This window comes from Motacilla alba, chromosome 2 (genome assembly GCF_015832195.1).
Source record: "Motacilla alba alba isolate MOTALB_02 chromosome 2, Motacilla_alba_V1.0_pri, whole genome shotgun sequence".
In the NCBI taxonomy this organism is placed as follows: Eukaryota; Metazoa; Chordata; class Aves; order Passeriformes; family Motacillidae; genus Motacilla; species Motacilla alba.
Window position 1 is genome coordinate 104,027,212 of NC_052017.1, and position 72,089 is coordinate 104,099,300.

At 38.8% G+C, this 72,089-nt stretch overlaps 1 protein-coding gene across 1 annotated transcript; it reads left to right on the forward strand.

Annotated features, from left to right (window-relative positions):
* Positions 1 to 8,432: 8,432 nt before the first annotated feature.
* On the forward strand, positions 8,433 to 60,314 carry YES1 (YES proto-oncogene 1, Src family tyrosine kinase). The gene is made up of 12 exons (XM_038127457.1): positions 8,433 to 11,203; positions 44,439 to 44,711; positions 48,835 to 48,934; positions 49,582 to 49,680; positions 52,671 to 52,774; positions 52,966 to 53,115; positions 53,340 to 53,495; positions 53,770 to 53,949; positions 56,222 to 56,298; positions 56,628 to 56,781; positions 57,311 to 57,442; positions 58,207 to 60,314. The coding sequence occupies exons 2-12, from the start codon at positions 44,447 to 44,449 to the stop codon at positions 58,413 to 58,415; spliced, it is 1,626 nt and encodes a 541-aa protein (XP_037983385.1). The 5' UTR covers positions 8,433 to 11,203; positions 44,439 to 44,446; the 3' UTR covers positions 58,416 to 60,314.
* The last annotated feature ends 11,775 nt before the right edge of the window (positions 60,315 to 72,089 follow it).

Sequence of the window (72,089 nt, forward strand, 5' to 3'; positions counted from 1 at the left end):
TGGTTAAATTCCTTGTTCTGAGAAAGAGTAGCTGTGCTGTGGCCCCTAAAAACCAGTGCTGCTTACATCAGACTTTAATGCATTTGAATACCTTGTGTATTAGAAACGATATAAAAAATGTTCAGAGTAATTTCTTTAAAAGTTACTTGTGGAAAGTGATAATTTCACAAATACCTCGTTACTTTTGGGGCATTTTTACTCTCTTGTCAGTGAGGTCTCTGCTTACGAGGGATATTTTTTAAACCCTTTTTCCTTCATTTTATTTTAGTCAGAAAGTCCTTGTGTCCACACTAACAGTGAAAAATATAAAAAAAAGTTTGAGGCTTTGAGGCTTTTTGTTCAGGAAAACTTATTTCCCGTAAACATTTTTTCTTTTTTTTAACTAAGGTAAATATTGTACGATACTCTGTGCAAGCCTATATAATGCAGAGTAGGAGGTGGATATGCCAATATATTTGCTTCAGCAGTTAAAGGAGTTCTGGCTTTCCCTCTCCCTGTTCCTCACAGAGCAGAGTACAAATGCATTCATGAGTTTAAAGGCACTCCTTTTATCCAAAGTGTCTGCAGCTGTTGCACGAAAAAAATGACCTGTTGAGCTTTACAAGAGTTCAAACTTAAACCTTCTTTGTGCAACCTAACCTACTCCCTTCACAAGTGCATTTGTCTTCAAAACCAGGCATTATTTCCATTAGCACATACAGACAGATTGACATCTGTATTCATGGATTTGTACAAACAGAGAAAGAATATAAACTGTTTTTCAGGTCCATGCTGGATACTTATATTTAATTATTGTCCTTCGACTTATTTGTACAATTTCTATGCACATAGACATACCAACTGTTTCTCTTGAAAAATATATTATGACAGAGATTCCCACAAAAGCCACGGGCAGGAAGGTCTCCCAGGGTGCCTTTGAAGGTCTTCCCCACAGAAGTTTGTCTTCAAAGGTTTTCTGAGTTCAGGCATTCCAAAGTTGCAGCTTATTCTTTTGAAGTTCTCCAGGAAGTTTTGTTGCTGTGTGGCCTTAGGACACTTCTGCTATTTGTTTTCTTTTGACTGGTTCAGAAAAAAAAAAAAAATTAACCAGGTGGTACCAGGACACCAAAATAATCTACTCAGCAGCTTCCACAAGAGGGTGCAGTTGCATTTTGTTAAATCCAGAGCCAACCACAGTTAATAAACGGATTGCAGCAACAGCTGCCAGGCTGCCTACAGAAATGACTAATTGAACAATTATAGAAAAAAACCCATCAAATGTGGTGAAAGATGAGAAAAATTATATAGAAACACACTGAATGTATTAATAAACAGCACTGTCAGGTGATGTTGAATAAAAAACGAGCTTTCAAACCTCTGTGGGATCCATTTATAATTTGTTTTCTTTGAGCTAGTGCCACAAGCATTCCAAGGGGAAGCCCCCAGCTATAAAATCCACTCTACCATTTTAATTTGACTTCCCAGAGACATCATGAAGCAAAGAGCATTTACTGATTTTACCAGGATCCTGGACCCTTCAATAGCTCACCCTGAATTCCACACCACTGTGCTGTGGTGAAGCTCAGTGTTGTCAGTGGCCATTTTGCATATTGGACTAGCAAAGGTTGTTTATTTTTCTATATCTTTTGTTATGAAAGCCCCTAACAGACCTCCTGTAAGGACCAGGGTCTGACTGTGAAAACTGCACACACAAAGAACATTTAAAAAGTACACACTCCTGCAAGAACCAGGTGAAAGTTCACATAACTTCACTGACCAAATGATCCATGTGCCAACAAGCATGATGCCAACAATCATTTTCAATGCCCATCAGACCTTGTTGCTCTGCTCTCCTTGCTTGTTGGTCCCTCAAGCCTGTTCTACCCAAAACTCTGCAATCTCCAGCTCTAGAAGTCTCCTATCCTTATGGGACACTTTAGCCTGGCACAAGAAATAGGATCCAAGTGTGGGTGAAATTTGAGAAGTGGTGATAGATATTCAGAGTTCTGAATTCTGTGAATTCTGTGAATAGATATTCAGAGTGCTTGACACTGCCTGGTCTGTTGGTCATTTCTGTTCTTAGACTTGGTGAATCACCTGTTTATACTCAGAAAAGCATGTGATTAACTTGGGTAATAGGGAATAACAGGCTCTGTCTCCTACCCACTCTTGACAAGATGAAGCTTGCCCTGACATAGAAGCCAGCACACAGTTTGTCACATTTAAAGCACAGGTTCCTTTGACAAACAAGCATTGAGATAGCCATCAGTCCTAACAAGTCAGCAATGCATGGTCACTTTTACAAGGATATAAAATGTCCTGGCAGGTTATCCTAACTACCTGTATCCTAAAAATTCAGTAAGAGCATGGCAACCCTTATATTTCCTGAAAATACTTTGCTGTCATTAAAAAGAGGTTTGTGCCCATTTTTTAAAGACAAACTTAAGAGTATGCCTCTGAACATTAAAAAAATGATGAATTTAGCTACGTTTTTAAAGCTAAAAGTATGTTTTTAAACATACAAATTTTTGCTTGGTGGACTGAGACATTTTTTTTTTAAAAGCAGTATTCAGTTTTTAAAAAATTCCCAGTCCTAGGAAAACAGTTGTGAAATCTCAGATGTGATTTTTCATGTCAAAGGCCCAAGCCTTCCAGCAGAGCTCTTTCACATTTTTACATTTCTCAAGCAACTCTGTGAAACATCATATTTCAAATGTGTTGAACACACCGAGTTATGCTTCATGGATTTCATGAGGTTATGTTTGTTGTCTAGGAAATAAACTTACCTTCAAATAAAATTCTTATTGCTAGGTTGGAGCAGTCATAAGATTCTCCTGAGAGGACATTTTCAAACGTACTTGGTTTTGGCTTGACTGTTTCCCTCTATTGCTGCTCCAGAATTTTCTGTTCATGGTTTTTAATAGAAAAGTGTTTTCTGTAATATTTTTTTCCACAGGAAAAAGTTGGTTGTGTCAAAACAATATCATGTCCCTTTGGGAAAATAAAATTAAAAAAAAAAAAAAGAATTCAAAATGTTTTGAACTGTCTAAGCAAATCTAAATGTTTGGCTTCAGGTTGGTTTGTCATTACTCATCATGAGTTTGTCATGGTTTAGGTCCCTCACTTCCCCCCATCATCTGGGGTTCCTGAATGGATTGCATTTTCCATCAAGAACAATAATGTCCCTTCTAGCCGTTATGATGATGCATCAAAGATGTCCAAGCCCACATTTTGAAACCAAAATACTTTGGAATGCTCTGTGTTTTGTTCTTCTTCCCAATTAGAAGACAAAAGCAAAAATATGGGACAATTTTGAACACACAGTGTGATTTTCAATAGGCTTCATTTTGAAGGAAAAAGGAGTAGGAAATTCTGGTGCTTTGGAAAATCCCACTTTAAACAAAAGTGAAAGGAAAAATAGGCAGAAGGAAGCAGCATGTGACCCATAATAATGTAATCCTAATGTCATATATCTTTGTTTAGCTGGTATTTTTTCTTCTTTCATTTAGCTATATTTTTCTGCATACTATTAACTAGCATTGTCCATTATAAGAATTATAAATGTATCATTTTATCCCATCATTTACAACTTATTCCATGAGAAATTAAATACTACCACACAATGGTATCTGGCTTCAACAAACTGTTTAATGAAATTTATGAAGCAAAACAAAATAGTCAAATATGACATTACTTTGAAAAAAGAAACCCAAATATTTTTACATTCCCTCCAAAGTTTTACAGCTATCTCAAACAACAGGATCAATTACTTGCATATTTAAAGAAGCAGAGGGAGGAAAGGACTATTTGTCAACTGCCTTTCTTAAAATATCTCAAAATTTGTATAAACATACGTTGGTAAAACCTCTCCTTTCTAAACAAATTTGTCATTTTTGTAGCTTACAGTTCCAAATTCATGGCATATACTTAGTTCTTCTGAACCTTTATAGCAGTCTTTTCTTTTTTTCTTTTGAAGAACATGAACAAAAAGGTGGCTGTGACATACCATCACCAGCTTCAGCACTCATGAAGGTAGGCTCAGGTTTGGTTGTGTTCTGCTCCTTTTTTTCTCCTAAAAGCCAGATGCCCAAAAAGCACAGTGATAAAACATCAGGACAAATCAGGAACCTGCAGAACAAAGAGTAACTCAAAAGTAGTTTTTCTTCTTTATTAATTCCTGTATCTTTTTTTCTTTTTGAGGCAGGGGTGGAGAAGGTTAGAGCTGCTAACGTTTTCCCACAATAGTTGTTGCACGGTGGGAGGTCTGTTCCAGCTCTGTGTTCCTACCTAATTGTAAAGAAATGCTGGCTTAGCCCTGGAAGCCTTTGAACAGAGCATCTTCAACCTCCTTGGCTTGTGAGAGGAAATGCAGATAGAGTTTTTGGAGAACTCACCTTTTATCTACCAAGCCTCTACATGAGAAGTGAGACTGTGCAGAGGCTTACTTGCCTTTGGGTCAGGTATGGATATACTATTAACACCTACTGCAAAATACATATCCCTGCCATCTGCGTGGGGGACTCAAAACATTTCAAAGGGCTGTGTCCAGTTTGGAAGCAGAGGTGCTGCTCTGCAACTTAGCTGGCAAAGTTGCTTCCTTCTTGAAAGGACGAAAGCAGCAGAGTTTCACTTTGCAAGTGCCAGAGCAGTGAGGCAGGCAATTGCCAAGAACAATCTTTGCCGAGAAAAAGTGGAAGCTGGGTGGTTATAGGCAACTGAAAACTCTCATGCTCAATAATAACAATTAAAAACAAGGAAACTACACAAGCTCTGCTTTTAATAAACCCAGTCTTCTTCCATCTCTTCATGTCTTCTTCAGATGTTAAGAATCAAGCTTTCTACAAGTGCAGCCTCTTGAGTAGCTGTTATCTCGGCTGGCTCCATGACTCCCTCATTCAGCCCCGACAGAGATTATCAGGGAAGAATGGAAGAGACTGCAGCTGCTTCAGGGGAACACAGCAGATAGTGATAAACAAACCAAAGGACATTTACCTGAAGTGAGGCAGGAACTGAAAAACATCCATGCAGAACCATGGAACAGTTAAATATCACGAAAACAGAACCCTCTTATCTTCCCTATTCCCCACAATCACTGCTCTCTCTTCAGTTATTAATGCAATCACATTGGATTTTCCTAAATTCTGGAATTTCAGAAAATTCAGACTGTTCTGGTTGTAGGTGGGATAACAAGTCACTGGTGTCCCTATGTTATTACCTCTTTCTTCATGCCAGTGATCACAACAATGTATATATATATATATATATATATATATATATATAATTCCCCAGCAAAATTGCCTCAACGTGTTCTTGGTTTGTAGAAAACTATTAGGAGATGTAAACCAAGATCATGTTGGCAGAGCTGAAAAACTATAAAACTATAGGAAAACCTATACACCAGCAGACCTGAGGGGACTGTAACCTCCACCTGAAGGAATGATGATGAGAAAATTAAAGTCACGAGGAAAACAATAGAAATAGAGGGCATGCTGAGAAAACAAGCCCACATATCTGACAGATGTCCAGTTTTCTCAGATCTCTAAATGGTGCACAGCAGTTATGTCCATCTCTAATGGTGAAACAGCTCCATCCTGATCCAAGATCCATTCTAAGGATTTGTTTGACATCACAGATTGAGGGGATGATTTTGCTCCTGGAACTATTCCCAAAGTAATACACTTCATCACAATCAACTCTAAATTAAGGAGGAAGGCTTTCTCATCCTCAAGGTTGTAACCAACAATTATCTTCAAAACAATAGGGCAGGAAAAACAATCTGTCACAAAAAATTCAAAAGATCTGTTAAGCATCAAAGTATAATAAGGGGCACTCACACAGCCTCAGGAATTTGTTCATCTTTAAGCAAGGTGATGGCTGAGATGAAAACACCATACAGAGGTCTGAGTAAGGTTTAACTACTGATGACAGGAGAGTAACATTTCTTTTTTTTTTTTTCATTCTATTTCACTTGGCTTTGTTGTATGAAGTCATATATAAAAGCAACACAACAGCATGTATGCTCAACAGTAAAAATTCAGGATGCCCTAGAAAAGAGGAAACTTTGATGAAGAATCCTCTTCCAGTGCTCCCTGAATGCCATTTTAACTTGGATTCTGCAGCTACTAACATTATTAAACATTACTCCCACAATAATGTCTTAGGTAGTCACTTCAAGAAAAACAAAATACATATAATCAGTATGTACATATGCAAGTCTCCCAAAGTCAGCAGAAATTGCTTCTTTATACTGGCTATCAAATGAGGTCAGAAGTCTCTTACAGGCTGTGAATGACTCTGGCAGTGATGTCAAAACCAACCCCACTTCAGGTCAGCGTTACTGCACAAACTTCTTTTCCTCCTACTCTTTGTCCTTTTCCACTCTCCCTGAGAGTACATGACCTGCTTAGTGAAGAGGAAGGCATACATTCCAAATCTCTCAGAAGAGCACAGTGACACAGGTAAATATATAATTTTTTTTTTCTGAACGTGTATGATTTCACAGGTTTCAGATTTTTCAACTATGAAATTTAAATGAAAAATAAAAAAAGAATGTGTGCAAGCTTCCTAATTAAATCATGCAAGAGCCAAAGACACAGGATGTGAAGTCGCTGCCAAAGCAGGGTTGAGTGTTAGGTGTTCATCATATATAGCACTGTCCTTGAAACAAAAGCAGTAGTTATTTAAAGTAACCATAAGCAATACTCATGTGCAATTCAAAGGAGATCGGATATAAAGAGATAAAGATTAGAGTACAGCAATACGGCTTTCATTATACAATGTAATCCAGCGTGTCTGATGTAACTGGATGTGACACAAATGTAAATAGCAACAGGTTTGGGAATACACGGTTTTCAAAGTCTAACATGCTTTTAAGCATAACTTTTAGTAAGTTCAAAAATTATCTTTGAAACAATGCTTTTCAAAAAGAACCCTCCACATACTTGCTAGAAGTATAATATGCATAAATAATTAGACATGTTATGCAAGATCAAACAGAAGTGCTATTTGAGAAAGAACGGAATATTTAAACTCACAAATAGATGAGGGCACCAAACACAAAGATCCTGGCCACTTGGAGATTCAGATGCATTTTAAGGCAAAATGGGACAAGTTTAACAGGAGGCTTAAATAGGATACTTGCTTCAGAATAGGAAATAATTACAGATCAACCACACAGTGACTTAGCACTCCATTTCCTTACTGAACTACTATACTGGTATGTAATTTGCATTATATCCAAGGAAGATGTTTCACTTTTAAACATCAATGATTTTATTAATAGCTTCTGGAATATTAAATAGAAATTAACATGACAAAAACTACCCACTAATTTAACTAATGCTTAGAATATTCAGATTTAAAAGAAAGGTATTTGGATTAAAAAGAAAAACCTATGTTTTGCTAAACACCATGTTCTTAAAATAGTGATCCAAGAGCTTCAAAGTAAGCAAGTGACTAATACTGTTTCAAGATGAACTGCTTTTTTGTAATATGATCACACAGTACAACGAGCAATGGGAAATTTGCCCATGAATTTTAGGAGGTGCTGCTTTAAAATACCATTGTTTTCCACAGATTCAAAGAGCAATAGCTAGGATGAGGCCTTGACTACCTCAGTTATTTCTCAAAAAGGGGAATTACTTTAAGTCCAGATTTTTTTTTTTCCTTTTGAAAGAAAAAAACTGTTTGTCCATGAACCACCGTAATGCTTTTTTATTTATTCTGAATTCTTAGAAAGCAATCCTACCAAGTGTTTTCAAGAATGTGTTGATGTTTTCAGGTTACTACCATGTGTACCATAGATTAACTTTTGGCATGTACTGTTAAAGCTCTTCAGAGAATCAACCTCTCCATCTCCTTCAATATCTCAGGACGCAAATCCTGTATGCCCCAATAACAAACCACTGAACCCACATCAGTGTTTGAAATATTTTAGTCTGCCTGTCTTCATCTCTGTTCTTCTGTTCCTTCTTCTTCCTGCTCTTACACCTGTATTCCCCCATATCACCCAAAAAATACTTTATTTGGCATAAAATGTACTTGATTCTATCATACATTTTTGGGTTTTTTCAAATTACTCAAACACACTAAGGATTGTGTAAGTATAAATGATCACTTTAGAAAGTAATTCAAATATATGAGAATTTTCAAAGATAGTACATGGAGAATGCCTTCCTAAACATAGGCTATTTGCATAAACCTACAAGATTAAATTAATGCCAACCAACCATGTAACACAGATGATGAGTTAGTGAATGCTGAGCCGGTCTGAAGGACTATTTGGGAAACTGTGTTCAGCAAATGGCAGCAATGAACCCCTGCATCAGTAGCTTCTTACACTATATTCCAGTCATACGAAAGCATTCAAGGGCAGCTCCTCCCTCCTCCTTCACTCACAAGGTCAAAAATACTAATTTAAAACAAAAGAATGGAAGAGAGGGGAAACTCCTAGAAGCTGGCACTGGCCTTGCCTGACTAGTAGCTGAGACTTGTGGTAGTTTTGGCTGATCCACTCAGTCTCCTGAGTGAATACCAAGCAGTGTCAGTCCACCTGCACTGCAACACTATTAGAGAGCCCACTCAGGAACGGCCCTGGTGAGGGAGCTTTACCCAGGTACCATGTGGCAGACATCAGGCTGCCTGACTGGCAGGCAAAAGGCGGCAATGACACTCTGAGTCCCATCCTGTGCAGGATTAATCAGGCTGAACTACCAACAGGTTGATCATTTTAAAGCACCTCTTCAACATTTCCTTATAAAAGGAACGCTCTGAGGAACACAGACTATCAGTGACAAGTGCATGACAATTTAAGAAGCAGCCAATTTTTCCACTGCAATGAAAGCATGTCTAGCCTCCAAGACTCCCAACTCAAACCCCCATCTATTCTTTCACACCCATATGGTGTGAGTCTGAGCCTGCTCTCAGCTATGGGACTGGTCAGCTCATCTTCTCCCCAACTGCTCTGCTATTTTAATCACACTGTGCTTGAAATTAGGCGTGACAGTCTCTCCACCACCGACCAAGTCAATCACTGGTGCAGCCCTAGCACTGTCTGTGGCAGCCAATAGCACACATACACGTAAGACAGAAAGCAGAGGACACAGTTAATAGCCCAGTCTTTCAGAAGCTCACCAAATCATTCCTTACATTGGTCTTTAGGAGAGAAAGCAACAGGAGAGGTGTGATGAACTGAGAATCCCAACAAACCTTTTGGTACCACACAGGCATCGTCAGGTGCCATGAGAAAGGACTACTATATAATCCCATCCATCAACACTGAACCTGAAACCCAGACATCAAATTACAGTGACAGCTGGCAAGAGCCAGTATGTCTCTAACTATGAATCTTTAGCCCAATGCCACAAAATGTCTTATGTGAGTCATTTTGAAACGTCATGAAGATGGTAACACAACTAGGTCTCGTGTTTTTCAAATATGCAAGTTTTACCATTGTGCTGTAAAACTATCCAATCAGCAACACTTGCCTGTGTATACAAAACACCACAAATGATACTGGAGCTCAAACTTTGCTCTCACCCAAGACTACCATAAGCGCAGTTGGAGTTGTGAATCCATGGCTGACCTAGAGCTTCAACCAGTCTGCAAACTGTTAAGTATTTCATTGCCAGGGTTAATTTGTAAAACTTACAATTGCTGTTTAAATTAAAAATCAATTCTGTATAATGAGAGTTAGATTTCTGACTGAACAGGATATGATGAATTCCACCACTCTAAGAAGGTTACACGAAAACAATTTTATGGTATTGAATCTCCAAATCTAGAATCTTTTGGTTTTTCTGTATTTTGTTAACTGTTTAAGTGTATCTATGGTCCTCTAAAAGCAAATACATGTATTTGCTTTATCTGAAATTAAAAAACACAATTGGCTTTACTCTGCAGCATTGCCTGCCAAATAAACTGGACATCCTGGCTCAATTATTTTTCTTAAGAACCAACTATATTAGGTTATCATTAGTGATCAACACAACTACTGCTTTCTGATCAGCCTTTAAAGAAAATAAAGCGGGGAGAGATATAAATTTGATTACTAGAGAGCTGAGAACAATAAAAGACAACGCTGAATGAGAACTGCCGATTTGCCCATACAAACTTCGGCTTTTTAGGTTCATTTTTTAAATGTTCTTTCACTCCTTCCTGCAGTCTGCAATTCTGAAGGCTAGATGCATTTGAACCACGTTTTTCCACGAAGCCCACCTTGACACAAATCCAATTATTTATTGCTTAAAATACGAAACACTGACTTATAGAACGGCGACGAGTGGGAAACCCGTAACGTAGAATTCCCCGGAGTTACTGACGCGTAATTTACAGGCTCGTTCTTTGCTCGGCGTTCGGCGACAGGTCTGTTCCGCGGTGCCGCCCGGGGCATTCCCGAGCTGCCGGCGCTGCTCCCCGCCGGCCGCCGCAGCACCCGCACTGCCGGAGGGCCATCTTGCTTCTGTCTGACCCACAGGAAATTAAATGTACCGAGCCTAAGCCGTGGCCCACCTGAAGACGCCTAGGCGAGGAGTTTTAAAAGTTATTTTTGTTCGCTTTTCACGCACAACGCCGAAGGGCTCCGCTGCCGCAATCTTTCACGTTCAGCTTCTCTAGCAAGAGAGCCTCACCGAGCTCACCAGCCCGGCACGGCACGGCACGGCACGGCGGGAGGATCTACCCCGACCGGGGTCCCCGCGACCCAAGGCCGGGAGTAGGCGGCCGCCCTCGGGCGAGCCGCGGGGCAGGGCGAGCCCCGGCTCCCTCCCCGCCGCCCCCGCGCCGCCCCGCACGCCTCCACCATGTTGTCTCGGTGCGCAGCGGCGCGGGGGAGGGACCGCCGCCGCCAGCCCGGCTCCGCGGGGGCCGCCCGGCTCCTCCCCGCGGCCTCCGCTTCGGGCGCGGAGGCGCTGCCCCGGCCGGGAGGCGCGGCGATCCCGACCCGGAGCGCATGGAGGGAAACGCGGTGTGGAGGAGGGGCCCCGGTGCCCGCCGGAGATCCCGGCCATAGGGGCGGGGAGTCTCCTCCTTCTCCTCCTCCTCCCGCAGCGAGGCTCCAGCTCCCCGCACGCACCGGAGCGCTCGGCTCCCTCCTCCTCGTCCCTCCTCCCTTCCCCTCCTCCCCGCTTCCCTCCCCGGGTCGCCGCGGCTCCGGGAGGAGCGGGGGGGGCCCCGCTTCCTTCCCTCCCCCCCTCCTTCTCCCACCCGCCACGCCGAGGAGAGGCAGGTGAGGCCCCGGCCGCGTCCCCGCTCCGCCGCCCCACGGGAGGGCGGCCGCGATGGCGGCGGCGATGGAGGCGCTAGGCCCTGGCCGCCCGCCCCCGGCCTCGCCCCGCCGCCGCGCCCCGGGGGCGGGGGGCGTCCCGCACCCCCGGCCCCTTCTCCTCTGCAGAAACTTTCTCGGCAACTTTCTCCCGGGCCCGAGCTCCTGCCCGCGGGGCCCAGGGGTCGGGCGGGCGGGAGCCCGGCTGGGCTGGGCTGGGCGGGCTGCGTGGGGCGGGCTGCGGGGAGTAAGTTTGTGGGGGAGGGCCCCGTGACCCCTGCTTGGCCCGGGGCCCCTCCCGGCCCCTGCCCGCCCGGCTGCCGCGGGCGCTGCGGGCCGGCTGCTCGTCCCCCGGCGGAGGCGGCGTTCACCGCCCGGGCGTGAGCCGCTCCCGGCTCCGCTCCCGGCGCGGGGACGGGGGATGTAAAAGGGCGAAATTCAGGAGTCGCCTGTAGCTTGGCCTGCGTGGTTTTATATTCTATTAATTTTTCTTCCCCCCGCCCCATTGTTCTGGTTTATATCCCATTATCGAGCCTGGAACATGACCGCTGTACGTTTCTGAGTCATTAATTTAAGTGTTCAATCATCACACTTCATCAAGGCTCCTTGTCTTCCTTAGAGTTTGAAAAAAAAAAATGTGTTGGACACACACAGGCCGCTTTTCCTGCAGAGTCTGCACATAACTTTGTACTCTCTGTGGACCTGCAGGTTTGATGTGCTTAAAGTTGTGTGCTCAGACCAAGGGCTAGCGTGACTTCTCCAATATTCAGTATTACAAATATGTGAAGTTTATGATATGGTTATTTATTATATTAATATATGGGCTTCTATGTGTCTTGAATGCATGTGGGTATGATCCTCTTGGCACTGGGAAAACTAGGACAGAAATATTTCTGAAGCTCATGTTGTAAAGGTATGTTCAGATGTACCTGCTGGATTTAACCGTAGGCAGAGGCCAGTCATTAATTAAAAATTAGGTATTTGGATTTGCTTAAAGTGGCAGAATGTTCCAAAACTAGTTTTGACGCTTGGAGTGTGTTGACAAGGAAAGTGTATTGGTCTTCATTTAATATAATTCATAGATAGCTGAATGATATTTCAATCAAATTTTGCAAATGAAATTGATCTTAGGTTGGCAGTCAGATATGAAAGTTTACTTTAGAGTCTTTTTCGTTCCTTTTTTGAAAGTAAGCATTGGAGAGGGATAGAATTGCCTTGTCAGTTACCTTTGCAGTACCTCTGTTTGTAGGTATAGTTCAGCCATAATCATGGTTTTGTTGGCTTCACAGAAGTAAGAATATTTCCTTTCCAAACAACAAAACCTCACACTTCCACTCTTACTTCTGATGTGTATCTGTAAATTTACTTATGCTCAGTAGGAACCTCCTATAACTATAGAGTGGAAACTGTGTGTGTTCTGCCCAGCCAGGGTGTTGTGGTTAATTTTGGGACAAGGTAGCATCTGTGATGGCAACAGGCACAGCAGCATGGGCACTGTGCTTCTGCTGAATTTCGAAGAAAAAGATCCTGTGGTACCAGGTGTGACAGTTGTTAGTAGCAGCAATTGCCAGTAATTAATTATTCCGTGTGTTTTGTTAGCTTTATTTCTTTAACAGGTGCAAACCAAATAGAACTATAATCTTTGTGTGACTTCAGTCCTTCTAATAACTCTTTTGGCTGTTAGAAGATTTCAAATAAATTTGGCAGCAGAGGTCTCCCAGATGAGCAATTTCTACAAAATTTCTGGCAGCAAGGAAGCCAGGTAGAGTGGCTCTTTTAACCTGCACACCAGAGAGTTCAAGGCAACGCTTACCTCAAGCTGGAAATTGCTGCAGGAAATGGGGCCTTCCTGGTTTTGCTCCTTGCGGAGCTACTGGTCCAGTTTTCAATAGTTATTTAATAACTGAACCCCCACACCATTCTATCTAGAATGAGATTGGTGAGCCCAAGGTAGTTTTAGTCTGTATTTCGTATTACAGTGAGAGATTTTCAAGGAAATACTTGTTGCTCAACAACAGTTCTTTGGGTACAAAACAAATGGGTGGAACTGAAGGTATACTTAAATTGCTGCATTATTTTGAAATAGCTAGAAAAATAATACATTTTTGGTGTGCTGCATACTGTGCAACAGAGTTACTGAAAAAATTCGCATTATAGGGGTTTTAATCAATATTCATGCAACAAAGCAGAGAGCTATTCTTCGGCATCAAAGAAATGCTCTTTATTTTGAGCTTTGTGCACTTCTGCAGCTCCTGAAGAAGGAAATCGTCACTCTGTTCAGTCTGATAAATCATGGCTGTCATGTGACAGCGATGCAAAAGTCTGCAGTGTGGCACATGTCAGATTATGTGGTCAAAGTTTACTTTATGAACAAGCTGGCTGCATGGTTTTACTTTTCCATATGTGCTACCTGTGGACAAAAGCAGTACATTTTCAATAGATAATTCCTTGTGTTCAAAACATTAGTTAAAAGAAATAAGTTCTTTCATTCATATTCCCTGCTTGCATCCAACTGCTTTGCCACATAGTTTGATCACAGTTTGAGTGAGGTACCTTGATGTTAATTTAAAAATTGGTGTCAGTACTAACACAAAAATGACTTTAGGAACATGTCCTTATTCTGCTGTGTCGCATCAAGCAGCCTTTTTCAGATGGGACATGTTCTGTGCATACATACACAGCCTGTGGTTTCTGTGAAGTCCTCCTGAAAGGTTTCAGGCTTCTGGTGCTGAAAGTCCTGTGCCTGTTGGTGGAACAGATTGATCCATGAGGGAGAACTGCAGCTTCTCGCACTACTATAACAGAATGGGTTAGTTTTTGTCTTGGAGGAACCACCTCCAAATACAAGTAGGTAACTCAGTCTCAGGATTTATTTCATTTCTGTTCTCCTTGAGAGTGCCAGTAGGAGGCTGTTTCATAGGGATGGATTTTATGATGTGATAATCACTATTTTTTATATTTTTTTAAATACTAGCTACTTTACAATTGCCATATAGGAACTTCTTTCAATCACTACAGTCCCTGGCTTCATTCACACCGATAATTAGAGCTGTAGGGTTTCAGATTGTATCACCAATTGCCAGGTTTTGAAGGTAAACCTGGACAACTTCCCATGTGTATGCTTAGTTTAGTAGAGAAAAAGTAATACTGAAAAGATGCTGTCAACTAACTATAGGACAAGTTTAATTTTAGCTTGTAAGAGGTCGTTCTTACTGCCATTTGCATTTATGGGGGTTTATCCTTGATGGTGCCAGTGCATCAAAACAGAAGCTGGCACCAAAGTTATTGAAATGAGTGGGACTGCACCCTTAGGTAAAGTTGACATGCATGGCTGATAGCAGGATCAGAGATCAAGATGATAGTAATTTTAATGCTAGAAATTGAGTAAGTAAACACTATTACTTATGCATGAGTTTTTTTCCTTTTAAACACATATTCTTTGAAAATGTAAAGGGTAGCTGGAAAAAGGATAGGAAACACTCTCTGTCATTTTGAATATGCACCACATAGAGCACTGGGTTTCACGCTGTCCCGTAAGTCAATGGACCAAAGCCATGCACAGCTGAAATCCAGCCCTCAAGCTGGACTTCCAGCTAGCCCTGGCTTGTATCCGAGCCCCAGAGCTCAGTGGGCTACTGCTGTAGAGATCATCACTAACTGCATTTAAGGCTGTGTTGACTGTTGTGGCCAAGATTGGGGTTTTGTTTCAATTTTTTTTGATTGTAGTATTAGGTAATGTTATAGAGCATGGTTGGAGAATGCTGAGGAAGTAAAACCTCAGACTGGAATAGTTTGTATTTTAGCTTCTTGAACACTGTTAGTTGTTGAGTAGGGAATTGGATAACTTTTTTTGTTAACCTGGCTGTATTTTATCTTTGTATTTTTTGAAGGCAGATGCTTTTACAGTAGTGTTACATGAGATTTTAATAAGTAACAATATTGACTGCACCTATGTCTTAAATGTTTATGTAAATTCTGAATTCTGATGGTGATACTGAACATCAAATAATTTGTCTTTCGGCTTGTCACTTCAGGGAAATTAAAAACTTCTACAGCTTAAGATGTTTCTGTGGTTTTCTTCACACCAGAGGTCTAGAGAAGTCTGGGAAAAATAAGTGATTCTTCAGAAGTGATGAACCCTTTTAATTGAAATTTTAGGGTTATCTAGACCAAGCTTACAAGAATGAATACCTTTGTTTAATTCTATTGACACTGAAGTTGAGTAAACACACCCCCGTAAGTAAATCTTTGTAGATCAGGGCCTTTAACTTTGTTTTAGAGAAACTTTCAGGAGAATTTTGTGGCATTAATCACACATTTAAACTCAGCCTTAGTATTGGAGGAGTTTGATTTAGTAGGGTTAAGTTCCTTTGCATATGCCCAAAGCACTCTGTAGTGTTGCAAAACTGAGACAGTAGTAGTGTTTTATTCATGATGTGAATTATGGAGTATAAATGCAGTCAGGCCTCAGGTATGTTTCCCAGGACTGACAGCCCCTGTAGAAAAGAAGGGTCAGAGTGGAGGAAGGCATTCATGTTCCAAATGTTTTCCCATAGTTCAGACAAACATTTTGATAGTGCATGCAAACTTCAGAAATAAAATAATGTATCTGGGCTAAAGGTTTTGAGATTTTCAACCCTACCTAATGGCCTCACAATTGTAAGAAAAGGCAGTGCTTGTGCAATGTATTTAAAGAGTAATTAGAGGGTGCTATGGATCTCTTGTGTATTGCAATTGTATAGCATTATAACTGTTTTGGCAGTCAGCCAGGAAAGGGAGACTTAAAACAAATTAATAGTGAACAATCCAGTTTTAATAAGTTATTTTAAGTATGGTTAGATAACAACATTAATATTTATGCTTGAAGTGTGACAAAGAAAAAACAGGTCTCAGTTGTTATGTGTATCTTCTTGCTTTTCAAGAACATTTTATTGGAAACTGATATCATGACTGGCGCTTGTAACCGCAGAAGAGTAGAGGAAAAACCCTCCAAAATCCTTCTCTTTCTTTACATACTCTTCCTGTTTCTGGTTGATTTTTACCAGCTTGGCCTGTTAAACATAAATACTTTATTTTGCCAGTAGTAGGCAATAGTAAGTCAATCGTACCCCAACGTCCAGAAGCTAAAAGAATGCCCCAAGGATGGCATGGCTACAGGCTTTCCTAATTCTTAGGCTGCCTTCCTGAGCATCCAGTATTGCCCAGCATTTCAGATGGTGGGGCCCCGTGGTGAACCTCTGGTCTGATTCAGAGGTGCTTGGGCTTGATGGGCTTCTGGTCTAATTCACAAAAACTGGCCTTTCAATAGGCTTAACTTAACGTGTGCCTCACAGATGAACAATGCTTTTAAGGTTTTTAAAGTATGCTTCACTGAAAAATGAATATAGAATTAACGTCTAGAAAATATTCTTGTTTTCAAAGTGCACGTTTATCTGAAACTAGCATTTGTTTGCCAAACTTAGGAAAGAAAACATTATCAAAGCTAAGGTTGAGGGAGGAAATTTAAAAATAAATACAAAAGTTCTGTATTTCATTGTAAAGTGTTAAAAAACAAATCACCACGATTAGTCATACATCTTTTATGTCCTTTCTTTGCCTTGATTTTGATCTGTTTTTCTGGAGATCTGCAGTTTGAGATGAAAACCTTACATTACTGATTCTTAAACTGAGGTCTTCAGAAAAATATTAACAGAAGAATTATGTAGTGCTTCAGTTAGAAGTTGATCAGATTTAGTCTGTGAGAAACACAGAGTTAAATGTGACATTTATGTCTGAAATTTGTATAAAACTGGGGTCTCCAAACATCTTAAAAAATTACAGATCTGCACGATACCTAGTAGCAAATTCACATCTGTAGAGACACGGCATTTATATTCATGTGAAGACTAAGCAAGGGTGAGATGAAATGGGAGGAAAGCTTATGGTGATAAAAGCAAGTGGTTTGTGTCCTTCCTGTACCTTGAGCTGAAAACAGAACATGCCAACGGAACATTTTGCGACTTCTGGTGTTTTGTTGATACCTGGTATTTAATGTTTGTGACCAGCTCCGATTGCGGTAGTTCAGTTGAAACACTCCATCCATATTTCCTTAGAGATGTGAACTTGTAGCAATGCTCTGATGAGGCTGGGAACATACTTAGTGATGCATCTTATGGGCTCATAGGTAGTCTCTCCTAATAGAAAATCCTGCAATACTTCAGTGACAGGTGAATGTGAAAATACTTATTTTTGTCTTCTTTTTTCCTAATGCAAATTTATGCAAGGCTTAAATAAGTTTTGCAAGGCAAAGGCCATTCTTTGCTCTGTGTGAAGACTAGCCCAGGTGAGTTGTGTATCACTCTTAAAAGAAGCCTGTCTCTTACTGAATGCAGATGGAAGACTTGAAGTTTTCTTTTGTTTGGGGTTTTTTATCCTAAATCTGAACAAAGCTTCTTTTTGATGCACACGTTCTTTAGCTGAAGCTTACTGAAAGAGCAGTTGTTATAAATCAGACCGGAAGTCTATCTAGGCAAATATCAGGATAAATTCTTAATGTCTCAAGTAAAAGTTGTTGGAAGTTTAGTTAGAGGCTAATTTTCAGAATGGGTTCTTTGAGCAACAGATGCTACCTCTCATTCTGCCTGTTCTAAATAAAAAGTATTCAGGTTTTTTTCCAGCAACAATGTCTCAAAATGTAAGTATGCTCTCTGGCTTCTGAGACATGTGAAATATGGGATTTTTGCCAAAATATGTAAATACGTTCTTTGGTTTTGTTTTTTTGGGATTCCCCCACCATATATTTTAGAATATAAGTGTCATTATAAAATGACAAAGCCCTTAAAGCAAAGAGAGGATGGGTTTGTTTAGCTGATACTGGTGTTCAATATTTGTTTAATGGATGATTAAAGGTTATAGTAGCATTGGCCTCGTCCATACCTAAATGAAAAACATTCACTGGGGAGAGAAAAAGGGAAAAGGGTATATTAGTCTCACTGTAGACAGCCATGTGGAATTCTATTTTCATAGTAAAGTTAAATATTCTATTCTAAGGAATACTTTGAGTATAGAGCAAAATACTATTCCTTTTGAAAACATTACCCATGAAGAAAAGAGAAGGGAAAACAAGGATAATTCCTGAGATGTTACTACTAGTCAGTTGGGGAAATTTTCTTGAGTAATATTTGAGTATATCAGAAATTAAATTCTTCTTGTATATGGCTAGGAAGCAATAGTAAAATTGGTATGTGTTTTTTTTTTTCTACTTTCAAGTACAATTCTGTACTGTATTTTAAGCACAGCTACACACTTAAAACACAATTCATAAATCATAGTGATTGAGGCTATTTAAAGTGATAAGCTTTCAAAATATCTTGCTGAATAATTGCACATTATGTAATTTGCTAAAGATATCAATCTTTTTCGTTTTAGGAATTATTTCTTATCTTGTACATTGTAGAAATTGTAGAACTGATTGATTCAGGCTATCATGATGTACGTAAAATGAGACAAGTGTTAGTTTATAGATGAAAAATTATTTCCCTGGAAACGTTTGACTTGTTCATGCATAGTAGGTGTATTTAAATATTCTGGAATTCATTTGCATTGGTTATGAAATCTAGGGCTCTTTGATTACCTCCCCTTCCCTTTTTCTTAGGTCTGACATATCATCAGAATACTATTTAAATCTGGTGCATACATGGTGAAGTCATAGCCAAGTTAATATGTGACTTACATTAACAAGCATGATACCTTTATTTTATATGGTTATTTTAAATTACTATTTTACCTCAGATTTACACTTGGGCTTCTTCGTTCTTTTCCCAAAGAAAGAGGTTGAGCCTTACTAGTTGGTAAAATATATTGACTCTACATATTAGGTTTACACTAATCCTGTTAGCTTTTTGCCAGGGGCATGGATTTTCTGTGTGTATATTTAATGTAATAGTAAAGTGTCTTAATAATTCTCTTAAGCTATATGCATAATTATTTAAGCAATGACAGTGCAATTTCTATGCAAGACATTTTTATTTCTACCTAATGTGTGTTCAGTGGCATTTGAATGGAAATTCTGATTGAAATTCATATAAATAACCAGTGTTACAAGTTAAAGTACTGGTTAATGTGTTGCTTCCTAGACAAGGATATAGAGGGCAATAATTCTTGTGCGAACCACATTTTGCTTTAAATCTGCTAGATTCATTTACAAAAGAGAATATTAGCTTCAGTTTGTGAATAGTTTTTGCTCACTGCAACCTCTAAGGCATTAGAATGGATAGATCCCATAGTTCCAAGTTTTTGTTTTCTTTGAAAATAGAAACAAATCTCTCCTCTGTTATTTAAACTTGTCTTCCCTAAATGTGTCTAAGATTGTAGTGAACTGGTATCTAGATAACATTGAGGGGTGGAATATTCTTTACACTTGCAACAGCTTGTGTTACTTTATATATTTGGGTGTTCAAATTCTGATTTCAGGTGGTTATGAATTAGCTCTGCCAGTTTGATGTTTTAAATTTGTTTAAAGGTTTGGTGGCTAGCAACATCGTTTGAGTATATTTTAAAACTCAGTATTGGTTATCCTAAATGTAAACCTGTGTCTTTCTAGAAATTTCAGTTAAAAAATAATTTCTTTTTCCACTTTAAATATTAAAAAAAATGCCATCAGAAGGGTAACTTACTATTATAACTATATATGGCATGTGGTCAGTCTGTGTATGACCGAATTTGGCTTCATATGTCTGTTGTAGCCTAGTTTTGCTGTTATACAAATAGTTAGAAGTAAACATTGTTTGCTGCATTACGTGCAGTACAGTGTAGCCAGGTAACCAAGTAATTTATGTGATGGAATCAAATCATATTTAGGCCAACAGAGTAACCTGCAAAAACTTCTGAGCCTGTCAGTTTATCACAGCGTAAGAAATTCTTGAGGAAACCTTGATTGCTCTGATGAAAAATTGAAAAGTTTGCTAGTGTTACTGCTGCAGGATTTCTGCAGCTTGGAAACCAGGCCATTAAACTGTTGCTTCTCTTAAAATATTTCCTAGATTTGATGGATTTTTACTTTTTCCTCAAGTTCCCCTGAAACTGAAAGCCAAAGCAGATGCTGACAGTACACTTTTACAGTCAGAATATCTGAATGGGATCATTCCCTTTTAAAACATTGCCATGTAAAATTACTTCTCACATGCTTTAAACTGAAATGGAAATGTGATTTTTTCTTATTTTTAAAAGGTTTGTTTTAGGATAGTTTGTTTGTTTGTCTGGGGCATTTTTTGGCTAATTAGGAACTAGAAAATCTGAACCTGTTTTTTATTCACAGATATTTTAGCGTTGCTATTCTAGGATATGATCCTTTTTCACACTGAAGTCAAGTGCAAAATTCCCCTTGACTTCAGGGAGAGCTGGATTAGCTGTACACAAAAGGACTAAATCGTCCTCTGGGATAAGTGGAGGCAACTCTATTGAAGTAGACTTCATTAGAGTATAAAATGAAGACAAAAAAATTGTTGCCTGCCTTAACAGGCAGTGAAATTGGATCTGTTAGCTCAAACAGCTAGGTTAATTTAGCAGTTGAATCAAAGATTTTAGCCCTTTTTCAATTAGATTGTAGTTATATTAGTTCACTGCATTGAGCAGTGAATAACATATGTCACTTAACCTTGACTACAAATATTTTACAGAAACTAGAATCTCTTTATGAACCTTTTTTTGTGCCATAAGAATTATCATTTGGTAAATGTTAAGCAAACTTTTGAGGAGTTTATCCTTAAGTAGATGAAAGGAATCTGTTTAAATTGCTGTTTAAATCTAGGCTTTATATGGCAACTTGTGTGAGGTTTGGGGAGCCTTGTTTGTATTTTCAGCCTCAGGCTGGCATCTTGAGTGTCTTTTTGTAGTCTTGCTGAGGTGAGAAGCAGGTAATTCATTTACACTGAAAATTGAACTGGATGTTATCTCATGTGTTTGCTGGTGGTTTCTGGAGTAATCCCATTGAGTTCCACAGTAGACAGTAGTGCCTTTGGCATCTTCCACTAATGCTTTACACAGCGGTATCTGTTTTGTGTACACAAATGGTGAAGAAATAATATTTGACAAATGAACTCAAATGTAGTGATTACTTATTTAATACTCTTCTATACTTCTCATAAAATGTATCATTTCCACTCTTGCATATCAAGTTTTTCTTCTGGTGCTTCTGGTATCTGTTGGAATCAGGAATTAATTCGACTGTCTGTGATTATTTTGACCTGAGCAATTTTTGTATGGGTTTTTTGTACTCCTCTTTGAAATTTCACAAGGGGAAGGGGGATGGGAGTGTTGTAATCTCCTTAGAATAGTTTGAGAATGAGCTCTTAAATGCTGCCTCGAATTTCTTTATTAACATTTCAGAGGTTAATAAAATCCGCTCCCTAGGAAGCTTCACAAAGCTCTTAGCTGTTTAGCATACATTGCTCCGGAAAAAAAATCCTCCTCAAATAACTGTTGCTGCAATATTTAGCTGGTGTTGAGGGGTTAAGTTGTAAACTTAAATTCTCTGAAACACTTGAAATGCTAAATTTACAAAACAAGACATAAGAACTGTTTTAAGATTAGTCATATTTAGGAAGCTTATTGAAGCACCGGCATCTTCCTGGATACATCCTGTACTTTTGTGTCTTCAGCATGCTTCATCTATTCATGGTCCTGACTGCTTTTTGGTTTTTAGAAACTCTTGCTGCAACTTCTTTGTGACTAAGACGCATTGTCAATCAGTCCAGTCCTCCCCATGCCAGCCAACTGCCCCCTTAATGCAGCAATTCACTTGGATGAATAGTGCTCACACTTTAAGGAGACAATTGTCTACCAGAGAGAGTGCCAAGTTGATTTAACTTGGTATGGGTGTGAAAGAGTTTTTAAATGGTTGCTGTCAACTAGCATTGGTCCAGAGCATCAACTGCTTGAAAATTGTGATAATTGTTATAATCTGATTTTACATCAAAATTTGTTCAAAATATTTTAGTCAATCACTGGCTGCAGAGAGCATTAGTACCCCAGAAGTGGTTGTCAAACAGTCGTCCATGGTATGTCAGAACTGCAGTGGATGTGTCCTGGCTGAATGTACAACGCTGCTTTTAAAATGGACTCCTTTTTGGCAGTACATTGCTAAATTGGTGAAAGAATACAGAATTTGTGTTGTAATCTGCTCTTCAATTCCATTTAATGCCACAGCATGTGTTTGAAACACTTAGTTGGGTGTATAATACAGTGTAAACCACAACTGTAGCCTGTCATTACTGTAGTGCCTACAGAGCTGAGCTACCATTTAGCCAAGCCAGCTACTTGGATTATCCATTACCTGGAATTCTGTAAAAGTGGACAGAATTTATGAAAATTGCATTGCTTCTTTGCTGACTAAAATTTTTGATGCATTTTTAGTTTTAGTGCAGGTTGAAAGGATGCATACCTTCTAGGTACACCATCACTTGAGTGCAGACTGTTTAGTGCTGTGTTTGCTTTCATTCTTGATAGTGTAAGGATGGACCTTTCCTAAGCATAATTTGGGCCCTGATATATTTCTTCACTGCACTTCTGAAGGGAAGAGAGAGGGTGAAAAAATTAAGAAAAAAACATGTGAAGAAGATGCTTCCTGACATTCCTCATGTTTCTTTTTCAGGGAGGCCAGGAAATCTGAGAAAATAAGTTATTTCTGTCAAGAGCCTGACAAAATATGGTTATTATTCTAAATGTGTAGAAAGGATGCTGTTAACAAAATACTCAGTTAAAAGGAGAGAAAATTTCTTACGGGCATGGCAGTAAGTAGTGCGTATATTTGGGGGCAGGGAGGAGGGTGTTTTCCTCCCCTCTCTGAGGTCATTAGGCCATTACAGCTGCAACAACATTGCTACTAGCTTACATACATTTGTGGAGAAAAAAAGAAGCATTGTTGTTTCAGTGCCTGGCTGGAATAATAGTTTGTTAAGCAGTGCTGTGAGATTGTTAGTTGTTTTAGGGACATCTCCATTAGTAGATGCGCAGCTATTAGTAAGCATATTGTAGACATCAAAAGAAAAAAACCTAAACAAAAGCTTAGATTGGAGAAGATGAAGAACAGGACCTAGAATAATTTTTAAATATGAAAGACAAGATGTTGATTTGGATCTGTTAGCATAGCCTGGAGAAGAAATCATGTTTAACCACCTTGTGTGATGAGATTGGCTGGGTAGATGAGAGAAGAGCAGTGAACATTGTTTATCTTGTCTTCAGTGAGACTTTCGGTGTGGTCTCCCATAGCATCCTTATAAACAAATCGATAAAGTGCATGCCAGGTGGGTGAACAGTGAAAGCAGCTGGAAACTGTCTGACCTGGTGGGCTCAAAGGGTTGGCATTAGTGGCGCAACATCACAAGTGGCTCAAAAGCTGCTGGCCAGTCACTAGCCATGTACCCTGGGGCTCAGTACCAGAGACAATCCTGTATAACACCTTTGCTACTGAGCTGGGGGGTCCAACAGAGGTGCACCCTCAGCAAGCTTGCAGGAGGAACTGAAGGACCAAAGAGGGTTGTGCTGATATCCAGATGGACATTGAAAGAGAAATTGTCTGATGGGAACCTCCAGAAGTTAGTAAAGGGAAATTCAGTGATCGTGGGGAGGAACAACTCCAGGGTCCAGTATGGGGTAGGGTCGTCCAATCAGCTGAAAAGAAAGTGCAGAAAAGGACCCAGGGGTCTTGGTGGGAAAGATATGTGTGAGCCATCAGTGTGCATTTGCAACAAAGAAACCCAGAAATGTTCTGGATACATTAGGAAAAGTTACCAGCAGGTCAAGGTGGTGATCCTTTCCCCCTACTCACCCCTGGTAAGGCCACGCTTCAAGTGCTGTGTGCTTCTGCGCTCCCCTGTATGAGAGAGAAGTGGACATACTGGAGAGAGTCCAACAAAGGACCACTAAGATGACTAAGGGTCTGGAGAATTTCTCTTGTGAGAAGCTGAGAAAGCTAGGATTACTCAGCCTGGAGAAAAGAATGCTCAGGGGCACGCTATGTGTGTAAATAACCTAATGGGGTGGAGTAAAGAGGATGGAGTCAGGCTGCTCTCCGTAGTTTCCACTGATAGTGGGTGAAGTAATGGGCACAAATTGTAATACAGGAAATTCCATTTAAACATCATAAAAAAGAGAGGGTTTTTATGTTAAGGGTGATAGATTGCTGGAACAGGTGGTCCAAAAAATGTTTTGGATTCTCCATCCTTGGCAATAACTCAAAACCCAGCTGGACACAGCCCTGAGCAACTTGCTGTCATTGACATGCTTTGAGCAGGGGGGTTGGGGTAGGCATCCTCCAGATGTCCCTTCCAGTTTCAGCTGTTCTGTGATTTTCATTAAATGATTTAAGAGGGCCAAACTAATAAGTGTGGCGGTTGAAATGAAACTAAATACAGGTGTTGAAAGGCAGAATATTTTTGTTTGTATTCACAGACAAGTTTGTTTGTTTGTTTGTTTGTTCCTCCCAGCTTTTTTAGGACAGTTTGGGAAGAGGGGAGAAAACTCTTTGCAACTGCGTTGTTCTCTTGGGTGTCTTAGCTTTTTGCTATTAATATCAAGGCTGTGTATGGCTTTATTGTCAGCTGTGTCCTCTCACTCCTGCAGCAGCAGCAGTGAGGCTACTGTTAGCTTTCCTGCTGCCCAGAAGACTGAGCACCACCAGAGAGTCTTTAAGACAAGAAAAAGTTTTCATCTTATATCTGGAAAGGTGTTTTCTCACAATCTGTAATTAGGGTAATTTTTTTTCTTCTTCATGATATAAAAACATAGGATATGAACACTATGCATGCTCCAATAGTCTTATTAGCAATCTTGATGGTGTTTTTTAAATTTTATTTTCTCCTTACATTTGATTTAAACATACTGAATTGCTTCATCCATGCTGCTCTTCTGTTGGTATTAGAACTGCAAGCTTCTCTTAGACTGATGCAAAATATGGAGGTGAAGAAGGAGATGAAACAGTTGCATATTGCAATATACTGATTAAACACTCTGTTATGTGTAACTGTAACGTCCTACCAGTAGAAAAACCATCACAATGAACGTAGCATTTGAGCTTGCACCACAGAAAAGCACTTGATCCGTTTTTAAGACTACTTTTCAACTCTTTGTCTTTGGATATGTGAGTTAAAAGAGATGAAAGTTGGCCCTATGTTGAAGAAAATTTGTGTGAATTTAAACCTGAAACTTAAATGGTGCTTAAAAACTTTGTGTTATAAAACTTCAACTTCACACAAATTTGGCGAGCCTAAAATTACTCGTGTATGTTGTTTTAGTCCTTATCTCAAGTTGCCTGCTTGTTGGTTGTAATTTCTACAGAAGTTCTCAGATCTAGAAAGATGTTAGAAGTTTTACTTCTCTTTTAATGCCGTCTTATTTGCAAATGAATAAGTGTGTCTTCACAAGCTCATTTGTGTTTTCTGGTAATTAGGACAGCTATTACATAGTTGAATGGCCACTGCTGCACAGTAGCCTATATTTACAGAACTATTGTTTACAGACTGGAAAGATGAGAGTGACTTTTTGATGCACTTAAATGTTTGTGGTATCACTGTTACAGTTAATTTTTTATCATGTACTGATCTTCCTAAAGATAATGCTTAAACCTTCTGTTGAAAAAATGAAAACCACTTTCGTGTAGTTAGAGAGGCCTGCTTTGCACTTTAGAAGTACAGCTTTCCTAACAGCAAGCAAGCAAGGATCATTGTACTGTAGACAGTAAGCAAAAAATACAACACCTAGCTGAGATATAAATTCATGTGTCTGTGATCTATAGTGTCCCAATCTGTATGTGACACTATTTTTAAAAAAGGCTTCAAGACAGATCTGGGCATCTAAAGATTACTAAGCCTGACATCTGTTCCAAGTATATCAGTGAAAATAATTATAATGAAAATAACATGCATAAACATGATGTATTGAGGAAGAGTTAGAAGCCTGCTGTGAAGGGAAGTCATGTTTTGCAAACTCACTGGAGGTTTTTCGAAGGCAAGTACATGAATAAGCAAGATCTGACAGAAGCAGTTTCCTTGGATGTCCAACAAGCATTTGACAAGGACCACAACCAAAGAATTTTGAAGAAACCAAGCAGTCGCAGGATGGGGGGAAAGGATTTTATGCGGTCAAATTAATGACTAAAATATAAGAGAAGGGTTGGAGTAAATAGAGAGGGGCTCCAGGTAGTAATTCTTCAGGGTTATGTTAATGGAGCATGTTGAAATTAATAAGGCGTATAGAAGAAAAGTGAGCTCACAAACTTCACTGATGGGTAGCAGATGCAAAGGCAGACCCTAGCGTTACACAGGAACCTGACATTGCTCAGCAACCAGACATTAAAATGGGAGATAAAATTTCCCATGAATTGCTTCATGTGTTCTATTTGGAGCTGGGGAAGAACAAGCTTGCCTTCTCATCGAAAAAGATGACTTCAAAGCTGACTATTGCCACTAGAAATGGTTAGGAAAGAAAGGGAGAATAATGATTATAACTTCTAAGAAATTTAATCATCTTACGCAGTTTTGCCCTGCTTACACCTATCCCTGTCATTGCTGTAAAAAGAACATAGTTGAAGTTTCAAGGAAGAGAAAATCCAAAATATGGGACAGTTTCTGTAAGAGGAGCAGCATGAATTTGTTGAGGTAGAAAAGGTGACCAAAACTGGTGTGACAGCATCTTGTTAAGTGTTCAGCAACTAATGGGACAAAAATAGGGGGTGTTTATTCACTGTCTTTTTTTAGTGCATGCACGCTAAGAGGTGTCTAATGAAAATAGCAGCTATGAATTGAAAACAGACAAAAGGAGGTGGTTCCCAACAGAACGTGTAATTAAGCTATAGAATTTCTTGCCTCAGGAATTTAAGGAGTCTAAACATTACATCAGTGTAGAGGGAAACTGCTGTTTCGTGGAAGAATCATCAAATACCTACCTATTCTTGTTCAGGAAATCCTGCTTCTGCAGACCATTGCGGGATCAAAGAATATTCTTGGGAAACATTGCTGTGTATTTATTGTATCTTGCATGCTCCACTCTTGGCTGCTGTTAGTGAGAGGCTATTTCAATGGACATGGACCTCTGGATCTTGCTTAGTACATCCATCACTTTGTTTCAAAGCCTACTCCTTTTCTGTTTTTATTTCTGTTACTAGTTTTCCAGAATCCTTTCTAGCAGTAGTACTCAAACTTTGGCCCATAGTGGGGTGCTGAGATATTTAAGAAGGGTTTTAAGGCTACTGGTTACATATTCTTTTCTTTGTGAGACCTTGTGCGTGCCACCAAAATATAAAATCTCCAAAATATAAAATCTGATCATGTTCAGACCAGGGATAGGACTGCAGGTATGTGTCAGTCAATGGCTTAATTTCATAAGACTTTATCCTCTTACTGGTGCATAGAACATTTTGGTCATGTAATGGATGTTCTAAGGAAGAGGTGGTTTTGAGTGTGTTTAGGTCGAACAAATGCATGGCCTGGGCTGACTGTAGGCAGATTATTTCTGCTCTCCCTTCTGACTCTGTTGTGGTGATTTTGTATTGCACTTCCTCCTCCAGACATGCTTATTGGTAAAAATACACTTCTCTGTGTCTCTAATGACTATTGACATAATCAAGAGATCTTGCTACTTGTAAATTAAGAAGTAATACTGTGTTGGACAGCAATATTCCATTTGAGAATCTTTAGACTATTTGAAACAAGAGAGTGCTATTTAGTATAGCTGCCCTGTTCCTTTTGTGAAGGTGGCAGCTCTGCAAATAACTGGTTTTAACTGTTTGGTTCAACCAAAATGGATTATTTTGATTTAGTAGTATACTTTACTATGTAGCTGATTATTAAATCTTTAGTTCCTGCTTTATGTAGAAACATTTTGGAAGTTTAGGCTGAGGTTAAGGAGTTAGTGGACTTCATAAAATATTTTCATCCAGTTACATATCATTATCTGAAGATACGGATTTCCTGATAGCTTTCCTTATATAGTTACGTTATTTTAAAATAATTATTTCATATTCAACAGATATCAAGATTTGTACAAAGATGTCAGAAGCATGTGGAATTTTATTTGAAAGGTGCACTTATTTTTCCATGAACAAACACCTGTCTGTTGTGCAAGGGGAAAATAATGGGTGCTAATATTTATATACGACTTAAGCTAATTCCAGTTGCTAATTTGTGCCAGTGCTGCTTCTCACCCTCTCCCTGAAGGACAACTTTTCTAGCCTGATTTTTTGAGACTGTGGATGGAGATGACCATGAGGCATGCCATGCTACTTAAACTTGTGCATTAGCTGTCAGGAGACAGGTTGGTTAATGCCAGCTTTGGCTGCCTATACATGAGCTGGTTCTGTAGGCTCCCGTTATAGTCAGTGGAGAGAAATAAGCACTTTCACTGCATGATTCATCTCACCCCCAGATGGATGTCTAAATTTGGAAGATGAATTCCACCTGAAGTCCATTACCAAATATAAATGTCATTAGTTTAAACTAGGGAATTATTTTTAAAGGACACAAGCTTGACTGGCACAACAATTGAGTAGAAGTCTTTTTTTTTTCTTGCATGAATTGTGTTTCAGAGGTTTAAAATCAGCACTCTGAAGCCTGTTTCATATTTTGTGTTGTTTGGAGCTGCTCTGCCTTTACAGCAGGTTTGAAAGCTACAAGTCAGGTATATTCACATTGCTTAATTTCTAAGTATATAACTCTGCCGGGCTGTTTGACTCTTCCTGACAGCTGGTTTGATTGCTGGTGTGAGGAGATGACAACAGGGTTATGTGCCCGGCTCTTCTCATTATGCTAGTCCCTGTTGTCAGAAAGATGTCCTTCTGCTCAGAACTTTCTGCTAACATGTTAGGAATTAAAAAAAAAAAAAAAAAAAAAATCCAGTGTCCTTAAAATCATTGCTCCTCTATAGGAGCCTGTGTTTCTACAGTGGTTATACACAAAGATTGTATGAGGTGATCCAGTCTTCAAATTTTCAGGTACAAAAGGTAGGCAGTGCAAATACCTTTTTTGTTTCTGTTTGTCTGGAACAGACACTTGGTATGACTGGTATCCTTTTAAAGTACTTTTCATGCTGTGCCATACTCATGCGCACACAGAACACCTCCCCCCCCCCCCCCCCCCATTCATTTTTCCTGTTTATAGGTTTTGATTCCTGTCACGGGCAATCTCCTATGTTTGGGGTTTTTTTTTTCCTTTTGGAAACACTGCTTTTTTTGTCATGGTTTGTGGCAATTTTTTCCTCATGATCACACTGATCAAGTCCTGCCATCAGATTCTATCCTAATACTTTAATCAAATATAAAGAATTATTACAATCTAATTGCTATTGTACCACTTTTATTTTTCTATACCATTTACTGTTCTTATGTCCAGTTATATATCAAGGATGGTAGAGTTCTGTCAGGTCTGCTGGGTTTGGGGATTTTTTTTTGCATTGAAATGAGAATTTTTTAGTTCCTACATCAGCCTGAAGGTTCTAGAAAAGTAGTTTGGGGTTAAGAAATCATTCACAAGAACATTTGTGGTTATGTATATAATAGAAAAGTGTATCCTTTGAACATCTTACTCCACCAGACACAACCATGATGGGGAGAGGAGTTCCTCACTAGGAGCTTTGTGGAAATCAGTGGCTGGAAACTTGGACCCAAAAGGTTATTGGTGTTCCTAACTAGGAGAACTGGATGTTGTACAGATGTTGTTTGGGCTCCTTACTTGTACTGACAAGGATGTGAAGCAGTTCTCAGGTCTCTTAACAAAAGTAGCAAAAGTCACAAGTAGTAGCTGTGTCAAGCTGTGGAAAGATATGAGGGCAGGTAAAACAGATCACCAGCCCTTAGCACTAGCAGAGAATTTATCAACTAGAAATTGCCGGGCACTTTTAGGAAAAAATATCCCCTCGAAGAGGGAACATAAAGCCCATTAGTCTCTACCAGTTGGGAGTGGCTGGGTAATTCTTCCCATTCCTAGCCTGGCAGTTTAATGCTGGGTGTTGTGGGAGCAGAAAATGAAAACCTGTCAGTTTGTGTGATAAGGAGCAGTTGCTGAGCTCTCCATTGGATGTCGAATAGGACTTTGCTTGAGGACAATATCCCTTCTTCCTGTTGAGTTACAGCCAGTACTTGATTGAAATATGAAGTGCTACCTACTGCTTCCCTGTAGACAGGTGCAAAGGGGTTACTCCCTTCTGTGTATTTCTTCTTTTTCTTACTGTGTATTTGGAGTTTAGTATTGTCTTGTGCAGATCTTACCATAGACCAATCACCAGTGAACTGTGTCACTCCTTTGGTGGCTGCAGGTCCAGGCATTTACCTCTAATTCTGCTCAGGCTGAGTTATCCCTCTTAGTACTATTCTTTGTGAATTGCAGTAGATTCTGGCCAGCAGTCTACAGACTGTTCCAAGCAGCTGAACCTGTTTTTCAGCAGATCTATTTCGTGTTTAGTCCAAAAGACAGTGTTGAAAAATATGCAAAATTAGTTCTTAAGGCTAACCTGTGGCATGATAGTATTGCATTGCTTCCTGCTGGAAAGATGACATTTAGAAGTATTAAGTTTATAAAGCTGGTAAGGACTTAAAGAATTTTAGAAGTTTAGGAGCTTAGCAAAGAAATCCCATTTCTGCTGGATAGGGATGACATGTAACTTTCTCTCAGATACATCTTTCTTCTGCAACTTATGAGAAGTGAGAAATGCAAGTTTTTACACATCTGTAAACCATCAGTATAAGAAGAATTAAAACACTGAAATAAGTAAGAAAGCTACATAAAATATGTCTCCCCCACCTTCCAGAAGAGACATAGAACAATGGGAAGACTTTTTCCTTTTTCTTGTTTTATGGTGACATGATAAAATTATTATGTAAATTATTTTAAATGCTTATAATTTTTATTTTGTTTTCAATAAATATTTGGGTTGACTGAAATTTTCAGTCAGACATTCAAATCTGCAGCAAAGTGGTTTTCATTTAAGCTGTTTTAATCATGCTCCTTATTTTTGAAGATCAGCAGTTCTGTCATTGAAATATCTCTATCAGGCAACATTAGTTCTTTTTGAATAGTGTAAATTTGTTGTTTCCTTGTTACTTATGACTGAGATCATTCTGACCTGTGACCAAAATTTTAAAAACTCATGCAGGTTACTGAGGAGTAAGTTGTTCAGCGTGCATGCTTCTGCTAAATCCTTAACAACTTCCTTCCACCCTTCAATTTAACATTTAATTGAAATGGAAATTGTCCTTCCTTCTGGCAGTACTTCTGTAGTCAAAAGAATATTGCTAAAAGCCCTGCTTACTGGTTATGAACAAGAAAACTTGTTACTAAACAGCAGTTAATTAGCCTAAAGAGAATTCTTAAACATACATTGTTCACTTCTGAAAACAAGGTACCAGAGTGATTGAGAATACAAAATGACCAAGGTTTTACTTGCCTATTTAGAAAAACATTGCCTGAACTGGTCAATAAAAACTGAAGAGTATCTTTGTGCTGTGGTGTATCCTTTTGGAAGTCAAAAGTATTTACTTACATGAAATATGTCAAAACTATTTCCTATCGCTCTTTGATTATTAGTGGCTTATTTATCTTTTAAAGATAACTTTCCACCCTCTAGTTGTTGTTCCAGCATCTCTTCTCTCCTTTACTCACCCTTCTCTTCTCTGTTACTGTTTTATTTAGCCTTTACCATGGCTAAAACCTACCAAAGTTATCTGTTGTGTTCGCTTTGCTCATGTCCAGGGAGTAGTGGCTGATGATGTGTGTTATGTGTTGTTGGCCAGTTCATGCTTGGAACATACATTAGAGGGGACTGTGTCAGAGGGAAGGCCCATTGACTAATATGGAAAACCTTTTACAAAGGGAAACAAAACTGATGTCATCTCTAAAATATCATTAGAAGACTTCAACATTGTTTTTGAGATGTATGTTGATAAAGCTTCCCATCACGGGAAATACTAAGGTGTTTCCCTGTGCTTCACTCCTTCAAGTAAGAACACCCTCAGGAAAAGCTTGTCTTTGACATCTTTTGTGGAAATGCTTTTAGGAACTCTGTTTAAAGCCCTTTCAGTGGTTTTAAGTGGTAGAGTGAAAATCAGCAGAAGGTGAGTCAAAACAAAAGCAAACAGAGAATGGGAAGCAAGCACTATGTGGTTCCACGTTACATGCCATCATTGCAGGCTTGGTATGCTTGGTACAAGTCTCTCTGATTGCTAGTCTGGAGCTGGGAAAGGTTGAATAATTTGATCCCTTAAGCAATTGAAACAACATGAATGTAAGGGAAGGTAGTATCCTAGTTTTAGAAAGCAAAGAATGAATATTTTTTTTCAGTAGAAAGTTAATGAAATCATGAGTGAAGTTCCCACATTTGGAACAAAACTTTTCTGTTGGGGACATAGGATACACCTACTTTGCAGGAACCAGCCTTTGTTTAGGACAAGTGGCTGTAACCTACAAATGAGCCGGTCCTGCTTACAAAGACAGGAAGAATGTGAGTGCTTTCCTGTGGTGGTGTGCTTGCTGAGGTGCAGCACATATGTCTTCGTCCTGCAGAAGCAGATGAACTTGGAAGGTGGAACTGCTGCATAGCTGAGATCCATGCACATTGCAAAGCACAGTGCCTGGTGCTTACAGGGCAGATGATGAACAAGGCAATGCAGTATTGAAGATAATAGTAAGAAACTCTAGATAGAGTAGTGGTGAGACTCTTAGTGTGTCCTTATGTCTCCACTTTCAGAGGAGTGATAGGCTTTTGAATTTTTTTTTCCAAATTTGTCTTGCAGCTCCAGGATTAGAGTTGTCTGGATTAACTGAGAGTCATGTCTGTTTAATACAGAAAAATTATTATTTACTTTCAGCAAGAAGGATGTGCACCATGCTTTCGGGATATGGAAAATTCTGTGCAAGAGCAGTGCTGAAAAAGACCTAAGAATCATAATGCTGCTGTCAAAATAAATACTAAAGATCTCAAATGGGCCCAGGGAGCATAATGATTTTCCACAAAGTCAAGTGCAAAGTCCTGCTCCTGGATCAGGGAAATCCCCAGTAGCAATACAGACTGGAGGAGGAATTAATTGAAAGCAGCCCTGCAAAGAATTAGCTAGATGTTGGTACATGAAAAATTGGGCATGAGGTGACCGTATCCTGGGCAGCATCAGAAGTGTGGCCAGTAGGTCAAGGGAGGTGATTCTGCCCCTCTGCTCTGCTCTGCTCAGACCCCACTTGGAGTGCTGTGTCCTACTCTGGGGCCCTGACCATAAGAACAGTGTAGAAGTGTTAGAGCAGGTGCAGAGGAGACCACGATGATGAGCAGAGAGCTGGGGCATGAGGACAGGCTTACAGAGTTTGGATTGTTCAGTCTGGAGAGGAAATGGCTCCAGGAAGAGTTATTGTAGACTTTCAGACTTTCAGTATATAAATGGAGCGTGTTAGAAGCACGGAGAGAGACTTTTACCAGGGCCTGTAGTGACAGATCAAGGGGTAGCAGTTTTAAACTGAAAGACCATAGCTTGGTATCACATACAAGTGAGAAATATTTCAGGGTGAGGGTGATGAGACGCTGTAACAAATCGCTCAGAGTTGTTGTGGATGCCTCATCCCCAGCCAGGTTGCATGGGGTCCTGCTCAATGTGAAAGATATCCCTGCTCAGGGTCATGTGGGCTGGAACTAGATGATCTTAAAAGATCCTTCCCAATTCAAAACATTCTGTGATTAAATGGAAGAAGGATTAAGGAATATCCCCTACCTTGAATGCCATGTCTGTTCCTAGTGATCACTGTTAATGGGAGTTTCTGAAAAAACTGAGGGATCTTGGAGGTGATTTGATGAGGTCATGGAGTGACTGAAGAGCCATTTGATAGACTGGAGCCTAGAGGGACTGCATGAGTCTTGTCAAAGGGAAGGTTTAAGTGAGCTGTGATCTTTATTACACTGGAAACAGGAGCAGGGTAGCAGTAGGGCTCCAAAGCAAAGGTGTTTTCTGGATGTTGCCATTAAATTCAGATGGGATGTGAGGCATGTACTTCTAGTGGTTACTGTGCTCAAAATGTAGACTTGTCCAGACTGTGGGTGAGCTTTCCATAACAGTAATTTCAAATGAGTTTGGGCATGTGTGTAAATTCAGGACCATAAAAGGAAAAATTAATTTAGGGCAGCCCTATGGCCTCTATTGTGCAAGATGCCTAACTAGCTAATTAAGAAAATTTCTCCTGGTCTTCTTGCCTATGAACACTATTATATCTGTCAGTAGAGAAACAGTAGAACAGCACTAATGATAGTTATTAGGGTAATAATTCTTTTTTAAAAATCACCCAGCTCTTTTCATAAGGGTGTTATTTAGCAGATGTCATCTTTTTTGTTTATTTGTTTCATTTTGAATTTCTTTACAATTTAATTGTACTTTTGACCTTTTTTTATGTACAAAGGAAAAATACTACTGATTAAAGCTATTGATTAATGAAGAACAATGTACATGTGTGTTTGTAATTGTTTATACATACTTTCACTTTTTGTTTCAGTCCAAAGGTTGATATTTTCCAGCTGTCTTCTTGAAATCTTTGCTGTTGTTCAGCAGAGAGATAATTGAAGCAGGTCTGGGTATATAGTCCTTGAATAAATGAGCTGCAACATTTTGTCAGTAATTTGACTTAATGATTGGCCTTAAACACTTTATCTGTTGATTTTTCTTAACATGGTAATCATGTCGAGTATATTAGGATAAAACAGCATTGAGAATAAAGGAGAATTTGCATTCAGCTTAGGGTGATGTTTTGGCAAAGAGTAGATGGGAAATTCATGTCTGCAAAGCAGGAATGTGCAAAGTGTAAAGTACAGTGTATCAAACACACAGCAAATAAATAATGTCTTAAGTTCCATGAGATTTCTTATCAGTGACCCTGTGCTATAATTTGGATGAATATAACATTATAGGCTCTTTCATTCATTTATCTCTTAACTTTAGGTTAAGTTGTTGCAACAGTTCCTTTCCTTTATATTTCTGAGTTGACTAATGAAGTTGCAAGAGGATTCTTGCTGATCCTGAATTCTTCTGTCATCTTAAAGTATGCCCAGCTGACAAGATGAAAATGATTCATGAGAATTTCAATATCTCTGAGTTTCTGGGAGCTTGCAAATGTTGTCATTCTTTTATCATATGTAGTTCATACTTGAACATTGAAAGAAATTGCTTCTTAAATTATCTTTTCAGAACAAAAATGCAATTTGTTCTTCTACCATGTAAGTTTTATGTTGGTTTTTCTGTAAGGCAATTGTCCCTTGGGAACATGTTTTGCATGCTTCATTCTGTGAGAACCAGAAAGCCGATGTTAGTTTAATTTAGTAAACAAAATTTAAAAGTGGCTTTTTAAAAAACTTTTGGATACTTTTTTTTTTTATTTTTAATAGACTTAAATAGAATGTCTGAAAACTGATTGAAAACGGTCTATGATACCAGGCATAGGTTTGTTGTTTTCCAAATAAAATTCAATGAAAACAAAATATTTCTGTTCATAAATTGATTCCAACATCCTGTCTAAAATATCCTGGATATCTTTGACAAGGTATGACATGCCTTAAAATCTGAAACAATCTTTTGGCCAGACTTTTTAAACATACCAAACTTTTAGTTTTTAAGACACTTGTAACTATTTGCATGTCAATAAAAATAGCCATTACACTATTAAAAAAACCCAGCAGAATTGTTCTTTTCTGCATTTATTTATTGACTATCTACTTAAATGTTCAAGACAATACAGAGGCAGTAATATTGTCTAGACAATATATTGGTTGTTTTGTCTCTAGTATCATCTGTTGTCAGAGAAAATGTCTTTGTGTGGTAAGGGCTTGAAATTGTATGGCTAGACGTTGTAACTCTAAATTTTAAAAATGGTCTCATGTATATGCATTATATATTTCATCACATAAAACTGCTTTTGCAATTCTGATATTTTAGTTAGTCTCTCCCTTGTGATCTTGATTGTTGGAATAAAGAAAATTAATCCACAAGTGTTATGTCTTTTGCATTGTCTGCCTTTTCACCCTTTCTGAAAGTGAAGAATATGTTGACTTCACTCAAAATTCAATATACATCCTGAAAACAAACTTTCTTGATGTAGAAGCTCTATTTGGCAGGTGGTAGGGGTTTTTAAAATTAATTTTAACTATTCAACTTTGTCATATTTTCTCTGCTCTGCTTTGGAAGTTAGAAACAGCTCCCTCTGATGTCAATCAGGCACCCCAGCTAGGCTCTGTGCCTGCAGCCGGTGGGTTTGGGGTGTTAGGTATTTTTTTATTTGCTTGGGGCTTTTTCTCACCCAGCAACTTCTTTCTTTTGTGCTTTCCATTGTCTTGCACACAAGGTAGGCAGCTTCCAGCTGAAGTGGAGATCGTTTCTGTGAGTAGCTGGAGGACAAGGAGGTTGATGGTGGGAATGTGCTTTTTCAGATGTTGAGCGGTTTGGATGAGGCTGCCTTGCGCTGGTGTATCAGACTGAAAGTCAGGCTGCTACAGTTGCCCTTGCAGGATCTCAGTCCTGGCCCTGGCTGTGACACTTGCCACCTGTGGGTTTTCCTAAGCCTTGTCTAGATCAGAATGTTTCTGGTGTTTAAGTCAGTGTCAGTATAGTAATAACTACTTCTATTTTCTGGGGTAAGATTATTCTGACTTAAACCAATAAGCATAAAACAATTCCAGTGAAGACATGCTAGAATGTAAATCCTGTGCAGATGTGCATCAACATAATTACATTAGTTTAAATTCATAAACTAGGACATACCTGTTGGAGTTTTCTTCAGGTAGCTGAGTCTTTAGTCTTTGAGGGGAATTTCAGAGCAGTCTGCCCTCATCCTGCTTGTCTCATGTTCCAAGGCATCTCCTGCTGATAGCTCTTTATAAAAAGAAGAGACAGCCTTTTTTTTTTTTTTTTTTTTTTTTTCACAGTCCAGATCCACGGTGAAGGTAGAACTCCTGGCTAGAGGCAAAGGCCACTACTGAAGATAAAATAATCAACTAGCTATTCTTTTCCTAGAAGCGTGTTTAAAATTACAGTAGGCTTGCTTTCTTCTACCTCTAGTCTGTCATTCTTGGCCACTTCCTAGTCTGATTGGAAGCTCCACCTTTTCTTGCATATAACATCTGGTCAAAGAAAACCTAATAGCCTAGATAGTGTAGGTGAAACTCTGACTATAAATAAGCACAATTTTGTGAATATGTATGTTTTGCAGAGCCAGCTGCATGTCATCCTTGACAATGGTCATTGTCTCCAGCATGCTCTTGGAGCCTTTGCCTGTCTCTACAGTGAAAGACACTTTAGAGGTACACAAATCTGTACCTCTACAGGTTCAGAGTGAGTGGGAGGAGATCCTACATGTGTTTGACCCAGATAAAAGGAGGAATGTAACTGAGATAAAAAATAGAGAGTGTTCACATCTCTCCTAACTTTGCCTCACTGATAACCCTTTATTCCACTTTTGTTTTTAGAACTTTTCTTTGCCATAGTAAATTTTTCCTTCAGCTTTGCTACCTAGCATCCAATGGGACCTTGCAGTTGGATTCCTAGGGCCTGTTGTGCACTGTTATGAAGATTGTACTGCCTGCTGAGGCAGTTCCATCTCCTACCTGTTAGTTCCAACAAGGACAGTAAGTGTGTTTTCAGTAGAGAAGCCTGTGTTTGGGATGATCCAAATTGGAGGACTGTAAATCCTTAGACTCCTGCATAGGTACGATGTTGAAAGTCTGATATGTCTGGGTAAATCTCCCATGTCTAAGCCATTCAAACCTCAGAGGAAACAAACTTCCATTGAACTTCTTTCATTCAAAAAAAAAAAAAGGAAATCAAGGAGGACATGAAAGATTGAAGGACCTTATTCTTTTAGCAATTTCTGCTTATCCTTGTTTTTCAGGTAGCATTTTGGAATCTTGTATTTCTTCAGAGCATGGTTGTTGTGATCTTGTAAGCCAGCTAACTGGTTCCTCCAGTAGAAGGATCACTATCAATCAGTAATTTAAAGCAAATTCAAAATTCTGAGTCCTGTAAAAAAACATAAACCAGAATAGAAATATGTAATATTTCCAATATTTTTTGACTCTGAAATGCAAAATGTCCACCTAAAAAGCATTTTTATACTCAGCTTTTTCTCTGTACCCCCTCAGAATCCCCTGTTTGCCACAATGGGTAGCTGTAGCTTTATTAGAAAACAGTCTGGAATCTGTTCTGTTGCTGTGAAATCAAAATCATTATCACAGCAGCCCTAGATTTCTTTGTTTAATGTGTTTGTATAGTCATGTTCAAAGAAGCACTAGGTCTGTACAGCCACTAGCATTCAACAGTTCAGATTGCCTTAGTAATAAAGAGCATGGTTTTAAATATCTATTTTAGTATGGGCAAGATGAGGTCTAATAGTATTGGTTTATAGGTATTTTTTTGGTGTAGAGCTCCAGAAAGATGTGTGATAAACATTGAAAGTCAAGTAACATAAATGCTTGCTGCAGTGGGTGTTTTTTAATGCTTCTTCCTTTATCTTCACTTTTTGTTCCTTATTAGATCGTTAATTGCAAGGTCATGTCAGTTGCACTTTAAATGCATAATGATGCAGACTCTCTAAGGCCTCATTACACTAATGTTGCTGCTAATTATAAAACTGAATACAGTAGAACATCATTCTTTGAAATGTCATGGATTGTTCATGGTAAAGTAAGCAAACCCTGCAGTTTATGACAGTTCATAAAAGATAAATTGTATCCCATGATACAAACGGCATAATTTTAAAAAATTGCATGTACTCTGCAAAGAACACAGGGCAATTCTTTACTGTCCTTTATAAACAAAGCAGGTTGTTTTGCAGACAAGAGAGTGCACTTTTGTTTTCATACCAAAGCAGTGACCTGTTAAAGATGGACTGAATTAGCTGGGTATTATCATCAGGGCTAAAGACTTGTTAGCCTCTTTACTAGTGGTTTTCAATTTTTTTAGTCTGTGTCACATGTAACGAATGATTTTTCAATACCACCAGCTGAAGCCAGCTGTTTGGCAGATGCTCTATACTGTTTGCCCAGTGTACAAAAAGCCAATATAGGTTCTGTGTCTCCAGTGACATGTGGAATCAGCTCTGCACTTGTTTGAGCAAATAGACAGCTGCCAGCTAATGGATCCATTAGCAAACTTCCCACAGAATATCCTGTCTTTATCACTGCATGAAATTTTAATAACTTTTAATCATTACTTTAGTTGAAAGTTAAGAAGACCTTTTTGTAAGACCTTTTTGTAAGGCATTTGTTTTACAGAAGCGAAGGCATGTCTTTTCTTGACAGAAACAATTACTTTTTTATGCTAACACTGAGAAGTGAAGCTATAGTAGCAGTGGAAATCTTCAATGTTTTTTTCATCTTTTTATTAGCATTTGTGAACCTCAAATTATTTTTCTGTATTAGGTAGCACGGGGAGTTACTTCTTAGTTGGAGGATTTTTCGTATGTTTTAGGTGGGAAAATATTTGCAGTCTTGCCTTATCCTTCTGGAAACAGACTTGATTTGCTTGTTCTAACTTGACGTACTCTTTGTAGTGAAAAATTGTCTGTGCTCTTTTTTAGCTGTATGAACAATTTCAATAATCAAAAGTAATGAAATCAAAATGTTGCAAACTGCCCTTCCCTTAGTGATTTTCATTTGCTATACCTCTTAGTTATGGTACGGTACCTGGTTTATATGAGAAGTTGAGAAGAGAGGAAGTCCCTAGAGCATCTTTCCCTTTGTGGCACATTGAAACTGCTACATGTGACTGTTTCTCCTGGCCTTACTCAAGATGAAGTCTCCAGAAGGCAACTGGGACATGCTGCATTGTAACACAAGAGAAAAATCAGAGTAATATTCAGTTGGCCCCTAAAGGAAACACCAGTTTTCTTGGATGTCTTTTGTTTGGTTGTTTTGGTTTTTTGGGGTTTTTTTTTAATAGTGAATGGGTCTTGTTATCAAGTGCATTACAGCAAGTGAAACAAACATGAGCCTCTCCCAGCCCTTTGGTTCAGGGTTTCAGGTGCTAACACCCAGCCCTCAAAATCTTGATGCTGATGGGTAGAGTATGGGCTCAGTGTTTGGAGATATTTGCAGGCTGCTTTGCTCTAAGGCATGTGACTGGAACACAGTCAGTTTATCCACCTGAGTTGAAATGCCCTCTTGCAATGAAAACTTTATATAATCTTCCTTCGTGCCAGTAGGAGACCATCATTGAAGCACTCCTGACAATCCTGTGTCCCAAGGAACCACGGGGTAACTTATGTAACTACCAACTGGAAGGAGCAAAGACATGTTAGATAAACGAGTAGGTTCTTTGTGACACCCACCTCTCTGGGCTGGATGGACAAGGCTGCAGACACCCTGAGGGAATTTGTCAGTATGCTAAGATACAATGGCTTTAGAAGAAAAACTTGTTTTTCTTGGTCTGATAGCTCATCCTTAAAGGAAAGCAGAAAAATGCCAACACAAAGACTTTACTGGCCACACTTTTCAATTACTGTTGAACAAAGCTTTCCTCTCATCTGGCACTCTGCTATAAAAAGGAGTTGGGAAGATAAGAGGGAAACACTGACTTTCTTGGAGCTCTCATCTTCTCAGAGTGTTTATTAAGGGTCTTCTTCATTGCCTGAGATGTTTGTACAGTATTGAATAACAGTTATCTGTTGCTCTTTATATGACTTCTCCAAAAAGTGCAAATCCAGTGAGATGCTACTAAATTTTCATTTGATTCCTACTTCCTGGGGTACTCTCATTCTTCTTTTGATTTCTGTGGGCATCCTGTTAACCTTCAGCTGTCCTTAACAGTGATCATTTTAGCTTCTGTTTCTACTTGAAAACATTCTAACAGAGGTTTGTTTTCATCTAGAAGGCAGAACAAGACAGCTGGGCATAAATCCATGCCTTTCTGAGTATGGCTTCCTGATACACCTCCAGCAAGCTCACTGCCACCCTTTCCCACCCAAAACGTGTGGGCACAGTGATCAGAATCAATAGGTGAATGTTTGTTTCAAAGAAAAAACAAGATGCTGAAGTTACTCGAATAGATTGCCTCAGACACCAGTCTGGTGTGAAATAATGATCTAACAAGTGGGAAGTCAGTGGCTTGTGAATAAGATACCTTGGGCCAGCATTTCTTTAAATAGATGGACTTCTGCAGTGAAAATAGGAATTTCCCATCTGAATCTATTTCTAAAGAGTTCAGTGCGTCAGAAAGAGAGCTGTTAGCTTTTTATGACAAAAATTTATTCCTTAATATGTTTTTGCTGGCCAGGCAAAGCTTGATAAAAATAGGTGTAAAGTTATTTCAGTTGCATACATTTTTGATAACAAGTGTAGTACCAGAATAATTAAATCCAGCATTGCACACCAGCTGCTTAGGGATTTTTTGTTCTTTATCCAGCAATTTATTATAAGACTAAACAGTACTAAGTCGTTGGGGGTTTCCCCCCACAGGATGTGCAGTCAGGGATTTTTACTATTCACTCTTGGTTTATGTCATCTTACCTCCCCTCATGCCTCTAATTCATCCTCACAAATTCATACATAGAATTTTCCTGCAGATTGCACCTTTTTTTTTTTTTTTTTTCCTTTTGAAAGCTAAGGAGTTTGCTCAATTTTCTTTTTTGGGTATACAGTTATAAAAGTGGTTTACATTTTTGTCTGCTTATTTCTGAATGTCTTTCTCTTTGAAGTGCTGATTGAATCTCTGCTGCTCTGTTAATCTCTTTAACCCCTGAAAGAAGATTACCTTAACAGTGAAGTGGCTGGGGAGGGGAGAAGCAAGGGGAGAGGCTGATTCTGTTTTTCTAGAATGAATTCAGGTCTTCAATAAGGGCTTTGCTTTGTGACACTCAAGCATCCCAATAGTAAGTTCTTGCTGCTAACACAGCCTTAGCAGGTGAGCATGTACGGGTGATAGTAGTTACAGCCATTTGATAAACCAGCAGTTCCTTGGGCAGAATCCAGCAATTTTACTGGACTTGGTAAATTGTTTACTATCTGTTTTTTATTGCCTTTTTACCTTTTTTTTTTCTTTTTTTTTTCTTTTTTTTTTTTTTTTTTATCTTGAGGTCTTATCAGCCTGCTACAAGTTAGGAAGTTAGGTAAATGCCAGAAGGAAGAAAAAATATTTGTGATGGACATTTGGACAGATGTCTGTGTGCTTCCTTTTTAATCTACTTTATTAACATTAGTAGTGTGCTGGACTTTTGAATTAAGTGCTCAACTTGCAGCCAAAGGCAAGGAATCAGTGCTACTAAAAAAGACATTTTTGTAAAGGTGATTGGATTTTTATTCAATGCTAGCAGAAAAAATAATTCAGGTTTTTAAAAAATTTTCAAGTAGGCCTTATAGGAAGACAGGAATTCACAATAGGCAGCCACATGGCCAGAAGAAAATATTTTGGATTATAGTGTCTGTTTGCAGTGGTAGAGAAATTTAAAGGATGTGATTCTGGATGTTTGACTTCTATTATGAATTAATAACTGGCTTTTCTACTTTACAAAGTAACGTGGTTTTTGTTAAGTATTTAGGCCCATTGCAATCTTATTCACATATTTGAGCCTGGCTCTCTTAACATTTGTTCATAGTTAATAAATTGGCAATAATAGTATAAGAAATAAAAATAATTGAAAAGGTGTGCTTTGTGATGATTCATTATTCTGTGGAAAACCATAAATGTGATTTGTAAAAAGGGAAGTTGTTTTACTTTGTTGCTGCTTGTTTCTGCATCAGTAATTGTATTACATTGCAGTATTAGGGGCTGAATTGACAGGGTGAATATAGTTAATCTTTTTGAGCATTAAATTTTATAGGGTGTTTCACTGTCTGTGGACCTTGTTCCTTCCAGGAACTCTGATTCATGGTTCTTGAGGAAATTACAGTATCTTTATTATTGTAACGGTTAGTTATACGAAGCTGTTATTTTCTCTCAGTATGACTGTATTACAGCAGCATTTGTTTAGTAGAATTTACTTTGTTCCGTATTTCTGTCTAATAGCTAACAAGGTATAGAAGGAATTGAGAAGGGAAAAAATAATTAGACACACATTGGGAAATACTGTGTTTCCCTAATTGTTAGTTAGAGTCCGTGAAATTGTTATTGTACTTATCAAAATACGTGGTTTTCATGCTTTCAGGCTCCTGCTGTTTATTTTTTTCTTTGATTCATTAAAGAATGTGGAGCAGTTGATTTCCTGTGTCTGTAGAGGTTTTACTTTTGTAGCTAAAGTAGATTTTTAAACCCCCTCCTGCAAATAACACAGGGATTTTAATGCCAGACTAGTGCTGCATCTAAAAGGCGCTGCTGTTTTCTTCCTGATTTGTTTCCCAACTGGGGTAAGCCAGAAAATGCCTGCTACCAGTTGTCACCACCTGATAAATGACAGGTGGTGACTTCTTAAGGCTCAGTCGGTGTTAATTGCTGGTGACAGGTCTCTTCTCTGATTCCCTTCTGCAGCAGGTAATAGGTGCCCCCACGGTAAACAACTCTGGCACTGTCTGCCTGTAGTGGGAGCTGGTGGCAGTCCTGGGACATCAGGGATATAAATTGTCACCTGGCCTGGCACAGTTCCATTTTTAAATCCCTTAGGATATTGCAATTACTTTTGGGTTTTTTGCAATTTTACTTACTCTAGAGCTTAACCCTGTCCTCTGGCTGTGAATATCTGAGGTTTGTTTGGGAGATGTATTTGGGGGGCTGGCAGCGGATGAAAACTTCTCCATGTCTTTAAAGATGTCAGCAGTTGGTCAAGACTTCATTGCACAGATGTTTAAAAAGAAAGCAGGAATGCCCCATTCATTTTCTTTGTATAATTGCTTTGGATTTGCTTCCTATAATTGAGTCTGGATTTGTCACATCTGTTTCCCCCTCCACCCTGCTATAGAAGACTCCAGTGTCTTTTCCTCATCTGTAGCCTGATTCCCCCTTTTTTTCTTTGTTACCATTTACAGTCTGTCAAGTAACCAGGATGAAGAATAATCCAAATGTGCTGTTATTATGTGAAGTTGTAGGGGAAAATAATTAAGGCTTCCCTGGTCTGCTAATAGTTTAGGTTTTATTCCAGAACTCTTTTTCATCAGAGTTTACACTCTGCATGGGTTTTAACAGTAATAAATTCACATTTGGATTAACTTTTTGGGAATATCTGTGTTAGCTATCTTAAGACAACATGAAGGTGAACTCTTCTTTTTCTTTTTTTTTCTCCTCTCATCCTCATAGAAGCAACGATGGGGTGCATTAAAAGCAAAGAAGGTAAAGGCCCAGCCATGAAATACAGAACTGAAAATGCTCCAGAACCTGTTATTTCCCATGTCAGTCATTATGGATCAGATTCCAGCCAAGCAACACAGTCACCGTCAATAAAGGGATCAGCAGTTAATTTTAATAGTCATTCCATGACTCCATTTGGAGGGTCTTCAGGAATGACACCCTTTGGAGGAGCATCATCTTCATTTTCAGCTGTGCCAAGTACATATCCTAGTACTTTAACAGGTGAGTGTTACATAAAATGATGCTATTATTATTTAGTACTATAGCCACAAAAAAAACCGAACTACGACACCTTGTCACACAGAAATAAATTGCAAATTTAAAATAAATTGCCTTTTAGAAATTCCTGATTTTCAGTATCTTTACTGCTCATGTGATAATTCAGCCTGTATTCACTAGTGACCTGGAGCATGAAGGTTGGGTGTTCAGGCTTTTATTTTTGTGGAGACAGAGAAATTTAAGCATTACTAAAGACAATAATGGGAATAGTTGATAAAATTACATTAGAAGTTGTAAGCTGTTGAAAGGATGTGTATGGGATACTTGAAGAGATGTACAAAATGAAAAACACTTTAGATTCAGGAAACCGATTTTTTAAACTGGTTTTAAGTCTGATTACTTTTAAGTTACATTAATACAACATTGAATGAATTTATAAAGCTAAACAGGATTTGCATTATATTCTATGTACATTACTATGGGAACAATATGTGTGAAATGAAAGAGTAGAATTCCCATTTTTGGTGGTCATATGAAAATCAGAATGGAAAATGTAAAGATAGAATTTGCAGCACACAGAGACATTTTTGGCTGAGGTATAGAAGATACAGCATTTTAAAGCAACATGCATATTTGATGTTATAAACCTACCTTAATATTCAAATCTTAAATTTTACAAAAATACTGATTTTGTCCATGTAACTAATTTCATCATTTTTATGGATATTTTTGAGAGTGATTTTTTTTTTGAGAGACACTAAAAAGACAGACTAGTTTATTGTAGAAGCTCTGTACAGACACTTCAGAAAACAGAGTAAATAATTCCTTAATATTCTATTTCTAGTTTTGCCACAAACCTCTAATGTTGTCACAATTACAATGCTGAAGTGTTTGCCTTGTTCCAGTGGCATTTAAAGTCTTTTAAAAACACAAGAAATCTGAGATCCATGAAAACACATTCTGACCTTGGCATTAAGCTATTCAGGAAACCAAGTATGAATTGTCAGGTAATGATCACCTCATGGTCCTTTTCTTGGGAGTACATTAAAAACCAAATAATTAAAATGAACATCTAGCCTGTATCATTTGCGAGTCGACTCTGAATCCCTCTTTTGGATGAACATATGCAAAAATTAAATAAGGGCAGCATTTGTTTATTTTCATTAGCTCTGCTGAGGAAAGTTTATTGTATTTCATCTTCCCCAAGAACCTTGGAATATTTCTTCTTACTAGATCTGGTTCTTTGGTCATGTAGGAATCTCCAGCAGTGCGTGCTGGCACTCCTGGGCATAACCAGACATCAGGGATGTAGCCCCCCACTGGGTACCACAAATCCTTTGCTGCAGAGGGCAGGAGGGATGTTCTCTTGCCTGTTCCGGTTCCTGCTGGTTTTTAAGCATGTTATATCTTGAACCAGAGTCAACAAGAGAGATTTCTCATGAAAAGAGAGTCTGATATCTCATCAGTGTGAAATCAGTTATCAACAGGCAGGCTGATTTGTGTGAATGCTCCCATTGTTTTGCAATTAGGCAAAATGATACTGCATATGAAATTATTCCTCCTTGTTCTGTAAAACCAGCCCATCCACAAAAAAACATACATACATAAATACATACATGCATAAATAAAATTGCACTAACAGTTATTTGGTACATTCAGTACTGCCTTTCAGCTCAATCAAAATTGGGTGTTTTTGTGAGCAAATGAGATGACAGCCTTCATCTGCTCTAAGCTTTTTGTATTTGTGACCAGTAAAACACTGGATCACATTCTGTCACTCTTTGCTTCACAAGAGAGGAGAATAGATGGGCTTGTCAAACAGGATGTAAATGTCACTAGTACTTATCCAGTTGATCAGTGATGAGTGACAAGAGGATGATATGGTTGTCGTCATGGCCTGCAGTGAGGCTGAAAAGTTGAGCCATCTTTTATTCCTCTAGAGCAGAAAAGTAGAAGAAATCTGAGTTCGTCACACTGCTCCTGTATTACACATCGTCTGTCTTTAGATACTTTGAATTCATAAAATATTGCTGAAAATCAAAACAGAAAAATGGACTGCTCTTCTTGCCTTCCATGAACCTATGCTAGTGTTCTGTAATCCCCTAGCTGAACAAGAAGGTAAAGACTTCTCTCCAAAACCAGTCATAGATTAGAGGATGGCATTCTGACCTAATAAAAGGGAAATCTTTAAGGGAAGTCTTGTGGCTACAGATGGTTTGAGCCACTAAACTAGATCACCTCACAATGGTTCACAAAGCAAACAGCTGCACGAGACTTGAAATATCATTTGACAGTATCTTTGTTTAAATCAGTCTGTGTTGATGCTGTTCTCTTAAAGTATTTTATTATTCTTTGTTATGAAAAAATAACAGTTGTGACTGAGAATAAAAAGAGGTTTTATGGTAGCTGAAGTTTTTCGAGTTTCTTTACATGCAGTGAAAAACTTTTGTGATATTGCATCTTGAGAGTATTGATTGTTTTCATCTGCTGAAGAACTTTCTGGGGATGGTTTATTTCCATAACACTTGCTTTCTGTTCGTGTGAATACAGTTGGTATCTTCACTATTTTCTTGCTCTACCTATAAGTTTGAGTCATCAAAATAGTGCAGTAATAAAGAGAAAAATTGGTAGAATTGTTTTGATTTTTAACTTAAATTAGGAGCTGCTAACTTCTAAGGAATATTTTAATTCATTTTGAATTCATAAATCACACTTTAAAAAAAAAACAACCTCAATTACTCTAACCTCCTGTGGGGATTTTGTTCTGTTTTTCTTAACGGAACTGTAAATTCATTTCCAGCTGAGGCCTGCTGAGAGACTGTAACCACAGGAAGACTCCAAATCAAACTGTTTAGGTGATTAGGAGCTCTTATGTCAGAAAGTCTACATTGCAGAAGAATGTTGCATACAGACTGTCCCCATTGCATTATGTATTCTTTCTTTCTAATCATGGTCATGCTAATTTTAAGACCTAAATCAGATGCAACATGTTTCTCTTGGTGGACTTTCATGTATATCCTTTTATGTACATGTGCCTATTAAAGATATAGTATTATACATTTAAAAACATGTAATTGCTTGGACAATCATTAGGCATCCTAAATGTTAATTAGACTAAGAAATAGCATTTCTAGGGCTTAAAAAGTCTTTTTGAAATGTCTGTTTGTGATTTTCTGTTTTAACTTTCTCATGGTTATGGCACATGGTTCTTTATTTTTGCTAGTAGCTTGTACATCTCAAACATCCTTTTCTCTTTTCCCTCTTCCCCTTCTCTGTCTTCCCAGTATTATAGATTAGTTCTTGAAGTATAGAAAAATGTTTTCTGCTGGTAAGTGTAGAAGCCTTCCTACCATCCACCTCTCCTACATCTGTCTTACTTGGGGGACATGTTCAACAGTGTGAGCTATACCAGAAGTGGGATGGGAAAGTGGATTCCTTAGTGTTGGTGGAGTGCAGCTGTTCCTCATGTGACCTGTCTTGGTCCTTGTTCTCTGGAGTAATGCACTGATGGATCATCCTCAGCAAGGGTCTGCTGCATGGGTGGGGAGACTTGGTGGCATCAAAAAAATCATCAGTGCTAAAGCAGAGGAATGTCTTTGTCCGCAAGAGAATACTTTAATTTCTGGTTCAGTTCCTTGGGTAGGTCTTGATGCGTAACCTCAAAAAGTTGGGAATGCAGTTATTTATAGTTAAGCGCAGCAGGAACTTTCACTTCTGTGAAAATTAGTGGCTGATGGTTCACTATTGTGGTGGTGTAGGTTCTTCCAGAATTGCATTTCTTAACAAGAAGCAAGCTTAATAAAGAAGCTATGGGTTTGGGTTTTTTTACTGATGATGCGTCATGCAGGTTTCTGTATATAAGTGCTGTAATTATTAATGTGGTTCCAGTGATGTGTCTAGTGGCCTTTTGTGGTATGGAAGCATATTTTCAGAATGTCTTTTTATAGACATAGCTCTGTTCTAAGAAATTAGCAGGTTATTGATCTGTCTTCCAAAATGAGATGCAACCAAGAGTGTTTAGTTGCTTCCAAATCAAAACTGATTTATTGTTTCATGGCCAAGTCCTTAAATCAAGTGTTGCAACATTACTGCTATATCATGCAGGATTTTTTTTCTTTTTCCTAAGGTGGTGTTACTGTATTTGTGGCCTTATATGATTATGAAGCTAGAACTACAGATGACCTTTCATTTAAGAAAGGTGAACGGTTCCAGATAATAAATAACACGTAAGTGTTCTCATTCACAGACCTCACTGGGTTGTTTGAAATAATTAGATCCTTAGTTCTTTTCGTAATCCATATATCCTACTTCAGTGAAGGGTAATTGATTTTTTTTTTAAATACATTCAATATTCAACAAGCATGGGGTTAAAATGTATAATACAGTAACTTCTCAGGTTGAGATCAGGGTTTGAGTGCAGATGTAGAACTGTAGCAGCTGTCGTAGCCCCAAGCCTTTTCTCATTTGGGTGACTTCCTTCCCCTCCTTCCCCGGCAAGGCACAGCTACCTCCTTTGGAGCAGCAAAGGTGGGCACAGGTACTGCTCCATCCCAGACTCTGCACCTGGAGTTACTCTCTGATCTAGAGAGGCAAATGAAGACTAGACAACTCAGAAGTTTACTTACACATCTGCCATAAAGCATTTTGGTTTGACATTAAAAAAAAAAAGCCCCAAATCTTTAAAATATTAAATTCCACTAAGAGGCATTTGTGTTGCTCGCAACATGAGATGTATGTAGGTGCAGCACAAACTATTTGAGATGCCCTCATAATTAAAATGTTACCTAAATTTACCTGTCTTTCTTATGCGAGAGGTGCTGTGGAATTACGTGTTGTGTTTATATGTGGAAGAGGTAATGATGTTTCATTGCAGGGAAGGAGACTGGTGGGAAGCAAGATCCATTGCTACGGGAAAGACAGGCTACATCCCAAGCAATTATGTAGCTCCTGCAGACTCCATTCAAGCAGAAGAGTAAGATACTGTGTCCTGTCAATTTTTTACCCTTCCTACCCTGTGGTGATACTGGTTTTTAAATTCATTATATGTAACATTTAAGGGTAAAGTAGGAGAATACTATTAATGAAAGGATAGCAGTGTTACTTGGATTATGTCAAAGGTATGAAGTATTAGTAAGCATGGGGTGGACACTCACGCAGATGTTTTGTGCTTGCTTGCTACATGCGGGGCTAAAGGAAAAGGATGGGAGCATAAAGTAATGATAAAAATTGGACGGCATGGCTTGTGTATCATATAAAGCAAAAAATTTATGAGTTTTAGCTGAAGAGTTCACACACCATCAACTGTAGGTCTTTATCCCTATTTTTGCTTGCCAAACCCTAGTCAAGATCAGCTATATACTTGGTATTACCTATACTTACATTCTAAAAAAGCATTTGTGTGCACCATTATTGTTAATCTATTAGTCTGTAACAATTTTTTGGTGACAAAATTGTTTGATATGCTGAGGACTGCTATGAATTTAGAAAATTATACTGCTTTGTGTACCAGTACTTCATACATTCATTTACTAACATCCTGGAGTGGTTAGACAATCACATAATATGACTGTGGATCACGTAGGTTGGAGTAGAGTTTTGGGTTATCCTTGTTCCAAGGAATTGTGTTTGTTGTACTAGAAATATGAAGTTGCACAGCTCTTGTTTCAATGATACTGCCAATCAGCATTTCACTGATATGTGATCTGTGCACTTCTCTGTTTGCTACTGCATGTCTGGGAAAAGTGCCCGATTTTCAAGATGTTTGCTGAATCTCAAGCTGAGACTTTAGCATGTTGCTGCTGCTCTCACTTGGCTCTGTGCTATTAAAAATGATTGCATCAAAGATGCTCTGTTATTTTGCACCCTTGAGTTTCATCTGGTTTTAAAATTATTAACTTTCTTGGGGAAAAAAAGTCAAAGATTTCTTTTTTTTTAAACTATGCAATAAAAGCTTAGGTCATTACAACTGCAGTGGTGGTAAAATGGCAATGATAACCCTTTACAAAGAAAGCATAGCTCCTAAGCACTGGCCAGAACAAAGTGGTGGGATTTGTCAAAGGTTTATGTGATGACTAGAGGTGAGCGTAAAGGGTGATGAATGAGGAACCTTCTAAAAACTGTTTATTTTAAAGAACCAGTGCTAATTTTATGAATTATCCTCACAGCATTTGGAATACAGTTCATTTGCTTTAGTTTGTTAGCCCTGTGGTTTGATAGAGTTTGTAGGTTTTGTGTAGTGACTGCAAGTAGAAATAGAAGTGCAAGTGCCATACAGAGCCCCAAGTTGCTAAGAGTCTCACTGTGGCCTTTTCTAAGCCTGGAGGCATTTATAGCAGAAACTGCTTTTGATAAAATTCATAGTATTTATGTGCTTTTTTTAATGACAGCATAATATAAATGTTTAATTGTCTCTAAAAAAGAAAGCAATTCAACCCTACTATTATTTTATAGGTAGTGAAATAAAACAGCATTTTACAATAGAGTTTTTAAATTGTTGTAGTCTGAGGAAGAGGCATTTTCATGTGAAGTTATGAACTAGGATTCAAGTTTGCTTCTGTAAGATTTTAGGTTACATCCAAATTGTCTCCAGCATATGTATACTCTCATATAATTTCTAACTTTGCATATCTTCTTCAACACTCAAACTGCAAATACAACTAAATGTAAGAATAAGTTTGGAATTCCCGTGTGATTGTACAGGGCATTCTGTTCTTGGCCAACAAAGTGATCCCTCTTTATCTACATTTTTTCCCCAGAAAATATTTCACACACAAAGCCATTGTTTTGCAGCAATTTCCAGTATACTACTTTTCCCATCACTCATGAAGTCAAATTAGCTTGATGATAAGATACTGACAGACAAAAATGTTTGAAATTTACACTTTACATCACTTTGTAACTTCTGAGGCATTTAATAAAAACAAGATGTAGTTCTTATTCCGAAGTCTGGGGATTCATATGAAGATAGACCTTAAAATTATCACTGGCTCAGGACAGGACTGTGTGCAGGACATTCATCAGGATGGGCACGCTGTGGGAGTATAGAAGAAAAAAACTCCTTTATGTGAAAGAGCTGAAGGCAAGAAAAAATGCAAGTCTTCTAAAGCATCTGTGTTCTTTTTGGTATCAGAACAATTCAGCAATTTGGAATGTTACTCACAGAGAAGTAAATGACACCTACCAAGGGTTATTCCTAAATGATCAATAGAAAAAGGGGCTCTCTCTACTGAGGTAGAGAAAGATGGGAGGCAACAGAAATTGAAACAGGACAGTTTCCAGCTGAATATAAGAAACATTTTTATCCTGAGGACAGGCAGGAAGGGGTACAGGTTGCCCAGGTTGGTGGTCTGTCCTTCAGGATTTTCAAGCCTGAAGCGGACTACATCCTGAGCAACTAGGTGTGATGTCACTGCTGACCCTGCCTGCAGCAGGAGGCTGGGCCAGAGAACTCCAAGGGTCCTTCTGACCTGAATTAACCTGTCATCCAATGGTATTTGTGCAAACTCACTTTGCATTAAATATTGTTTTCTAACATAAAGCCAAAACTTTCTAAAGAAGGTAGTTCAGCTGCTGCAGTTTTGAATGTGCTACCAAAGTGTGTCATCTGATTCATCTTGGCCTGAAAACTTAGCCTGAGGAGGGTGTTCCTTTCAATGTTAAGAACAGTTGATGTCCGTTGTTAAACCAGCAGAAAACCTTAGTGTTTTCAGATACAGGCCTCTTAACATGTATTTTGTAAATAACAGAAATGGGAGTCATACAGAAATAGGTCATCTTAATCTTTTGTCCATATGGATGTCATTGCTTTTGTTGATCTGTATCTGCTCTGGGATACTTGTAGCCCAGCAACTGTTTTGTAATATTAGTAGTCCAGTCAGTGCTTGAGATTTCTAAATCTTCTGCTTATATGAGTACCAAGGCATAGGAAGCTTTTATTTACACATTTCCTTTTAAATTTTCTAGGTGGTATTTTGGTAAGATGGGCAGGAAGGATGCAGAAAGGCTACTTTTAAATCCTGGGAACCAGCGTGGTATTTTCTTAGTAAGAGAGAGTGAAACCACTAAAGGTATGTACGTGTCTGTGTATCTCTTCTCTCTCCCATTCCCTGCTCTCCCCAACACTATGGTGAACATTTTTATGCCTGTCCCATGATACACATGAATGTGCACACCATGTATGTGTACCATGACACTTGGGGAGATACTTTAAATACCTTTTTATATTTTGGTGAAGAACCAGATGTGACTTTTTTCCTAGGTGCTTATTCCCTTTCTATACGTGACTGGGATGAGGTCAGAGGTGATAACGTAAAACACTACAAAATCAGGAAACTTGATAATGGTGGATACTATATCACAACCAGAGCACAATTTGAATCTTTACAGAAGTTGGTGAAACACTACAGAGGTAAGCCCAAGTTCCAGTGTCCCAACCTTACCCTGTGCCTTCTGTGAGGAAGAAGAACTGCATCCATTGCTTATTCTTAAAATTCACAAGTATAAAATTTCTTTCTGATTTCAACAAAAAGTAAATGGACTAGTTGTTATTTATCAACATTAAGATGTTAACTTTTGTTACAGTCTTACCCTTGCTTAACTGTGGAGCTACTGACTATTTTTTCTGTTTTCCAGAACATGCTGATGGGCTGTGTCATAAGCTAACAACTGTGTGTCCCACTGTGAAACCACAAACACAGGGACTAGCAAAAGATGCTTGGGAAATTCCCAGAGAATCTTTGAGGCTGGAAGTTAAGTTGGGCCAGGGATGTTTTGGTGAAGTGTGGATGGGTAAGAGCTTAATGTGACACATTTCAGTTGTTCCTGTGAATGTTTTAATAGCATTTTAAGTAAATCGGTATCGGGATCTGAAGAGATAATATCATAGAGAAATGAAGGAAAAAAATACCAGCTATGATCATGCATGTAATGGTAAAATCAATATTCAGTACAGTTCTAGTTTATGATTTTTCTGTTAGCTAAGAAAACAGAAGCAAAAAAAAAGTTTCAGCAGAAAATGTCTTCAGTATTACAGTAGGAAATAAAACCTGATCTGTTTCTCTAGGAACGTGGAATGGAACCACAAAAGTAGCAATCAAGACACTAAAACCTGGTACAATGATGCCAGAAGCTTTCCTGCAGGAGGCTCAGATCATGAAGAAACTACGGCACGACAAGCTTGTTCCGCTGTACGCAGTCGTTTCTGAGGAACCAATCTACATCGTCACTGAATTCATGACAAAAGGTGTGGGACAGAATAGTTAGAAATATTACATTTAAAAGGTTATTTAAAACCTCAGCAACAAATCAAATGTTTAATTAATGTTATGTATAAGCTAACTGGAGTATAAGGGCTAATTTTGATTAAATGAAAATGAGCAACGCTTGACCTACTTGGAGCAGTTCTGATTTAGATTATGGGCAGAGGCATGATTCTTTTGCACATCTGTGTCACCCTTTCTAATCTTCCAAGTACAAGACTGGGGGGTTTTTTCTCCTCATTTTTAGTGTGTACTGTCCATCACATTTAAATGGAACAGCATAGCTGGGCGTATTATTATGAGATTATGCCTGCCTGTAGACAGGTCATGCTAACAACAAAACATGTTGAGCTTTGGGTTTTTTAGTGTTTCTTTCCCAGCAGTGTAATAGTAAATTTTAAAAAGGTTGAGTGGTTTTTTTTTTCCAGACTCCCTCCTTTATCCTCTTGTTTTCAGTCTTTGATCCTTCTTGCTTTGGTCTGTGTCATTTCCCCCTCCCCCTGCTGCTGAAACAGAGATTTAGAGATTTAGGCAGAATGTAGAAATAAACATCATAAGCATATGACTGTTAAGAAGCAGCAGATTTCCAAGTCAATTATTCCATTTTTTTTTTATGAAATGCAGACTTGTGTTAAACTCATAGAGAAATTTTGCTGTCCTCATAAGATACAGAAGCAAGGGAGTGGCTAGTTGTGTTCAGTACTGCACTACAAATGTATGGATTTACTTTTTTCCTGTTTGGATGGGGTTTTTAAAGGGTTGTATAAGATCAAAAAGGTAAAAATGAACAGAAGATGTCAAAACTTCCTTCTGCATTTTTGTTCCTAAATAACACTAGACAGCCATACAAAGTCAGTTTTCATTGTTCAGAAATCACGTTTCAGCAAGGCAGTAAGGAAAAAAAATATTTATAACTGCCTAAAGAAAAGCAAAGTTCATTGCCAGAACTGGTTACCTTGCAAAAGCAGAAGAATTGTGATTTGTCTAAGTTATGGATTCAAAATGCTGTTGCAAGCTTCTCTTTATAGCTTTTCTTTGACAAAATTCTTATATTTTACAAAACCCATAGAATTTCCTTGTTCTAAGCTACCAGAACAATTTATTTTTATTTCCCCTTTCACAAGGAAAAGAAGCAGATACAAACTGTGAAGTATCTTGTTTTTGGTGAAGAAAACTGTTTTTAGCAGTGTGGACAGGTTACTAGAGATCAGTGTGAAATCTTTGCTTCTCTTCAGTCCTTTGATCTCATGAACCAAGGTCAGAAAAAGTCTGTGCAAACACACGCAGCAAACAGCAGCAGCAGTGTGGGTCTGGCCTTTACTTTCACTGTGCAAAAATACAGCAAGTCACTAAAGTTAGGTTGGAGAAATCTAATTGAGAGTTACTGCTATGAACTGCTATGAATCCACTTCAGGATATGCAACCAAGTAGTTTTTTCTTTCCCCACCTTGGCCACATTTGTAATTTTGTTACTGTCATTTGGACAGTGACGAGAGTGATTAGTTACCAGTCTTCACCAGTTTCTTAGGAAAGAGGTTCTATTCTTACCTCATGTGAAATAATGCCACCTGTAGGGAAAGCAGTTAAGCTTTACTGCACAAGTAGGTGTTGGAGTCTTAACAGAAGCACAGGTCCTTGGGACTGATTTCAGATACTGTTCATGTAATGTTCTGGGTACAATTGCATTATATAAGTAGGAGAAAAGGTATTGTAAAGAATGGAAGTTAGTTTTCCCTGTAAGAAAGAAAAAGCAACAAAATAAAAGCAACAATTTCAGAATAATTTCTCTAATATATGATTGGGCCTGGCAGAAAAATGTAAGTAAGGGATAGAGTTTTGTTTTGTTCTGCCAATTTTTTGTTTTGTTCTGCAATTATAAATCTCACAGCAGAAGAAAGTTCAGCTAGGAGCAGCACTGATACCAACAACACTGGAAAAATTCCAGTGTATTGCTAGAAAGAGCAGTCTGTTTTGTTATTGTTTAGTTATTTGCATTATTGAAGTGGATTTCAAACCACTTGGATAGAATTATTAGTTATTATCCAACTAACTAACTAGTTACCAGTGCAGAGGTAACTATGGGCATGATCATTGGGTCACATATTCCAGTAAATAATGGATTTTCAAATGCATATTTCATGAGATAAATGTGTCAATCATAATGTCTAAGAAGAAAATCTTATTTGTGTTTTCAGGTCAAGTTAATGTTTTTGTTTTTTTCCTTTTTTTTCCCCCAAAATGTGTTATGTTTTACAGGCAGCTTGCTAGATTTCCTTAAAGAAGGGGAAGGGAAATACCTAAAACTCCCACAGCTGGTGGACATGGCTGCTCAGGTACTAAAAAAACTATATTTTGTGCTTAGAGAAGAGGTATTTTATATCAACTAAACATAAATATCAAATACTCTGGCTGTTGTGTGCTGCTCTATCTTACACCTTGTGTTGTGGGTTTGTAATTTGTCAGAAAGGAAACAGTCTGGTTTGCAATTAGCAGACACTGCATAGCCAGACACACTAATCAGCGCCAAGCTCTTGGTTGCTGTGCTGTAATTCCTATACTTATACAATGGGAATGGAGCTAAAATAAGGGGGTGCAGCTTAATGTTTGGGAGAAATGTCTATAGTCATGAAAAATAACCTTTTACAACATTTTTCATTTTAAGATTGCAGATGGCATGGCTTACATTGAAAGAATGAACTACATCCACAGGGACCTCCGGGCAGCTAACATTCTTGTAGGAGACAATCTTGTGTGTAAAATAGCAGATTTTGGTTTAGCAAGGTTAATAGAGGACAATGAGTACACTGCAAGACAAGGTAAGGCCAGTTAATTTATTTAATAAGACCAGTTGCCTTTCAATTGCTTAGAACTATTACATTTAGCAGAACATGCCTGTGTATTCTGTGTTCATGGATAAAGATCATGCATGGAAGTGTGCTTTCACAGCTCTGTTCAGGTGAGCCCCTCACCTAAGTGTCATCCTAGTAAACTTCCTTTGTTCTAAGTTATGTGGCAGTTGGTTTGTGTTTTCAAAAAGTACTTTTAATTCTTTTTGGGGGATAAAACATGCTACAATTTGAGAAAGATGAAATTCCAGAGAAGTAGTTCATCAGGTTCACTTTTTGAAATATATTTAAGTAAGACTCTCAGATGTCTTTAGTGCTTCCAGATATTGTAGCCAGTCCTAGTTTGAGAAATATTAAAATACTATTCCACCTTGAATTTTATCAATAAAGCAAAGTATAAAAATATTTTTAGTGTATTATTCTTTTCAAAATATTTTGAAGTGTAAGCAGATTGTGGATTGGCAAGAAAACTGAGAATCTGTCTTTCCAATGTTTGTAGGAGCTAAATTTCCAATTAAATGGACCGCTCCAGAAGCAGCGTTGTATGGTCGGTTTACAATCAAGTCGGATGTTTGGTCATTTGGAATTTTACTGACAGAGCTGGTAACTAAGGGGAGAGTGCCATATCCAGGTAACAGGAAGGTTTAATATATTTTTCCTTTCTTTGTTGTATTCTCTCCCTCTGAAGTTACCTTTTGTACTTTTTCCCTTCATTCAGAGCCCACAGTTGACAAGCAGAGACAAAAACTTAGTCACACCTTACTGGTTCCTTTGTTCACAAAGATACTTCAGTTTATGTTCTGATTAAATATTGCATTTTTTTAAATGTTTTAAGATAATAGCACTTCTAAATGTGACTGACAGTTTATTTCAAATTAGTGGGTATCCTTATATTTTCTATCTGTATGTTCCTGATATTTCTACTTTCGACATTTTTCCAGACTACAGAGAGCATCACTACACTGAACCTGCTAAACCAGTTTTTGAAACTAAACATTTTGCAGCAGATATTTTGCTGGATCTAGAATGTGTAAGGCAGTTCTGTTAGGGATATATAAAGCCTTTTTCTTGGCCTGATTTCAAATTAAGTAGTCCTTGAGTGGAAGCTAAGGCAGGGAGAAGCTATTTGTGCTTGAGTCTCCTCTCTGAAAGGACAGGTCCTTTGCAGTGGCAAAGGGAAAAGGACCAGATGTTGAGGAATTACCAGTGTATTGAAATAATTTTCAGAAAGTGTATTTAATGCAAAATGTAAAAAATTCATTCACTATAAAGCGTGTTCATTAAAGGTTCTGTTCTGGTAGGACCACATGCGTTGCAGCTGCAGAGATTCTTGAAAAACTTTGGGGAACAGTTCTTTGCATAATGTCATTCAGAGCTAATATGCTTTCCTTTTAGGAATGGTGAATCGAGAAGTTTTGGAACAAGTGGAACGTGGGTACAGGATGCCTTGTCCACAAGGCTGCCCAGAGTCTCTCCACGAGTTAATGAAACTGTGTTGGAAGAAGGACCCTGATGAGAGACCAACATTTGAGTATATACAGTCTTTCTTGGAGGACTACTTTACTGCTACAGAACCACAGTACCAGCCTGGAGACAATTTATAAGCCAACAGTCTATATAACATGCACAAATCTGCCAAATGTAAAAGACTTGCAAAGAATTCCTGAAATCTCTTAAGGAATCACAGGAAAGAAAATCTTCGCTACTTTGCATGCTCTTAATGGCAAACTGGAATTTCATAATGCCGTTGCACAAAACCACTTTTAAAGTGTTATACTCTGATTTACCAATGACATATTTTTATTATTTCCTCTTTCCCAACTTATTTTCAGGGTCCAAAGGAAGCTTACTGAAAATACGGGGCAGAAAAAATGAGTGTTGGTGTGAACAATAGCAGAAAAACCAATGTTTCAAATCCTTTATTCTCCCAATATTTGCTGATCATTGTACTATTGAGGGAATTGTCTGGAATTAGTGATCTTGGAGTAAGGCCTTTTTAAAGCAGAAGAACTTTGTGGGACCAAGCAATTCTATTCCAGTTCAGTAAAACTCCCTGTGTTTAAAACTACGTGTGTGCCCCCACCCGCGCAAAACAAAAGATGGTACAACAGTATTTGATTTATAGTCTCAATCTTTAAGCTTCCACTTTCATGGACTTAATTAGGGTAAGCAGGTAAAAAGAGAAATTGGAACAGTGAATGAGAAACTTTATCTAAATGGTAGACCTCAATAGTGAGATTAGAGAGCATAATGCACTGTGTTAATACTTGTGTTAATATAACTGGAAAGTAGCATGAGCGATTTTTCCTTTTTTCTTTCTGCATAGCTAATTAAGAATAATGAAGGTAACTAGAAGATGAGGTAATATTTTATAAAATTGTGGTGATAAAGTATGATGATATTTGAACTTGAAGCTATGTAATACAATCACAGGGGGAAAGCCTTTAATCTTTTAAGCTCCAATGGAACAGTGAGCTTTTGTATGGGAAGACTGCCTGAACAAAGTTACAAAGTTCACCAGGAAAGCAAGACTGAAGCTGGTAAATGGCCACCTTTTAGTCCTTTTTCAGAGACAGGTTTGGTACTGTTGTATGTGGCTCGTGAGTGTTAACGAGGGTGGGTGCCACAAGTGCTATCTGTCACTAGTTCAGGGATTTGATTGCACTTTTGCTTTTCTTGGCTATTAAGACACACACACCGTTGCTCTTCCCACTTCTGCCCTTCCTACAGAATTATTTAACTAAAAATAAGTGAAAGAAAATGTGAAAGTTTAAAAAGTAAAGGGATAAAATATATTTAATATTGTCCAAATAATGAAATTTGCTGGTATTCAGCCCAGCTGACACTACATCTAGATTTATTTTCTTTGGCTACTGACATATCAAGCAATAACGTCATGTCTTTTACTCAACAATTTGCATGAGGTCTTGAATTTCTGATCAAGCTTATATACTTTAATTTTGAAACACTCTTACTTAGTTACTGGCTTGGAATTGATATTATCATTGTAAAGCTATCCAACAAATGAATTCAGAAGAGCCGGTAATATAGTTCTGGTACTAAACTTAACATTCATGGGTTTACACTACATTGAATCCAACTACCAAACAGATCTGTGTAGGAACAGTGCCATCATTTTTCATTTTCCCTCATCATTGCTCATCAACTGTACATCTGTGGTTATCAAATTTTAAAAGGGCTTTCTGTAAGAAAAACAAAAACAAAACAAAAAAACACATACACAAAATACTCAAAAAACCCAAAAAATATGATGAAATTTTAATTTTTCTAAATATTTTAAAATAATAACACAATCATATGAGTTTATGTATTAATACAGTCATAACAAAAAATGCCAAAAATGACACTGGCATTGTATGGATTTTTAATTACTGAATGGAACAGTTCATTGTAATAACACTTGTATAGTAAAGGAATAAAACACTAACTTAATGAACGTGTTCATTGTAAATGGTTGTGTATTATAAAACTTCTCCAAAAGAGTTTGTATGTTTATGAAAATTTATTTGTTTCACCTGAAGACCTTGATGTGGTTCTTACCCTAACAGAGTTTAAAGTTCACATTCACACTTTTTATATAAATAGTAATAAGTTTAATTATGTAACTAAGTATTTTTATAAAGTATGGCATTGTTGAACTGTTTTGCAGAATTGGTTCAAAATAAATTTCACCTTGATTGCATCTGCTTATTTGAGGTGGGGCAGGGAGAAGGTGGGAGGAGGACAAAAGCAGAGTAGCCTTCACATTGAGGGGAGGAGGATGGGAATAAAACATTCATGAGAATAAAACATTATTTTTATCCTCTGTAAATTGTACTTCCATGCAGGATTGTGAGTTCATTGTGCATTATTGCTGTTAAAACACACATTTTCTAGACCAGTTCACAGGTCCTTGGCAGGAATGGGTTAGAACAATTCTGCCTGGGCTTAAAACAAACCCCTCTGGTGGACAGACAGATGGACTTGGGATTCTTGTTAGGGCAAGTCCAACTTAAACTCTCAGCTGGCAGTTACTGTCATGCTGTAAGGCAAGCACATATCCTCCCTCTTGCTTTCTCTGGGATTAACAGCCACTGTTCACTTCAAATTTTTCAGGGAATTTTATACATTTGTTCTTGTGATAGCCAATGTTTTATCTCAACCTCATTGAATGTTACCTGTCTCAACAACTAGTATGATTCAAAATGCAGATCCTGGCACATATATGCAGTGCCACTGTAGGTCAAGGAGCTAGTACTGTTTGACTTTCAATAATAACTAACAGAGAACTAAAACCATTCTTACAGAACCTACAGTCTACAAAGTTTACTGTATTTTTAGTATTTCCTGTAATGTAATTAATGTTTTACTATTTTTAAAGAGAACAGTCATGTAATTTCTGGTAATCTGTGCTCCTCCCTGTTGTCCATCCAAACCTTGTGATTCCCATTCTGCATGCTAGGCCTGCAGACTGTTTCTGTCATGCATTGTTTCAAGCTGTAGTGTTTTAAAAATATTTTCGTAGTATTTTTGAGTAAACTTCCAAACATAAACATGTGTATGATCCTACTGTTTAGATAAAGTACATTCCTACTTTAGCATAAAGCATTATGAAAAGAACCTTATGTGTTCTTATCATTGCAACCACTGAATTGTCATTTCACTAGGCTTGTGAGTAGCCCTTAAAACTGAAAAGAAGCCTTGGAAAGGACTGGAGGGGTTTTTGTTGGGTTTGGCAGGTTATTTTAGTTGGTTGGGGTTTTTTTGTTTTGTTTAAAGAAAGACTTCTAGAGGTTGCTGATGGGCAGAAACAAGGCAGAATGCTGTCTTACACACACTCATCTATAATACTAATGTTTATTCTAAAACATGTTTTCTGCAGCTGGAGTGAGTATAAATGAGTATAAAGAAGTAAACTTAATGAGCCCCCACTTTTGTTATTTATTTTCAACTGTTCAATAAACTTCTCAGTTTTTAAGTTTTCCATGGAGATGCTGTAGATGTTTGTATTTGTAGCAACATTCCCCTGACACTTCACTTAGAGCTACGCAGTCAGGTTGGGTTTAAACCACAGGAGCACTCAACGTATGCTAAGCAGTACATTGCAAGCAGGAAACTCAAATCCTCACACCTGGCTTAAGGAATTTAGGGCTAGATTGGAACAACTGATGCGGGCACCAGAAGCAGGTCTGGGTGGATAAGTGCCTCAGTCCAGAACTGTCATTCACCCAGTAACTATTGCCTTGTGCAGTAGGTCTTTGGGCTCTGTGCAAATGTCTGAACGTGCAGGTTCCTTCATAGACATGCATCTTGCTCCCACTTCAGCCTCATTGTAGTACAGGAACAAAACCCCCTTTGACCTTCCAGGCGCTGCAGGAGTGTGACTGTCAGTGTGGGGCTGGGAGCATCCCCCCAGATACACATCTCTGACAGACACCTTTCCAAGATAGGGTGGGAAGAGTCAGGAGATGGAAGTGAGGTGGTTGTGTCTATTTTTGATGTAACAGCCTGGAGTGTAAAACCTGGGTTCTGATCAAGAATCCTGGCTAGCTGGGTGTCAGCTGTGAGAGACTGTTGTGAGGGTGTTGAGAGTTGGAAGCAGAACCCACTGAAGAACTTCACCCTCAGCTGCAGACTTTAACATTTCTTCAAGGACCAGATTATTTTCTCAGCACCTTTTCCTAGTGACACAGAGAGAGTGTTAGCTACAGAAACAGCAACAGCTTCCCTGCTTCTTTCCCCCATAGCATAGGGGAGGAAAAGAGGGTGAGTGGGATAGGAGGATGGAGGCAAGAAGCTGAAGTACCACTCTTCATCACTGGGCAGAGGGAAGCAGGCTGAGGGGTGTGGCATGGCAGATGTCATATGTTCCTGTCCCTGTCATATTTCAAAAAGGAGGTAGAAATGCTGGGGAACTGAAGAGCATCTGTTCCCTTGTGCACAGTGGAAATGGAGCAAGGCTAATGCCAAGTGCTGCTTCTGTTCTTGCTGGTGGCTCTGGGCAGCCCACCCTGACTGGTTTCCAGCAGATCAGCTTCATATTAGTTGGGGAGTCCCAAGCATTGTTTTGCTTTCAGGAATTTTAAAGAATGAACCTTGATCAGCTCTTAGGAAATTAAAAATAAAAAAAAAAAATAAAAAAAAAATAAAACAAACAAACAAAAAAACCCACAAAAAAACACACACAAAAAAACCCTAAAAAAACCCACAAGATACTGAGAGCCTGACAAGGGAGCAAGAGAGTTACTGGCCCCTGGAACCCAAATAGACAGCATATCGGACTCTGGGAGGTAGCTTAGCGTTCCTTTCCTAGTGAATGTATGTGGATGTAGGATTTTCCGTCAGGTTTCCCTCCTCTCCATGGTGGTATGGTGTACCTAGGAAATTCACAGAGTTCAGACATTTCCCATGGGACCCATGTTCTTCTCTGGTCCTACTCTTTGAGCTTATTTTCCTTGTTAGTTCTGCATGCAAACGTGCTTTCTGCAGGTAGTACATTGATAATATTTTTTAACATTCTCTTCAAAAGCATAGTTTTTGTCAAATTGTAACAACCACTGTTGTTGGGGTATCAAAGTATTTATTTTTTGTGTATTTTTAAAGAACACTCTCCTTCTCTTAGAATTTAATTTACTGTTGGCAAGGAGAAACGTGTTGGCCATTGTGTTGTTTTTGTTTTGTTCTTAAGGACAGGACAGATACCCAGTTAAACTCAGCAGGGTCTAGAAACAGACTGGAAATCTAAAAGGGAAACCTGAATACAAGCAGTCTTGATGAATTAGTCATGTACCAACTGGAAAGCTGACTGCTGTGAAAGCATTCCTTTCTTTAATCAAAAAGCTACTGCCAGTAGGAGCACTTCCTTTGTGCCCTGCTGCTAGGTTATTGAGTCTCTAGCTGAGGCTACTGGTAAGTACATACTGTGAATGGATATATCTGTGCATTTTACCTTTGCTCCTGAAAATCCATCCCAGGTGTGCTAACGATGCACCTTTTTTTCTTGCACCGCCACAGGTGCCAGCTGCTGGATTCACCGTTCATTCAATACCCTCCCTATACATTCATTAAACACATTTATTCTTATTTGGGGCAGTCTTCCAGGGGCTAAGTGGCTGTTGATCCTTCTCTTGCCCTCAGTGTTTGGCAGTGCCAGGGGTGTATTTGCTGAAGTAAGGAAAGGTAAGGAAGCATTTCTGCTCATTCAAAAACAAAATATGATAAATCTCAGTTCAGTATGACTCCTGTGATAAAAGTACCACATGTGAAGAAAACATCTAATCATTTAACTGCTCCTTCATGAGAACAGTGAGGACTTTTCCCTGCTTCTCCAGCAAGGGTAGAAAATGCCACTCAGGGGCAGCTCATGGTGTGCTGTGGAAAAGGGAATGACCATGCTAAACTGCAGCCCCTGTTCAGTCCTGCCAAGGAGGCCAAGTCAGTGATTCTGTCCTTCCAGAGAGTCCCCAGGAAAAGGCAAGAGTGTTGGTTCACATTCCTGAGAGTGAAAGCTGGTGACTAGATGACTTGGGTTCCTTAAATGCCTCTATCCGCCTTCCTCTGCTCTCAGCTCTAGCCAGGGTGTTTACAACCAATCAGCTTTTATTTCTGCATTGTGGCTATGCAGTAATAGCACGGACACATATGAGAATTCACAGGTTGGTGTTTTCTCTTTTTTAAGTGGAGAGTGCCTGGCAAATTAAGCAGTTTTATAAGAACAAGGTTAGATCTGTATCCCTACCACTGAAGTTTTGATTTTGTTCTATATTACCCTCTTCATTTCTGAAATGACTCTGTCTTTCAGAGTGGCTTATGACTACCAAAAATGTATATTATTTCCATTGTGCTAAAAGACTAGAAGTACAATAGAAACAATTTCCATATTTACATTTTAGTCTAGTGTTACTTGTTAAAAGGACTGCATCAAAATCTGTTTATTTAATTTTCTTGACATCTTTATCAAGGAACTGCCATTTGCAAGGACAGGATTTTTTTTTCCACATGGAAGTGAAGTTCAATCAATTGCCTCCATGAGTTAAAGGATATAATGAGCAGATTACAAGTAGGCTAAATATGAGCTTTGGCGCCACTGTGATTAGAATGGCCCCAGCCTTTTCAGACTGCTACTAAGTGTTCTGAAGAGCAAGTGTGTGTATATACTTAGCAATAGATATGCCCCTGATCTCAATTGATCAGTAAAGTAGGAAGAATGACCCTTTTTGCAACCTGGGGATGACAAAGAGCATTCAGGAGGATAGTGGGATACATATCCACTTTGAAAGGTCAGCCTATCTTGTGGAAATGCTCTTGATCTATTGACAAAATAGCTTGGGCTTCATTTGTTCTTTGTTCCAAGACATACACTGTTATGCCAGGCAATAAACAGAAATCTACTGAGAGGCAGCACCTCTCCCAGGGGTTTCCAAGGTACTTACCATCTTGCCCAACAACCCTTATTGCCTAATACATAGCATTTCTCACACGCTCTCAAACAAATGAGATCAGTGTCATTATTTCTGTCATTATCCTTTATCAAGGGGCAAAGGTATGTTTTGACTCATCCAGGGTCAAGTTGAAGACCATGATCAAGCAGCAGCCAGAATCTAGCATTTGGTTGATTGAACATTTCCTTTCAGATGGGCAAATTTTATCTCTGACCCCTCGTCTTGAGCTTGGAGAAGAAAAGCTGCAGTAATTTCCCACTATTGTTCACAATGGACTCCTGAGCTACTTAAAAAAAAAAAAATCCAACGAGAGAGAGAAACTTGTATAAAACCTGTGGGCCCAGTCCTGCGCAGCAATTTGGCTGCCCCAAAGTCAGAGTACCAATGACATCATGAAGACAGCATGGAGCATGGATCTCTAGGCTGAGGCTTGTCTGGTGGTCCTGGGATGCAGCTAGCCACCTTTCAGACAGCCCACATGTGGGTGAGTGCTGGACCTTGGCCTTTGAGAAAGGCAGGAACTGTCAGTTGGATCTGCCTTCCCAGGTCACTGAGCTGCCACATCTCAGACACATGGCCAGGGGGGCAGGAGGTTTTTGTTAGGCAGTTTGGACAGGACACAGCTTCTGTGACTGTTCCACAAGCACTGCCCAGTGAGCACATTCACAAGTTCCCTACGGTTCTCATTGCTCCCTTCTTGTACCTTGGTGTAGGTTCCAGACATCACTGGTTTGCAGCAGTGCCCTTTCAGCCGTAGACGATAGAATGAGCACTTCCTTCTTGGCCATTCCAGTCTGTTTCACTGACACTTCAAATATGTCAAAACCTTTTAAGCATTCAGCCAAACATCCACAAAACCTCTGACTTGGTGATATAATGCCTTTCCTCCTTCAATCTACCTTTGCTATTGTTTCTCACAGAAATAATTTCTCACAGAAATGTCTCATTTGTTGGTTTGGTTTTTTTTTTTTTGGTTATTCACTTAGAATCTAGGAAGTATATACTCAGTTATTTTAAGCTTCTTTAGGAACAAACCATTATGCTTAGCCAGCCTAAGACTGGAGCCTGCGTGTCACCTGGTTTGTTGTAAGATACTGAAAACCCTACCTGTCATCCTGGGTGAAATGTGCATAGTACAACCTGCCTAGATATATAAATGTCCTCAGGCACTGTAGTACCTGATTCATCACATCCAAGAGAAGTGGGATAGGATGTTGTTCCCACAATGCAGGTGGGAACAGCAGAGGAGCTGAGACACAGGCAAGGAAAATGACTTAGCCAGAATCACACAAAGGAGTTCACACAAAACTGTTCCAGACATCGGTCACTCGTACCTCAAGCAAGTATCCTAAGGAGGGGAGAACTCACAGAACTGGAATCATTGTCTCTTAACTCTCAAGACTGTTTATTCCATGCTGCTGAAGAAAATGATGGTTGGCACAAGGCTTATGCTCTGTCTGTCCTTTCTATGACACTCTGCAGTTTGCTGAAGAAGATTGGCATGTGGTTTACCCTGGCAAAACCCTTTGCTCAGAATAAATGTTGACACTGAGTACTGGTATGTGGGACTGGAAAAAAACAATTCTGGTATAGCCTTGAGTCTTGGGGACTTGAAACAGCTGGAGCACAACTGCCATTACCTCACTGCCAGAAACAGAATGCCTTATGAGGAAATGAGAACTTGAACGTGACTGCAAGTACCAAAACTCAGGGAGGTGCAGCAGTGGCTGGAAAGAGATGGTATGTAAAGGCTGCATAATTTGAAGAAAAATTTCCCTCACAGGATAAGGGGATCTGATGGCCTCTGTCCCCTCAATAGTGTTTTGGACTGCCAGTACAGGGTGGCTGTTTTCTTCCAGTGTGGAGTGGGAGGTGATACAAAATAACTTTCATCTTGAAAGCCCTCTGTGATTATTATTTTTTTTTTTTTGAGGAAGGAGTAAGCACCTGGAAACAGGAAGTATAAGATAAAACATGGCCACTCAACTAAACTGACAGTGGCCACCCAGGTCTGGGCACAAAATTAATGGCTCCATGCTGGTACTTCAAATTCACAGACTGTCTGAAAAGGTCAATTCTCAAAGTACCAGCTGAGGAAATGGCCCACAGTCCTTCTGTTATAGGCATTTGGATGTAATGAGGCAGTAAATTCGGCTATGCTTGGCACTCATATGTGCTGTCAAAGCTTTCTTTATTCATGTGGTCAATAGAGACATGGGAGAAATTGTCAACAACTTTGAAGGCTTCTTCAGAGAGATTACCAGCAACAGGCAACTCTGCTGTAAGACACATTTTAGGCTGCTGTTGAGAAAAGGATAGTAACAAACATGTAAGTTGTGAATTTTCACAAAATAGTTCCATTTGCATTCTTAGAAATTGGGAACACGTGTGGTTCTCAGACAAGCCAGTGTGAAAGTGACCAGTCAGAATTCCAGGGGGAGTGTTTGATGCAAGTTGCACATTTCTGCACCTTCTCTTTTTTTGTAATTTTTAACCAATATGAATTGTTTTGGTTTTTTTTTCCCCAGTATCAGTGACTTTTCCCCTTGCTGTGTTATTGACAGTGCACTCTTTTAAACCATAGGGAACAAAATATCATTTAACAAAAACTGTGAGTATCAAACCACTGTGGGTGACACTGAGGGCTCTACATTTTTTTGCTCAGTGGATTGGACCAGAGAAGGGCATTGATCACTTGGCTATAGCTGCTGTATGGAAAGCTCTGTGGGCCAAACAAGAGGGAAAGGTGATGCCCATGGGACCTCAATGTAAGAATGCTCATTAACTCAGAGAGGTCCTGGTTGCCCTCATTTCCATGTGGTCTTGATTTTGAAATAATCTATACGTATGACTGGCTTTAAAATATCAAGTAAGATACAGTCATTGCTGAGTTCTTGGAGACTCTGCCCATGCTTAATTTTTGTAGGATGGAAAATTGTAGCCACTGCACAGTGCTTAGTGGTGGAATTGGTCGGAACATTGCAGAGCAATTTTGTGGAACTCCGGCATTTCTGAAAGAAAATATTTTTGCTGAGTCCTGTTTCTTTATATGCCTTTCTCTTGATTTCATCTTTCTTACTCACATATTTTAATCTGAGATTTTCACCTTTTCGCTGCATCTCTGCTAAATATACTGTTGATCTGGGAGCCAAGTCTTTCATACTTAACATGTTGCTATTTATTAAAAATAGCCTTTTTAGGCAGAGATGAGCCATAAAAACAGCCTGGTTAGAAAGGAAAATTAGTGAACAAAAGATACGTCTGCTCAAAAAAAGACTGACATAGAAAGAGCTGCCTGGAACTGCGAGCCTGGGGTCCAGCCCTGTGAACTAGTGAAAAACATCCTTGAAAAGGGCAGCTGGCCTCTTTGAAGTGCAGCTGAGGTACCTAGAAACCAGAAACATCCACAGATACCGCTGATAAGCACCAAACAGGGAGACTGTAACAACAATTTGTCACGTGAAGGTAGAAAACAGTCTGAAAAAAATAATAGCTCTAAAGGAACAGATAACAGGATCCCTGGTTGTCTGTGAAAAATAGAAATTAAACAGGATCTATTTGCTGCTTAATGTCCCTCTTCCTCTTCAGATTATGTGCTATTAAAACACCTTATGTTTATCCAAAAATGAGCCTGAGAACTTCTTGGTTGAATCTCACACAACCTTTCTATAAGCATTTGGGGTCTCCCCAGGGTCACCTGGCCAAAAAGAAGTCTGTGATATGGATCACTTTGAAAATGGGACTCTATGAGTTCTCTTACTGTCTGTCTCCTCCTCTGTTTCAGGAAGGGTTGGTCCCCCAGGCTGTTCCCACCTTTTGAGATGGTTTTGCTGCTTTTGAAATCTGGCTCATTCACTTCATGTCAATAGCATTGATATTAATATAAATAATCATAAAAATATCTGCTGTTATATCATTGATAAATTTGCTTCATTTGTGATAAACAGTAATCTAAAATAGTATATAACTGCTTGGCTGCTGCTGTCATTGGTTATACCACAGTATTGATTCATGTCATTATTAAATGATACTAAGCTCTTGTCTGATAATTATATTATTGATGGCAGATACTAATTTGTAATAACTTGATATATATTCATTAATATTCATTTTATTAACCATAATATGTTTTCCAGTGGCAATTTTTGTCATATTTGTGGTAATCTGTAATAAAGGAAAGAAATTTAGTGGGCAAAGCTTTCATGTCCTCATGAATTACAGACTCCCACAAACGCACAGTCATTATCTCTCCACACCTTTTTTAATAATCACTCTTCCAATACTGCTTCCATAATGAAACCAGGTTAAGAAGGGTACTGAATCCTTAATGATTTTCAGGAGAAAGTGTCAAATGTTCTTGCTTGGTGTTGAGAACCACTTTGCTTTGATGTCAGGAATTAACTTTGCGTGCCAAATGTAAATGTTACTTGCATTTTGTGTCATTTCATCGTGAAGAAAAAAGCTTCTGTGTGTTATGGCATCACTGTGGCTCCAGTTATTTCATGTGTTTTGTTTTCTAGTTTATGTGAAAGTTAGAGGTCAACGTGGTCAGAGAGTCTAAAAGAACCGGGTCCTCTTAGAAGAGTACATGTTTTACCTGGTGTCCAAACTAAAATGGCCTTACAGCTCATGTCAGACAGAAGCTGTGTCATTGGCAGCGAGTGCTGCTTTCTGCCCAGAGAAGTCCTTTCCCTCCCAACATGCCCTCTTCCAGTCTGTTCTTGAGCAGAGATGCAAACTAGCCCCTCTCCTGGGGAAGCTCTACAGCTTGTCTTTGCCCTCTCTTGCGTCACAGCCGGCAGCGGGGACTGATGTCTGCAGCTCAGGAAGCTGTGTACTTAAAGAATGTGCTTTAATCTGTAGGTCTTTGTTTAGGGTTTGGACAAGAAGCTGCTTTCCTTTAAGTCTGGATAATTGGGAGTTTGTTTTCGTTGTTTTAATGGCTGGGGGCTTTTTCAGAAGAACAACTCCTTACTGAAAACTACAAACTTGGTAATTTAATTGCCTGTGCTACCATGTGCTGCTAGTAAATGTGTTCATGTTGATCTGTTTGCTGAAGAGATCAGTCATGTTGGGGGGGAGCTCCCTTCAGTATTAAGATCTAAAAGATCCTCTTCTAAAATAACTAGGGATTTCCTTTTCTGAGAGCAGGAGGTATGAGAATAGGGGTGCTTCTCTGTTTTAATTTGGCAGCTAAAATAGTATGACTTGGCTTTCCCATTTAATCTTTTACTCCTGCTTGGAAAGAGTTTAAAAAGAAGCTGAAAAGGGCTTATTATCAACTACTCACAGCCATGAAATTAGGCACACACACATTTGGCACTGCAACACAAGCTGATGAGGGAGGGGGGGTGTGAAGGTTTAGAATATCTGCTGTTTCAACTCCCTGCTTGCTTCAGAAAAATGGGGAAAAGATTGACAGCCAGTCCTCAACTGACTAGCATTACTTAATCTTTTTTTCATCATACTGTTTTTTCATGCTATGGGGTTTTTTTTATTATTCTATACATCATGCTTGAAGGAGGCTGCCAGCATTTGCTATTCTGCATGGAATACAGATAGATTACTGGTGTGCTACCAAAGGAGAAAGCTTGTGGTAAGTCATCTTTCCTTCAAAGCTGGAGTTTTGGTACCCTCCATTTTCCTAACCCTGGACTTGTCTCATCAGTTTTGATGGGGGTAATTCTGTCAGGAACACACCATCAGCCTGTGAGACTGACGGGCTGGAGAAACAATGGGAATGATGAAGTCTGGAGTGTGAGGAGAACTCGATCCGGTTCAGTGTCATTTGATATTCACTCTTGTTCCCCTACAGAAATACTCCAAAATGGTCTGCTTGGGAAAAAAGAAAGATGTGAGTTTAAATGCATCTGTACCTGATGAAAACAGTTTCTTTGCATCTCTTAGAGAGTGGGAAGGTGACTGTGTGAGATGCAGCCTGTTGTTTGCATCTTCTTGTGTGTCCCAGGAGAGCAATGTGAAACATCAGGTTTGTGCTACAGTGGTGATGTTTTGCCATGTAACTCTTTGCATTGGGTTAGCAAGGAGCTTGTGCTGATCTCAGCTTCTTCCAAGGATTTATCTGCTTTGCAGTTCTTTTGCAATAAAATAGCTAGGGAGAAGAGGGAAGGGCTTATTTGGCCAAATTGATCTATTTGATTGAAATGTCAGGTTTTGGGAAAAAATAAAGAAGTAAAAACATCTCCAATCCTTCAGTTTTCCCAAATAACATTCTTTGATGCATTATTTAACAAAATAATATGCTGTTGACTGAAATACAGCCTGACTTGTAATTATTCTTATCTGCTTCAGAACAGACAATGTTAAAGTATGGATATCTGGCTTATTCAGGATCCTATTCCTGGCTATTTCTAGAACCTATCCTATTCCTATCCTATTCCTAGAACCAGACCAGCAGTTAAAACAGGTTTGAATGCTCAATTTTACAGCCATAAGATTTTAAATAGTATGTGAAGTGGGAAATGCTAACAGATGACGATCGATTCTCACTGCTTGCTCCTAAACACTTACAAGTTTTGCTGGACTGACTGAAAATCTATCATTACAAGTCCATTTAAGGAGGTAAAAAAGTGGGCTTAATAGCATTTCAGTGATTTTCTCAGTTAGGCAGAGTGTTTATGAATGAGGATATATCCATGGAACTAACACAGAAATGGAAATTTCTTTGTTGGTATATTGTGTGTTACAGTGAGTTTGCATGGGTACAGCTGTTGTTGGTTTATGCAAGGGGCTTATGCACATAGGGATTCTCAGGGGAGTGCTACGAATTAACCAAAAAAATGATCATTAGGGGTGTTAATGAAAGGACATAAAATC

Bases quoted from the DNA above. Each gene is read 5' to 3' on its own strand.
- YES1 (XM_038127457.1), top strand. From the start codon at position 44,447: ATGGGGTGCATTAAAAGCAAAGAAGGTAAAGGCCCAGCCATGAAATAC. The intron at 49,681-52,670 runs GTAAGATACTGT...TAAATTTTCTAG, and splicing joins GACTCCATTCAAGCAGAAGA to GTGGTATTTTGGTAAGATGG. The intron at 53,950-56,221 runs GTGTGGGACAGA...TATGTTTTACAG, and splicing joins CACTGAATTCATGACAAAAG to GCAGCTTGCTAGATTTCCTT.